At 54.2% G+C, this 69927-nt stretch overlaps 1 protein-coding gene across 2 annotated transcripts; it reads left to right on the forward strand.

The window, feature by feature from the left end:
• The first annotated feature begins 12372 nt into the window (after positions 1-12372).
• On the forward strand, positions 12373-32922 carry EPHB3 (EPH receptor B3). Of its 2 annotated transcripts, XM_034957842.3 has the most exons (16): positions 12374-12960; positions 21889-21953; positions 23075-23747; positions 26409-26564; positions 27373-27714; positions 27874-27998; positions 28190-28349; positions 28430-28538; positions 28946-28998; positions 30009-30131; positions 30219-30466; positions 30934-31149; positions 31261-31410; positions 31504-31697; positions 31785-31940; positions 32046-32922. In XM_034957842.3, the coding sequence occupies exons 1-16, from the start codon at positions 12846-12848 to the stop codon at positions 32152-32154; spliced, it is 2994 nt and encodes a 997-aa protein (XP_034813733.2). In that variant the 5' UTR covers positions 12374-12845; the 3' UTR covers positions 32155-32922. The 2 variants fall into 2 exon arrangements, with proteins under 2 accessions (XP_063459083.1, XP_034813733.2); XM_063603013.1 differs by having other exon boundaries at positions 12373-12960; positions 30934-31410.
• Positions 32923-69927: the final 37005 nt, after the last annotated feature.

Here is a 69927-nt window from a genome sequence, read left to right on the forward strand (position 1 = left end):
ACAATCTGCCTCAAGGCGTCATCCTTTTGTCTTGACCTTTTGTTTAAAGGACTAAGTAGGGAGCCCAAACTCCTAGATTTGCCCAAGGTGGTCCCAATTCAGGCCAGTTGTCCCAGTGTAATTATTAATAGCACCACCTTTGACTCTTCAAGGTGTTCAGGCTTGAAAGATAATTTATATGGCCACCTACTGTAGGAGGGTGGAAATTCACATCAATTTCTTATCCACAGATACTCTGCTGTGGCCAACGTGGAGAAGACTGAATGATGGAGAGCCTGTTATACAAACCACAGGGGAACACTTGCCATTGTTTCTGCTATTGTCCCACAATTGTTTAAGATGGAAGCAGGAGCCCCTGGAAGCTTTCAGAGAAGAAGCTAGCCAGAAACTCACAAGCCCTTTCCTTGAGAAGCTCTGGCCCCATCACTGCGGAGTGCCGGCCATGCTCCCTGGTCACTGCCCATGGGACGGCCAGCTCCCGGGGCAGGTGGTGCTAAGCAGGTTGGCGGGTGTTACCCCTCCCAGTCTCCTCAAGATTACAATCTGTTCCAGGCCACCAGACAGAGCTCCCTGCCAGCGCTCTCACTAGAACAGTTCCTGGATGTGCTTCGAGAGCTGTGGCCAAGCTCTTGTGACAACACCTCCTGGAATAACAAAGGGATCCTTTGTGGGCAATCGGCTCCAGCTAACAGCTTGCGGATGGCTGGACTCCCTCTGGCATTTTCTTTTCAAGACAGCCGCCCCCCCATTCCCATCCATTCAGCTCAAGACAATCTGGGATCGTACACAGATAATTGGGCCATTTGTTCAACCTGAAGAGGTAGGTCAGGTCGGCCTTCCAACATTGAAACTTCCGGAGGAAATGATGGGACACAATGGGAATCTGTGGGGGTGACAGCTCAGGGCATCCGCATTCGATGGTTCCCTTCCAGTATTGTGCCACCTCTGAGAGAAGGCCTTCAGCTCAGCGGTGTGCTCATGTGACAAGGGCTTATTCTTAGCAACAGGTCCACAAAGGATTTCCAACTAAGCAGCTTTGGAAACCTAGGCTCTTACTTGGAAGGGCAGGCCCATTGAGGATTGCTCTTGCCAATGGAGCTTCAAGACTCCTCTGGGGCCACCAACTCCATGAAGTCTTTGTGGAGCCACCGCCTCCCAGATGTTTGCCCAGATGAGAGTTGCACACTTTTGCTTTTGTGCCCCATGTGTTACCCCTGTGAGTGTGTGCATATGTGTATCTGCATCCATGCACATGTACATATGTCTGTCACAGCACAATCACTCCCCCAAGGACAGTGACACTACCTTACTCTTCTGCGTTCTCCTTCCTGCACTGGGAGCTCAGTAAAAGCTTGTGAAATGAAGAACGGAGTCAGTCTTTCACCTGGTGGTGGCTGGGCCCAGAAGCAGACTGGATGGAGGAATTCAGATGATATTGTCTCATCTCTTTTTGTCCCTGAATTCTTCTCTGTTTCTTTTCTTTTCTGTTACTGTAGATGAATGTTCTCCATGTTAGGGAAGATGGTCACCAGCAATCCAACTGGCAACATTGCAGCTCTGGAAACGAAGGCAGCTCCACGGTCTCTTCCCCCATCCCTTGATCACCCGTGTGGCCACAGGGTGGGGTACAGTGACTAGAGAGTCCACTAGAATGCCATGATTGGAGTGAGGGTACAGCAGTTCCCCAAAGTGGGGCAATTGAGGTGGCCCTGAAGAGAAAAAAACAACAGACATCCAGGAGAAAATCACCGGAGCTTGAGGGGCCTCTAGGAGGACACATTCTGACCTGGAGACCTGGAGGGCTCCCGTAAGAGGAACGACTGAAATCTCCAACAACCACAGGCTGAGGAGCTTGGGCTGGGCAGGTTTACACAGACCACTGCCTCAGAAAGGACCGCGAGCGGTTGATCTGCAGGCTCTGAGCATGAGGCGGCAGCAAATGGACCCTCACTGGGGGACACCCAGAGGCCAGGTCCCGTGCAGGACCAGGAGTCAGCAGCCAACCCCTGCTCATCTGCTGGGGGTCCGTGGTCCGCTAAGCGGCCCCACAGAGGCCCCCCTCCCATCAGGCTGGCTCCGGGATGACTGGGTGGTGGCCCTCACAGCAGTAGCTAACATTCTGGGAACCAGACTCCCTGGGCACTGCCCCATTGCCTCCTGCCAGCAGTGCTGTTATGTGGATTTTAGGCTTTAGAATCAGAAACAGGCCCTAAATTAAGCACAGAAAGAGAGAAAGGGTGGGAGGGAAAGAGAAGAGGAGAGACTGAGGAGATAAAGGGAGGCAGAGAGAGAAAGTGTTGGAAGGACACGGGGTAGTTGAAGGAAAAGACGAACAGCCGCTTTTGGGATAGACTGGGGCAGGACCAAAGCCTGCTGCTCTGCCGACCCAAGACCAACCCCCTTCAGTCCCTGTGACTGCCCCGGAAGTCCAGTTCCCAGGACTAACGCAGGCCGGTACCTGTCCCTGGGATCAGGGATGAGGTTCTGTGATTGACCACCCCACCATGCGGAGCTGAGGAGGGGCCACTAACTCAAAGGAAGGGTGAGAAGGAGGGAAGTATATTTTGGACAGACAAAACCAGCAGCTCTCAGGCACCACTAGCTCCATTTTCCAGGTGAGGAGACAGGCTTAGGGAGGGGGCAGGACTTGTCAACATCACAGTGACAGTGAGTGACAGGACTTCAGCCCAACTAGCTTGACTGCAGTACCGCATCTTAATCACTGTGTTTGCTCCCCACCCAATCACGATGGGTGCCTGGTGGGGACACCTCATTTGATCACAAATCATAATTTAACAAAATAACACAGTGGTTAAGAGTTTGGGGACCTGTTAGAAGGTCACTACAGTCAAACAGGCAAGAGAGGAAAGGACTAGCCTGTCCCAAGACAGTAGATACGATGACAGGAGGACATGAATCAGTAGATGCCAGAGAGTGTGAGAAGAAATCTGTCACGATTGAGAACTCATAGGACTGGGAAGGGAGGAAGGAGTGGGGTCTACATTGGCCTCAGGCTTCTGGTTTGGGCAGTGGGTGGATGGAACTGTCCTTCACTGAGGTGCAAAGCCCAGGAGGAGGAAGCGGTGGCAGTGGAGGTGGGAGAGAGAGGAGTTTCATTTTGGAAATGTTGGATTTGAGGTGCCTGCAGGACACCCAAGTGGAAACGCCCAGTGTTCAGTGGGTCCGTGGGGTGTGGAGCATGGGAAAGAGCCATAGGTGGAGCTGGTATTCCCCCAATGGCGAGGTATAGTATGAGGCTGGCAAAGGCCTGAGGACGGAGCCTGGGCATCATGGCATTTAGGGGCAGGGAAGCCTTCTCAAGTGAGAAAGCATCAGTAGCTCATTCTTTCCTTGCATGAGTCTGATTCTGTCTGCCTCTTCCTTCCCTGTCTACTCCCCCAACTTTGCCTTACCCAGGTAAGTCATTGTTTTTTTTTTTTTTAGATGAGTTTCACTACTGTCACTCAGGCTGGAGTACAATGGCTCAATCTCGGCTCACTGCAACCTTCGCCTGCCTAGTTCAAGCGATTCTTCTGCCTCAGCCTCCCAAGCATCTGGGATTACAGGTGCCCACCACCAAGCCCAGCTAATTTTTTATTTTTAGTAGAGACGGGGTTTCACCATATTGGCCAGGCTGGTCTCGACCTCAGGTGATCCGTCCGCCTCAGCCTCCCAAAGTGCTGGGATTACAGGCATGAGCCACCACGCCCGGCCAGGGTAAGTCATTCTTAACATTTTAGCATCCACAGCCGTTCCTCGGCACAGCCTTGCCTGGCCTCCCAAGAATGCTTTCATAGGCTCCCACACTTTTCCAGGACAGGGCTTCTTACCTTGCAATAACAAAATCATGTCCATGACGATCGCCCCTGCTGGACTGTAAGCTCCCTGAAAACAGGGACCATGCCCACCATGCTCACTGTTGTATCCCTGTAGGAGGTGGAGAAACTCCCCCTCTCACTCTCTTCCTGTGCCCCACCTTTTCCAGGGATGTGGATTGACTGTGAGTTTCCAAGGCGTAGACAGGGACAGAATCACAATCAGTGTATGAAACTGACCCACATTTCTGTGGTCCTTCTTCAGCTTCCTTCATCAGGCCCACTGGGTTAGGAAGACAGACTGGGCTCTCTTGCAAGCTGGCATCTTCTCTCTCTTGTCTTCCCACAGAGTGCCTGGGCACTTGGCAGGGATCCTCATTTGGGCTGCAGTCCTTGGTAAGACCCAATCTGGGCTGTGAGGCTGAAGCACATGGCCCACCCTGTGCCAAAAGCAGCCTGCCTTGGGGAATCACGCAGTCACTCAAACTTGTAACAAAGGGGCGCTTTGGTTTCTCGTTTATTTTTACCCTCACAGCCTTGGGAAGTTTACGGAAAGAGGGATCACTGGAGGCCAAGATTTGGCCATTCCCAGGTCCTCTGGTGAAATCCCACTGAATAGACCCTTTCCCTTGTTTAACCCCTGCTCAGTGAATGAAGGAAAGGAGGAAAGAGATGCACAGAGCAGAGCTTCGACTCTAGAGTCATGATCACTTATGAGCGTCTGTCCCTGGGGAGATCTAGTCCTAGACCATTCAGACACTATATGGATCTAGGGCTTTGCTCCTATGGCGCCGCATGGCAGATGATGGGGCCTGTTACAGCAGTTCCCAGGCTTCACCCTCATGCATTTAGAAGACTTCTTTGTCAATCTGCCAGTCAGGCAGTGGTGTAAACCTCTGCAACCAAAGCACAGGTTGGGCTGGGTCAGCAGCTCAGACCTGTAATCACAGCACTTTGAGGCGGAGGATCACTTGAGGTCAGGAATTGGAGACCAGCCTGGCCAACATGGTGAAACCCCCTCTCTACTGAAAATACAAAAATGATCTGGGCCTGGTGCCGGGTGCCTGTAATCCCAGCTACCTGGGAGGCTGAGGCACAAGAATCACTTGAAACTGAGGTTGCAGTGATCTGAGATCACACCACTGCACTCCAGCCTGGGTGACAGAGCAAGACTCAGTCTCAAAAAATAAAAATAAAAACTAAGCACAGGTCGGAACGGCTGCCGGGTCTGTTGGATATTCAGCATTTTCTTAGCCCATAAGTAGCCTCCAGATCTAATAAAATGTCTTTAAAATCTCTGAAACTGCCTACGTGCTGGAATTCACATCAGCCCTACGAGCTGGGTGGCCCATCTTATTTTACAAAAGGGAACATAAGCTCAAAGAAATCCTATCATTGGCAAAGCACCCAGCATGAGTAACAATAATTAACAGTAATGAATGATAGTAAATGGTGCTACCATTGCCTGAAGACCTACTATGTGCTAGGTACTCCATTCAGGCTTCTACATGTTTCTCTCACTCATTCTTCGCAGTTGTCCAATGAGGTTGGTGCCATTATTTTACAAATGAGGAAACTGAGAATGAGAGAGATAGGTGACTTGCTGGAGTTCACAAAGCTAATGGGAAATGGGGTCAAGGACTCGAACCCAAGTCCCTCTCTAAGGCCTTCTTCCTTTCACTGTGCTGTTCTCCTTCCAGCTGGTGGCAGGAGGTGCAGCGAAGATTCTGTGTGTAGCAGGAGGGACCCAGACAAGCCCGACAAAAGGCATTCTGAAGGAAGAGGCTGTTAGGCCTGGCCCAGGAGGGGCAGCTTCAGAAACCAGGGTAAAGGAATTGCCTCATTTGTACTGTGCACTGGGCCAGGTCATGTGCCAGCCACTTCTGGCTGTTCTGGGAAAGAAACCCAGGGGGCGGCCAGGTTCAAGCCTGTAATCCCAGCACTTTGCGGGGCCGAGGCGGGGGGATCACTTGAGGTCAGGAGTTTGAGACCAGCCTGGCCAACATAGTGAAGACCCATCTCTACTAAAAATACAAAAATTAGCCAGGCGTGGTGGTGTGTGCCCCTATAGTCTCAGCTACTCGGGAGGCAGAAGCAGGAGAATCGCTTGAATCCGGGAGGCAGAGGTTGCAGTGAGCCAAGATTGTGCCACTGCACTCCAGCCTGGGCAACAAGAGCAAAACTCCATCTCAAAAAAGAAAAAAAAAAGAAACCCAGGGGGAACCTGGCCAGACCTAGGACCTGGGCAGAGGGGGGACAAAAGGGGAGAAGGGGCCCAACATTCAGATGGCCATTCCCCACTGGAAGCAGGTGCAAAGGACCCGTGCTGCCCAGAGACACAGGGCAGGGCCTGGCAAAGGCCTTAGCTCTGCAGAGGAAAGGAGAAGCCCCGAGGAGGCCTCCTTTGGGAAGGAGATGAACCAGGAGACCTTGAAGGTCCAGTTGGCCCTGGTGGCCCCGAGTGAACCTCTCTCCAGGGATCTTCTGCATCAGTAGTGGGAGAGGGAGGGAGAAGAAAGAGGTAACCGAGATTTTCCTAAAAGGTTTTGTTTTATAAAGCATTGTGACTGACTGAGGCCTCTGCTTGAAATCTTAAAACCCATCGAGGAGTTCGTGTCTCTCTTGGGCTGAACTGGAAACTCCTAACACAGCTAATAAAGCCCTGTGCGCTGTGGCCGCTGCTAACCCCACCTGACTGTCCCTGTCTCCAACACGTACCTCATGATGCAGTGGTTCTCGAGACTTCCCTTCCCCTTCCCCCCAGAGTCAGAACCACCTTGGGGGCTTTGGAAACGCACCCGTGCCCAGGGCCTACTGCAGACCAGTATCTCCGCGGGTGGCGTCCTTCTTCCTAAAAACCTCCCCAGGTGATTCCGTGCGTGTTTAGGGCTGAGACCCCTGCCGCTCGGCCTTCTCCGTCATCCTCTCCTGCCCAAGTCCTCCTATTCTCCAGGCCTCAGCCAGGTCTCTGTGCGGGGTCTATTCCAGAGGAAACCCTCCCTGACCCCTCTCCCAGAGTTGTATTTGGCATAATGGGTTGGGTAGCCCATCTGTGCCTGTGTTCCCATGGCACCCTGTGATTGTCCGGAAATGCCTGACACTCACCTTTCTCCCTGTGACTGTGATCTCCCTGAGGACAGGGGCCTTATCTAGCGGTTCACAGTTGCATTCCTGCACCTGACATATGATGACCGTTCAATAAATGGGCTGAAATATTAAGTATCAAGTTAAAATCTGTCTTCCTAAAAATTTCCCTTAGTTCCCGATGTTCCCACCCTCCTAATTAAACATGAAAGCCCACGTCTTTTCCATTTTTAAACTTTCCCCAAATGTCCATGGATATTGGCCCTTAATTAGCGCTTTTTGAATCCCTCTGGATCCTCCCTGTCCTCCTGAGCAGGGAGCTGGCTTTCTGTTCCTGCAGACATTAGTGTTTCCCCAAATAGCTCCTAGAAAAGGAAGCACGGCTTCTCCACAAGAAAAGACAGTTTGCAAACAAGGGCTCTGCGCAGGCAGGCTCAAAGGCAACTGAAGCGGTTCCCTCTCTGGGAGATGTTTAAAGCACCTTCATTTAAGATCACAGAGAAGTTTAGTCAATACTCACCCATTTCCTCCTCCACCCTTCCTTAAGGGAAGCCAGAACTGAGCTCTTGTCAGAGAGGGTACCGGCCGCAGAACAGCTTCAATAGAGTAGAGGGGATGATACATACTGGAGCGGAAGAAGATGAAGGTGAGAAGCTGCCAACAGGGCATTAATTGGCTTTGGAACAGCTAAGAGCCTCACCCTGGCCCAAAAACCCTGAGGCAATTTCCGAAAGCAACGGTGGAGGAAGAGGCCTGCCCCTTTTCTCACCTCCTTTGAATGGGCAGCTCGGAAGTGGGAAAGAGGGCCAGGAATCCATAGGGCATCATTCTCCCGCCAGCTGCCTGGGGCCTGGAGGGGGGCCAGGCGGCTCACCTCCTGGGGTTTGGGAATGTGCCCGGGTGTAAGGAGCTGCAGCCCCCATCTCCCCATTACTGAGAGGAGGTGTTGAGAGGTGCCCCGGCAGAGCTGGGGGACAGGGATGGCTGCTGCTAAAGTGTTGGGTGTGGACAAGTGGTCTTTGCTGAGTTTCTGGCTCCATTGACGTTTCTTCTTAGCTCAGTTTCCTTATCTGAAAATGAGAGTTTTTTTGGACCACATATCAAAGGTCTCTTCAGCATTGCCTTCTGGGGCTGGTGAGAAAACAGGGAAGCAGGAGAGGAAAGCCCAGGAGTGGTTGTAACTCAAAGATGGGCACTGAGCCCCTGTCTGGGGGATAGGGCATGTCCGCACAGTGGTATCCAGGCTCTAGACTGGGGGCCCAGATATAAAAGGGGTGGCAGGTCTACCCCTACATCTTGTATGATTCATCACATGAGGGAATCGAGGCCCAACAAGTTTTAAAAGACTCACACAAGGTCACACAGGTAGTGAGCATGGAAGCTTTCTCTACTACAGCGATGGCAGGTAGATTTAACTTCATGCCCAACTCTGATAGATTGGCAAGGGCTGTCGGGAGCATCATGTGGAGGGAAGAGTCTTTGATCTATTAGCAATGTCTGCCACACACTTGGGAAGAGGAAATGGCAGCAAGACCACCACATATTTACTGTAATTACTAATTATTTACTAAACTGATATTGAGAGGCTCCTTCATGTAGGGCACTGGTCCTTATACTGGAGATTCAGTGATAAACAAGAGCAGCTCCTGCCCCCAGGAAGTTTCCATTCTAGAAGGAGAGACAAACAATATATATGTGAACAAATGACTAAATAATATAATCCCAGCTAGTCCTAAGAAGTATGAGGAAAATAAAATAGTGCAGTGGGATAGGCAGTGATGGTGTGGGAGAGGAGGGAGGAGATCAAGGCAGCCAGCAGGCAACATTTAGGCTGAGACCTAGATACTGAGAAGGAGGCCTCCTTGTGAGGATGGAGGAAGAGCGTCCCAGCAGAGGGAACAGCCAATGCAAAGACTCTCCAAGAGACAGAGAGACCAGAGTTGAGGCTGTTTAGAGGGCAAGCAAGGGGGCCAGTGGAGAGGGTGGGAGCAGCAAGAAAGCCAGCTGCCTGCTCAGTGTGAGCATTTGGATGTCTGACAGGCCTCCCCAACTTAGCCAGTCCAGCACGACACTCTCAGTCCCCCTCCCAATCACCCCTGCTTCACGCACAACAAAACCTGCTCCTCCCCAAGTCTTTCCCTTCCCTTCCCAGCAAATGACATCTTTGCCCACCCTATTGCTTGGTCCACTGTGCTACAACCCTGGCCACGTCACCATCAACTCTCTCCTGCAGCCTCCCCCTAATCCTCTACAGAAACCTCCAAAGCACTCATCAAACCAATCCCCTCATTGCTTACTGCCCAAGGCTCTCTTCCTCCCAGTTTTGTCTTTTTTGCAGCTATCCCTAACCCATGAACCCACGAACCCAGGGATAGATACTTTATCGTCTTTTTAAAAAGAGAATCTGAAGTTGGTTATAGCCATGAGAGCACTAAGCATCAATTCAATCCACACACATTCCTCTAGTTGCCCCCAAACAGACAGTGTTTCCAGAGTGGATATGAGGACTGGGTATTAATGATCACAGGACTATTTATCAGGCCCCTGCAGTGCTCCTGGCTCCCTGGCCAGAGCATCACAATAGCCCTGCAGGGACGGCGTGATTACCATCCCACTTTCATTCATGCGGAGATTTAGACTCAGAAAGGTTCAGCTTCTTATCAGAAGTACCAGAGCTGGTAAATGGCTGAGCCAGGATTTGGACTTAGGTCTCTCTGACGCCAAAGCCCAAGCTCTTACTTCTGCATCAAGTTTCCTCCTAGACTCAGATGGGCAAAGAATGATGGGCTCAGAAAAAGACACGTCAACCTCGGTCCGGGTGTTCCCCTTTTATGCCAAAATCAAAGGTCAGAGCCTCCTCCCTGGGTTCCTTGGGACCTCAGCCTCAGCCTGGAAACAGGAAGGGTAGGACCTTCTGCCCACCTATCCCCAAAGAAATGAGGCATCCCAGCTCTCCTTATCTTGCCTAGCTTTCAGTCTTCATCCTTCCTTCTGCCCCCTCCCAAGTCTTTCTTTTGCCAGGTGGTCACCTTCTTGCCCTGGGCTGTTATAGCCAGTACCCCAGTCTTCTCCAGGAAGCATTCCCGTGGGAACCACAGTGCCAACATCCGGTGAGGACAGGCCCTCCGTTACCTGCTGGCCCTGCTGCCTCTGCTATCAGACCCAAGAACAAAGGAGCTTGGTGCCTGCCGCCTGGCTGGCTGTGTTTGTCCAGGGTGAGGCCTCGCCTGGCACAGATGCTGAGCAAATAGAAGTGCGGCTTCACAGATCCGCCTTACAACGAGCGGGGCTTTAGGGGATGTGTTGCTGCCAGGCCACCTGCTGAAATATCTCTGTGTCCAACCCCAGCCAGCACTCCGGGGCATGGGGGACTGCAGGGCAAGGGGACACATCTCTGAGCCTTAGGCTTTTCGGCTCTACAATGGGAGAGTTGTATAAGATGATCTCCAAGAGCCCTTCTGTGGTCTGGAGCCCTGAGTGATGTTTCTGAAAGCCCCTAGGGCTTGAGAACAGATCTTGGTGGCAGAAATGCTGAGGGTGGTGTGGGGTTGGAAGCCAGGCCTCTAACTCATGGTAGTCCTGGACCCCAGCCCCATGTACCCACACATGCCTGTCTCTGACCAGCAGGACTGACCTCTTTCAGAGAAATGTCCTTGACCACTGGATTTCTGACCTCATTCACTTTCTTGGAACTTCCAGGACTAGAGCTAGGGCACTTCATGGTGAGAGGACTAAGTGTGCCTGTCTTGCTTCTGAGGTCATTCAGAATCTAACTTCTCACTCTCTGCCTGCAGAAATCAAGATAGCTGGGGAAGGCTCTGAGGGACCATGGAGGGAGGTTTCTCCAGTTAGGACGGGAGAACTGCACGATGATGGTGATTCTCAGAATGTAGGTGCATCAGAACGACCGGCTTGTTAAAAATGCAGAACCCTGGGCCCCAACCCCCAGAGATTCTGAGTTCCAAGATTTGAGGTAGGAAAGGGTGGCTTAGAATTCTGAGTTTTAAACAAGTACCTAGGTCCTCTGTAGGTTTCTGATGAAATGTATTTAAAAGCTATGAAGTCCTGGGTTCAAATCCCATCTCTGCCACTTTTTAGCTATGTGACTTGAGAAAGTCACTAAGCCTTTCTGGATGTCAGTTTTGTCTGTAAAATGAGGCTGTATAAAATAACTTTCAATAAGTTCAAGTTACTGTTTCAGAGTGTTGATTGCACTTTGTAAATGTTTGTGGAATAAATGGGGCAGAAGTCCATTTGCCCAAACCAGAAACCTACTGTTCTCCTTGACGTCCTCACCTACCACATCTCTCCACCAACCCATCACAAATTCCTGTGAACTCTACCTCCTACATACACTTCACACCTGCCAGCTTCTCTCCCTCCTCAGGGCCACCACGCTAGCCCAAGCCACCATCTTCCCTTGCCTGCGCACTGCACAGCACCCTCACTGGTCTCCCTGCTGCCACCATGGCCTCTGCCCATGCATGCTCCCCAGAGCAGCCATGATCATCCAAGGTCATGCCTCTGCTTCAAACCCTAGCTCTCAGGAAGGCCTTATCATGAGTCCAAAAAAAATTCCTTCTTCCCCCAACACCTACTTCTAAGAACTCCTTTCAGTCCCTCTTACACTCAAGCTATTCTGAACTTCTTTCGGATTCCTCCAGTGAATCACAGTTTCTCTTGCCCCTAGGTCTTCACACAAAGAGTATTTGCTCCCCTCCTCACTCCCCCGGAACACACAATCCGTCACTCACTACTCATCCTTCCTATTTCAGCTTGAATGCCAGTTCTTCAGGGCCGGACACTGGCCGTCGCCCTCACGTACGCTCGAGGAACTCTTCCTCCTCTGCAATAAAGCTCCTTACACTCTACAGCGATGACTTAATCCCACGTCCTCCACTGCTAAGCTAGTAACACAAGCCTCTGTCTTGTCCATTGCGGTAGCACCCGCAGGTACTAGAGTCTGACACATTGTGGGCGCTCACAAAGATGTGCTGAATGAATGACTAAATACGCAGCCCAGTGAAAGAATGAAGAAACGATGACGTCCCTTGTCACAGGATACATCGCGGTGGGGGTCCCCCCCAGGCAGCGCTAAGCTACAGCCACATGAGGGCGTCGCAGGGCAGGCGCGGGCCACATGGGGGCGCCCCCGGTCCGTCTTAGATGGTTGGCACCTCCTCGGACTCAGTTTAGGTTACTAATCGCCAATGGGCGCCAGGGGGCGGGGTTCTCCCTCTGATGGACGGCATCGCTCCGCCCAATCTAATTCATCTTTTCCTTAGCCCCGCCCACTCCGGGCCCCTGAGACCCCGAGGGTGGGCCTGGCGGAGACACCGCCAACTGAACTCCAGCTGAGTGCTCTCGAGGCCGAACCAGCGGGCCTGGAGGTCTGTGAGTGGGTGGCCAGCCGCTAGGGGCGGGGCCTCAGCGTTGACGGGCAGGCAGGCCGTCCCGCCCCTCCCGCCCAGAGCGGCCGCGCCAGCGCTGGGGACAGCAGAAGTGAGTACGTGAGCGGCGCAGCAAGATCCCAGCTCGGACCCCGGACGGCGCGCGCCCCCGAAGCCCCGGATCCCAGTCGGGCCCGCAGCTGACCGCCAGATTACTGTGCATCCCGAATCACGACCACCTGCACCCTCCTGCCCCAGCCCGCCCCCCAAGTCCTCAGGCACCCAGCTCCCCGGCGCCCCGGATCCTCCTGGACCGGTCCGTCCAGATTCCCCCGAGACCGACCTGTCCGCATCCTCAGGACCGCCGGGCTCGGTGCACCGCCTCGGTCCCGGAGCCGCCCGCCTGGATTGCATTCCCTTCTCGCCTGGATCTCCTGGGACCGGACGCGAGCCTGCCCCGGAGCCCGCCGAGCGCACCCTCTCTCGGGTGCCTGCAGCCCCGCCGGCGCGGCCCGGCCCGGCGCGGCCCGGCTCGGCTCCTAGAGCTGCCCCGGCCATGGCCAGAGCCCGCCCGCCGCCGCCGCCGTCGCCGCCGCCGGGGCTCCTGCCGCTGCTCCCTCCGCTGCTGCTGCTGCCGCTGCTGCTGCCCGCCGGCTGCCGGGCGCTGGAAGGTGAGCGGCGTCGGGGGGCGCGCCCGGGAACAAGGTGCCTGGGGTCGCGGGGCTGCAGGCTAGCAGCGTGGGTCCGACCCGGATTGAGCGCACGTCGGAGGAGGCCCCGCCACCGGCGCCCGCTCCGGGGCCCAGGGATGGGGTGGGGAGGCCGCCCCTGGAGCCGCCTCGGAGGCTGGAGCTGGCTCGGAGGCAGGCAGCCCGCGGGTTGGGGGATCGCGGGGAGCAAGACTCGGGACGAGCGTCCCTGAAAGTCCTGGCCCTGCTGTGAGCTTTCGCGGGAGTCCCCCACACTCACGGCAGAGAAGTGGGGCTCCCGGCACCCCCCGAAGTCGAGGACGTGTGGGCGATCCCCCAGGCAAGGCGAGGGCCGCGGGGCTGTGGCGGGTGGGGGCGAAGCGGGACTCCCCGGGTTGGGGGGCGCTAATGAGGAGCCCGTTGGAGTTAACTGTGAGAGTGTGAGTGCGAGCACCCCGCTTTGTCAGGGGACCGCTGCGGGGGCGGACAGGCGGGGGCCTGTTATTGTTTATGGTTTACCGGGCGCCAATTACACCCGAGGTGCTGTATGCGCGGGCCCCCGCACCCTTTGTGGAGGCTCCCTCTCCGCCTTCTAGCAGGGCTTGGGTCTCCATTTGAACCCCTGAAGTTGCGGGATTTGCCCCAGGTAGCAGCAGAGCCCGGCGCCTTCCTCAGTAGCTGGTGGGAAAAGGCCCGGCTTCTCAATAGGTTCTGTGAAACCTGCCAAGACTGCTGTGGGGGGCAGCTCCAACTTCCAAATGATTGTACTTGGATGAACAGCCCGGCGTTGTTGGCGCTGGCAGGAGAGCTCACACGCATGCCACTTGACACAAGCTTGCCGCGGACAGAGGCCCCAACACCAGCCGCAAACAATAGGGAGGCCCACACACACTCACGCCCCGTTTCCAAGAATTTCGGAGCCATTAAATGAGAGGGGGTCAGAACCTTCCCTAAAGTGGAGGGAGGGACGCCACAGAAATTCGAGGGCAATTGGAATAAAGGCAGTACTTATTTGGGGTATCTTTAACAGATCTAGTTACTTTCTTAGTTTAGGAACGAAAACACGAATTCTGTGGAACTTGGCTTGTTCTTATGTTCACAGTCGGTAAACTTAAAGGTTGGAAGGAAAAAAGAACACAGTTCGGAGAGAAAGGCATCCTCTGGTGCGTTCTAATGTTCTCCAGAGGAAAGACCTCCTATGATCCCCCACCCTCCTCATCTCTGAGCCTGCTGTGCTGACAGATCGAGTCCCACGGGTGGACACATGCAAATTCAGACTGACACACCGAGGTCTCGCCCACACTCGCACACACTCACCCACATGTGTGTGATAGGATCACAGGCGTGAGAACCCAGTGTGGGGCTTTGTTGTTGATTGCCTTGAGGGTGTGAGCCAGGGAACCTGTTCTAGTTGCCAGATCTGTGTCTGGGTCTCTGTGTCGTAGTCCAGGAGAGGCGACATTGGTACACACACACTCATACACTTATGGGGCTGTGTGTCACCTGTGTGTGTCGGGTCACAAGGCACTTGTTGTGGGTGTGGTGGGTGCTGAGTGTGGAGTGGGAGTGTGGTTTGGGTCAGGTGCACAGGGGCTACCTGAGGAGGCTCACTTCTCCCTCCCGCCTTCCCTTCCTTTCTGTCTTTCAACCCTCATCACCTACTGGACCCTCAGGAGTCCAGGCCCTAGCAGGAGCCCAAGCTTCCAAGCCTCCAGGCCAAGCAGCTGGGGGGCTGTCCAGAAGGCCGAGTCCTGATGTGCTGGGGCAGCCCGGGAAGAGGGGGCAGCAGGACCTCTCGTTCCCCATTCCCGGCCTGCCCACCTCCCCTCCACTGTGAAGTGGGAGCTAGGGCTACTCCCTAGCTGTGAGGCCAGGCCAGCATGGGATGCCTCTGGGAAGCAGCGGTGCCTACAAGGGTGGTTTCACCAATTCCTTCACTTTTGCAATACCTCAGACCCTCTGGTCTCCAGTTCGTGCGTGGGAGAATGTGAGGGAACAAATGCAAGGTGCTGACCCCAGCGCAGACATTGCACCTACCCACCCTCTGGCTCTCCCTCACTGGGAGACAGGATAGGAACCGCACCGACCTCACAGAGTTCTTCTGAGTACTGAATTCTTAATGTGTGCAAAGTGCTTAGCGCATAGGCATTGTTATTCAAGGATTAGCTGTTATTATTATTGTTACCCTAGGGTCTGCTCCTTGGGGAGCTTCAGGAGTGAAACGAGTGTGTGCCCTTATCCTGCTGGAGGGAGGTTAGAGGGAGGAAAGATGAAAGGGAAGGTTGGTGCAGGGGGCTGGGGGTGGGGCTGTCTGCCCCACATCTCCCTGCAGCTCCAGAGAGGGAAGGAATGGGGAGAGAGCTGGCCCAGTGGGCAGCTGTTTTCTGCCTGTCCTCCCTCCTGTATTCTGGAGCTTGGCATGTGGATGGGTGGACTTCGAGGTCCTGGGCTGTGACCAGGATATGTGGGTTCCATAGCACTGAAGATCTCTTCAGCCCCTCCAGCTTGACAGGTGGGGGGTCTAGCTTTCTCCATCCAACCTACCATTTGGTTTCGTCAGGATTTGGTCTGCCCTTGGCCTTGTGGCTCTTTGTGTCTGGGGCATGACATTTATTTTGGCCCAGTGTCCCTGAGCCCTGGCTGCTACCTCTCATGTACCCCCTAGTTAGATGCTGTCTAGCACCTGGTTCCTCTTCCCTTCCTGCACACTTGGGGGTCACCAAGACTCTGCATCCAAGGCTGTCATCAGTTTTCCATGTGGATGGAGCCTGGGTCCTTGCTTGTCCTTGTGGTTGAAAACATGCCCTCCCCTTGCCCTCTGATTGTCCCCTTCCCCCGTGCAAATTGCCCTGGGCTTTACCCACAGCCACAGGGAAACAGGGCCACCTTGTCACCCACTGGTCTTTTGAGTAATGTTCCCCAGTTCCCCAAAGCCAAGATTATTCTCCCCTCAGGGCCATCAACGGGTCAGGGGGTGGGGTCCAATGGGGAACAGACTAGGAATGGGGCCTGAGATGAGGAATGGTGTCTGAACCCCAGCACCCCTATACTTGGGATAGGATGGAGAGATCCCCGCTGGGAAGATATCCTTTTGAGAAAAGAGAAACAGTTACCAGATCGCAGGAGGTGGGGCCAGCACGTCCCCCTCCAGCCAAGCCTTGGTAGCTGAGTTGTCACTGCAGTGGAACCTGTCTCTGAGGGAACAAGACAGCATAGAGCCCACCTCCTTCACAGGGGCAGCAGGAGCGACCCCTGAGAACATGGGAACTGAGAGGGGACAGCGGGCCGGGATTTGGAGGGCTTGCTCACTTGTTTGAGTTGCCTCTGGCACCCCCAAACCCCATCCCTGTCTGTCAGGAGCTGGCCTTCTGAGCCGCTGCTGGGGGCCGGCAGGTATTTGGAAGAACCAGTTTGCTCAGCACTGCCCTGTCTTTAGCCACAGCTGCTGCTGCTGCCACTGCAGCCTCAGCGGCTGCTGCGAGCTGAAGCCGAAGCTGCCGAAGCTGCCGTGGGCAAGGCCTCTGCCGCACGGCCTTCCACTAATTAAACAGCATGAAGAGGCTGAATCACCAGGCCTGCATAGTTTGAAAATTGTAGCCCTGCCTGTTGTGCTGAGTCAAACTGGTTTGTCGGGATTGGGCAGCTGGGGGGGGGGGGTGAGGGGTGGAGGGAGACTGGATACAGCTGGGCACCTGATGGGGTGGGAGAGGCCCCCTGCCCAAGGGCTAGCCCTGGTGCCAGGTCTCCTATTCCCTTCTGCCCCCAGCCTCCTGGCCAGACCCAGTGTGGCCAGCATCACAAGGAAGGGCTGAAGGGCTCAGGTTAAGGGCTAGCTGTCCACCCGTCCTTCTAGCTGCTGGCAGGGCCACAGTGGGGTGGGGGCATGGATGAGCGCCGAGGCGTTTGGGCTCCCCGCCCTGGGCTTCTTTCCCCTTCTTCTCCCTCTCAGGTTTATTTAATTATAAACCCCCATGATCTGAGGGGAAGAATGAAAAACAAAATGTGTTCTCTGTTCTGAGATGTTCCCCCCACCCCATCCCAGACATGGGGGCCAAGGGGCTGTGGCAGGAAAGGAGGAGATGGCCCTGGGTGACTTAGGCTCCCCACAACATGTATCTTCTCCAGTCCCATGGCAGGTTCCCCCCAAGATGCTTTGATCCTCACGCTGACCTCCCTGTGTGTACAGGCTGGCACAGGCTGGCACACGTGTGTACACATCCTGACCCATGGGAGGGGAGCCAGCTTGGTGGCTGAGGAAGGGACTCCATGAAGAGGAGGAGGGTGTCCAACTCGGGTGGCACAGCACTGCTCCAGGGTGCTCCTCCTTGCGCAGACCCTGGCCCCCTGCCCTCCTGCCCCGCTGCACACTCTGCGGGCCCAGCCCTGGTGCTGACCTTTCCTTCCACCTCTAAGTCCCTAGTCTGGAATTTGGGCTGAAGGCTTGCTGCTTCTGTCTTTAGTTGTTTTGTGTTTCTGTTTTTTGTTTTGGCTTGTTTTTTTCTGTTGTTTGTTTGTTTTCTGGGTCTCAATGACACTTTTGCTCCCAGGGTGCTATGGGGCCTGGCCCTCCACCAGGGCAGGTGGTAGGCCCTCAGCTGGTGCCCCTCCCACAGGCCAGGGTGCCCATGATGTCCTCTTCATGCCCTGCTCAAGGTCCTCGACCTGCAAGCGGAAGAGCCTTGCCCAGAGCTTCTGAAGCCACATCTCTTCAGGGTGCTACCCTCTACCAAGGGCTCAGGGGCCCTGGAGATGGTGCCATTGTGCTGGCAGGGAAGTGGCTTGTTACTTGGGCAGGGGCTATACCTGGGGAGGCCGCACCCAGCCACACCCAGAATCATCTTCATGCCCCTGCCCCACCCCAGCCTCGTGACCTGACTGACAGCTCCTGCCCAAGCCAGGACAACAGGAAGCAGGGCTGGGGCTGTTTCCCTACACCTCTGGCTAAGGCTGCCCCAGCACCTCTGCTTCCCTTGCAAGAGTGGCCCATGTGGCTGCCCTGCCTGAGCGAGAGGCACCAGAGTGTTGGGGGCAGGATGAGGGGTACTGCCCTCTCCCAGTAACTCTTCCTCTACCCCACTGGAAGACATCCCATAAACAGAACCATGCTTGCAGGGTGTGTGTGTGTGTGTGTGTTGCGGGTACATGGAGGATGCACCTCTGAGGCTTTACACAAATCTAGGTATTGATACTTACACCATGTCAGGGTGCTCCTTTGCAGGGGCTGTGGCATGTTTCAGTGTCATTGGACATCTGTGACTTTGCAGCTGATTGTAGTTTGTGTGACTAAGAGCATGTCGCCAAGTCTATACAGGGAAACTGGTGTTTGTGTTTGCACTTTACACCGAAGACTGTGTGACTTGCAGCTGGTGATAGCATGTGCAATTGGGTGTGTAAGGAGAACATACTGCAGGGTTGGGGGTGCGTGCCCTCTGTGTGCGCATATGTTTCAGGAAATCTGCACATAGGTAGGCTGGAAGCGTGGGTCCGCCTAAGGCAAGCCAGATCTCTGTGTAGGAAAGATTCACTGTATATGAATGTCTAAGGAAGACTAATCTGTTTGTACCATATGCATCCGTGTGTCTGAGAAAGACAGACCATGGCTCTGTGTGAAGCTGGGTATGTGTTTGTGGGCGGCTGTGGCTTTGTGTGTTTTTGTCCACCATATGTGTTGACTTGTCACTCTTTAGCCCCAGTGGCGGGGAGTGAGCCCAGCCCCCAGGACTGGATGTTGCGCGTGCATCTGTGTGTTTGTGCATGGGCGAGGGCCACACAGCTGCTGCCACGTGGCTGCTCTCCATGGCCCTGTGGAAACCTGAAAGAGGTATTGCTTAGCTCCTGAGCATCAAAGCTCCAGTCCCCGAAAGACCCCAGGCCTGGTGCCTACCTCCCTGGTGACTTTGCTGGGCAGTTGTGGTTTCCTGCCTGACACAGCCCAGTGTCTAGGGTGGCCAGCCTCTTCTCCTCTCTGCCTCCTGCAGATACATGGCAGGACGGCGAGGGATGGGGTGCAGCAGGCAGCTGGGGGAGTTGAGAACTTGCTCACTCACTCCTCTTTTGTCTTTACCCGCTGCCCCTCATACCCCCCGTCCCAACGTGTGTATGTACAACACACGTACACACACGTGCACACACATGCACACGCCGCACACACAGCACAGAAAAGGTGGGCTGGGTCTCTTTCTCCCAATACCACGGACAGATGGGTTCTATGACCCCCCCCCCCCACATCCCCTCACCTCCTGCCGAAGGCTGGGACCAGGCACCCCAGGGCTGAGGAGGGCCTAGCCCCGTCCTCTGTGCCTGGGCAGGCTGAAGGGAGCAGGCTCCTCCTCTCCCCCTGAGAAACGGGGAAACCGAGAGCACGCGGCCCCCTCCCCACCGGAGTGACCGAGCCCTTCCTCAGGCACACATGACTCGAAACCCAAGTCCTCTCTTCATTAATGGGAAAAATGTGGCGAGATTGAGCGATGGCCAAGGCTGAGCGATGGCCAAGGGCCGATCCCCTCCCTCCCTCTCTCGCTCCCCAGAAATTAAACAGAAATGAAGAGCCTCCCTGCCTCCCTCGCTCCCTCCCTCCCTCCTTCCCGCCGCCGCCTCTCCGCCGTCCCCTCCCTCCGCTCCCTCCTCCCGGAGCCAGCGCAGGGCTTGTTTTAAACTGTGGAGGAATCTGGCTGGAGGGGGAGGGGGCTGAATATTTGGGTTTAAACAGTTCCAGATGGGTTTGGCACAGGCTGAGCAGAAGGAAGTGAGGGAGAGGGAGGAGGGAGGCGGCGCGAGGGAGCGGCTGGAGCCCCGGCCTGCTCCGGCGGGCGGACCGGCGGGAGGACTGGCTGCGGGGGCAGGGCGCGCTTGCTCTGCCGGCTCCCGGGACTGACACTCGCGCTGCCGGCTGGGGACGAGGCCGCCTGGCAACCTCCCTCTGTCCCTGTCTCCTCGGGCCTCCGCGTCTCTCGGTCTCCCTGTCTTTGTAGTCAGCCGCCGGCCATCCCGGCTGTCTGATCCCCGCCAGGCGGCTCCGCACATCCCTCCGGCTCCGTGCCCGCCAGCTCCAGTCGCTGCCCCGCCCGCCTCCCTCCCCGCCTGTCTCTGGGCCCCGGCTTCTGAGCATCTCGGCTTCCCTCGAGTACCCCCCCCGGCCGAATGTCTGTGTCTGTCTGTCTGTCTGCCAGAGGCCAGGATCGCTCCCCTTACAGCCGGGCCCTCAGGGGACCAGGGGCTGCGGCAGCGGGAGGAGCCTCCCTCCCTGCAGTGAATGGCTGCTGCCTGCGGCCCCTTTGCCTGACATGGGGGCGGGGCTGGGGTCACAGCTGCCTTGTCCACCCACGGGGTCCTCCGCCGTCCTCGGCTCAGACCCAGCCTCCGGGAAACCACTGAAGGCTGCAAGTCTGTGGCCGCGGGGTTTGGGTTTTTCCCCACTTGGGCACCCAGAGGGGATGATGTAGAGGCCTCCAGAGGTCCTGGGGCAACCCTGCCCCATTCCAGCTTCAGAGCTGGCTGCACTGTCTTCCAGGCCACGGGAAAGGAGTTGGCACCTCTTTCCTTCCTTTCCTGACCCAGGTCTAATCTGGGGGTCACACTGTCTTTCAGAGAGTAGGGACATCCAGCCAGAGCGCAGAACCAGGTTCCTAAGGGAGCAGGTGTATGTCAGAAACATTAACGGGCCCCTCCTATGACCAAACAAGGTGAAACAGACAAGAAACCAGCTCAGAACACAGGCCGGGTACTGTGACAAAGCCCCTGGCCCTAGATGCACAAAGGAGGGCATCTTACCCTGACTTGGAGGTTCACGGAAGGCTTCCTGGAGGAGGCAACAGCTCTGTTGGGACTTAAATGATAGGCAGTTTTCTAGGCTTTCTTTCATCCCTCCTTTACAGAGGGGCATATTGCAGTCAGAGTGCAAGGGATTAATTATAGAGTCAGATACACCTGAACCTGATCCACCCTTGTCCCCTCACCCCGAGTCCTAGCAACTTTACCTTAGGCAGTGTATTTTCTTTGTCTGGGCATCAGCGTTCTCTTCTGTAAAAGGGATACACCAACAGTACCTTCGTCCAAGGATTGCAGGAAGAATTGAACTAAGAGCTGGTTTGGGGCTTTGGTGGTCCCCTCTCCACCCTCAAAGCGCATCCCTGCCCCATCACCTGTAGGTGCTGCGTGGGAGCTGGCTCTGGCCTGTCACTGCCCTCCCCTTCCCCTGGGCCTTGTGTGGGGCTGGGCCTTTGTGCTGGGAACGGAGTCAGGGGAGGCCAGGGCCAGGGTCTGAAGCACACAGCCCTTTGTTCCAGGATAAAGGCCCTGCCGGCCCCTTTGTGTGGAGATTAGCAGAGCCTGTAGGTATGTGGACCAGCCTCTGCTCCCGCCTCATTAACCCAGGCCTGGGGTCAGGGCACCCACCCCTAGCCTGCCCGACCTGACATCTTTGGGGCTGTGACATCTCTGGGGATGGCCGCAGGGTCTCCTGTAGGCTAGGGAAACTGGGGGCTTTCAGGACTTGTGGAAAGTGGAGCCTGGGGGGAATCCTTTCCTGAGCCATCTCTTCTTTCTTTCTTTCTTTTTTTTTTTTTTAGACAGAGTTTCTCTCTCTGTTGCCCAGGGTGGAGTGCAGTAGTGCAATCTCGGCTCACTGCAACCTCCGTCTCCCAGGTTCAAACGATTCTCCTGCCTCAGCCTCCCGAGTAGCTGGGATTACAGGCGTGCGCCACCAGCCTGGCTAATTTTGTATTTTTAGTAGAGATGGGGTTTCAACATGTTGGTCAGACTGGTCTCAAACTCCTGACCTCAAGTGATCCACCTGCCTCAGACTCCCAAAGTGCTGGGATTACAGGTGTGAGCCACTTCGCTCATCTGTGATCTCTTCTGTCTCCTCAACCTGAGATTAGTCCCTGACCTTTTTCTCCGTTGTTCCTCCAGAGACCCTCATGGACACAAAATGGGTGACATCTGAGTTGGCGTGGACATCTCATCCAGAAAGTGGGGTGAGACTTTCCCATCATTCTCCTGAGTGTTGTTTGCCATTAGGCCTCCCCCCACTTCCAGCCTCCGTGCCCCCTCATCTCACCAGGGCCTGGAGGAGGGCTGCCTCTGCCCTCTGCCTGTCACCCTCACTTCCTGTGCCATCCCCATCATCCTCACTTGTGACCCTCTGAAGCACCTCATGGTCCTTCTCTGTGGGCATTTCTATCTCTCACCCCTCTGCCTGCCTGTGCCCCCCAGCTCCCACTCCCTCTCCCTCTCTTCCTAACAGCCCTCTGCATGTCCATCCCCACCATCTCCCTCCTCCCTGGGTCCCTGGAGAAAACACTGGCTTGGAAACCTTAGTTCCAGATCTTTAACTTGCTGTGTGACCTTGGGCAAGGCCGTTTACCCCTCTGGGTGGCCACTTCTTGACTGTTAAATTCCCGCAGTCCGGACCTCTCTCAAATATTCTAATTAATCTCCCTAGATGGCCTTCATGGCTGCTCTAAGCCCTAGAACCCTGGAGTACCATGGCACTACAGGCCCTGCAGTCACCAGGCCTGACTGTGTGACCTTGGGCAAAACTCCCTTCTGCGAGCCTTGGCTTCCTCATCTCTAAACGTCGGGACAACAGATGCAGCTCCTCATGGAGCTGTTGTGAAGATTGAATGCGATGTTGATAGTGACAGCCAGTAGCCCGGAAGTGCTTGCACTGCTACAAGCCCATTACATTTATTAGCCTGATTTAATTCCTCACAGCCTCGTTTAGTTCCAAGCAGCCCCATTTTACAGATGACAAAACTGAGGTGTAAAGACAACAAATATAGCTGATGTTCCTGCAGTACTTACCAAGTTCCTAGTCCTGTCCTAAATGCTTTATTCAGTTAAAGTCATTATTCCTTACACATCTTTATTATCCCCATGTTACAGATGGGGAAACTGAGGCACATAGAGGTTAAGTGACTTACCCATAATCACACAGCAGGCAGAGAGCTGGAATTTGAGCCCATATAGCCTGTATGCTCAGCCACTGCACACCATAGAAGCATCCCTGTGAAGTAAATAGAGCAGATCTGGGCACGAGGGAAGCACTTGGCAAATGCAGGCATTCACTCTGTCTTTTTCATTGGTCCATGCACAGTGGGAAGAGGTGAGTGGCTACGATGAGGCCATGAATCCCATCCGCACATACCAGGTGTGTAATGTGCGCGAGTCAAGCCAGAACAACTGGCTTCGCACGGGGTTCATCTGGCGGCGGGATGTGCAGCGGGTCTACGTGGAGCTCAAGTTCACTGTGCGTGACTGCAACAGCATCCCCAACATCCCCGGCTCCTGCAAGGAGACCTTCAACCTCTTCTACTATGAGGCTGACAGCGACGTGGCCTCAGCCTCCTCCCCCTTCTGGATGGAGAACCCCTACGTGAAAGTGGACACCATTGCACCCGATGAGAGCTTCTCGCGGCTGGATGCCGGCCGTGTCAACACCAAGGTGCGCAGCTTTGGGCCACTTTCCAAGGCTGGCTTCTACCTGGCCTTCCAGGACCAGGGCGCCTGCATGTCGCTCATCTCCGTGCGTGCCTTCTACAAGAAGTGTGCATCCACCACCGCAGGCTTCGCACTCTTCCCCGAGACCCTCACTGGGGCGGAGCCCACCTCGCTGGTCATTGCTCCTGGCACCTGCATCCCTAACGCCGTGGAGGTGTCGGTGCCACTCAAGCTCTACTGCAACGGCGATGGGGAGTGGATGGTGCCTGTGGGTGCCTGCACCTGTGCCACCGGCCATGAGCCAGCTGCCAAGGAGTCCCAGTGCCGCCGTGAGTGGGGACTGTCCTGGGGAAAGGGTTGTCGGGAGGGCCTGGGCCACAGCTACCTACCGCCCCGCCCCCCGCCCCTGCTTGCTATCTGACTAGGAGTTCTGGGAGCAGGTCCACAGTGGAGGCAGGAGAGGGAAGAGTGGGGATCAGATGCAGAGAATGTTGTGTAAGGAGGGAGAAGAGAGAGAAAATGAGGAGAGACACAAGGATAGTAAGAGAAAAAATGAAATTAAAGAGAGAGGAAGAGAAGCATGCAGAATCCTTGGCAAGCAGGCACCTGGAGAACGCAGTCAGAAGCTGAGGAGGCTGGCAGAGATGCTCGCTTTGTCCCGGCCTGAGTGTATGCTTCACCCTGAAAGTGGTAGGTTGGCCCCAGGGCCGAGGGCACGGGGGCTGTGGGTACCTTGTGCATGGCTTTTTTTCCTGGGCTCTCCTCTGCCCCTTGGGAGGCAGTATATAAATGGCACAGTGGTTAGGGGCCCAGTCCCTGAAGTTGAGTCCTGACTCTGTCACTTACCACTTACGTGACCTTGGGCAAGTTACTTTTTTTTTTTTTTTTTTTTTTTGAGATGGAGTTTCACAGTTGTTGCCTAGGCTGGAGTGCAATGGCGCGATCTTGGCTTGCTGCAACCTCCACCTCCCAGGTTCAAGCAATTCTCCTGCCTCAGCCTCCTGAGTAGTTGGGATTACAGGCATGTGCCACCACACCCAGCTGATTTTGTATTTTTAGTAGACCGGGTTTCACCATGTTGGTCAGGCTGGTCTCGAACTCCTGACCTCAAGTGATCCACCCGCCTCGGCCTCCCAAAGCGTTGAGATTACAGGCGTAAGCCACCACTCCTGGCCCTGGGCAAGTTACTTAACTGTTTGAACCTTGGTTTCCTTATGTGCAAGATGAGGAAAATAATAGAGGTTCCTTCATAGGGCTGTAGCGAGACTTCTTATGTGAGCAATGCTTTGCCCGTAGAACAGTGTCTGGCACATGGGAGCACAGCCACCAGCTAAGTGTTGGCCATGAGTCTCCAGAGCCCTGGGATCCACGAGAGCTGGGCTGTTCTGCCCTTATTGTATACATGAGGAGTTCAGGAAGCCTGCCTCCGATGGCTTGCCAAGACTTATGTACTAGGCTTCGGAGTTATCAAAATTGTCCACCTAGGGGGTCTCTCACTGAGCCTCACCAGTCCTTGTGAGGTAGATTCCTGCCATCTCCCTATTTCGCCAATAAGGAAACTGAGTCTTGGAGAAGCTCTGTGCACAGGCCTTGTAGCTAGGGAATGTGGAAGCTGGCACGGAAGCCTCCTCCTGTGCTCTGCCATGCAGGATGGCATGCTGAGGGCCCTGTCTTTCGCTCCCTCTGCCCGATTCTCTTCCTTGGGGCTTGCAGCCTACAGCTCTGAGGGGTAGGTGATGACTCTTATGGCAGCCCTAGGCGTGAGAGGGGCTTGGCAGCATGAAGCTGGCTGCGAGGCCATGTTGTCATGGGAAGGTGAACAGTGCCTTTCCCGGGCCCTCTCCACTTCTTGATGGGAATCTGTCCTGAGATTTCCTCTTCCTAAGTGGAGAAAGGGGGTGGGGTGATGAGCCTGACAGCCTGAAGAGGGGCTAACACTCTGCAGGTCCCAGGCAGGAAATGCATGCTGGTTCCCATAGCAACCAGGCTGGCCTGGCCTCTGCCCCCTCCCCCACTGGCTCGAAAGAGCTAGGGTGGAATATCACCTTCGTGAGGGCAGATGAAACCCCAGAAAAGGGCAAGCCCTAGCGCTGGGCGTTCTCCCCTATGGGTGTCCCCCTCCACAGGCAGTCATATGGAGAGGCAGTGACCCACTTTAGTGTCTAGGAGGGTCTTGGTTTATGCCCATTATCCTAACACAGTTATTACTAGTGCCTCCTTTGACTTGCAAATGTTCCAGTGTGAAGAATACACGATAAGGCTACCATCAATCCACAGAGCCTGTGTCCAGGGGCCCAAGGGTAGATGGCAGGAGGGAAGACTGGGGAGAAGGGATGCTTAGGCCCTGGGCTTGCTCTGGGGTGAGTCCCCTTGTGGACACTTGAGGCCTCTGAACTCCAGGTGACCCCAGCCTTCCTGCCTGCTTTCTTTCTCTCCTCCTCTCACCCGTCCTCAGCCCCCATCCCTGCCCAAGGGCAGACAGGAGCTGCTGCCTGCGCCTGGTGGGTGGGGCGAGAGCTTCACTGTGAAGGTCCCGTCTCCTGGCTGTTCTAGGGTGTCCTTCAGGGTCCTCAGGAATGATTTTTCTGGAGCCTCGGGGAGAGGTGGGACATCTCCACAGTGGCGGGTGCTGCTAGCCCACCGGTGGTCTCTTCTTCACCCCACCTCTTCCTCTGTCTTTCTCTGTCTTCCCTGCCTCAACAAGCCCAGGCTGTCCAGGTGATGGGGCTGACGTCTCCATCCATGAGGCCCCGGGGTAGGGGTGAGGGGGGCAGGGGCGGGGAGGAATCTGCTGACGTGGGGTTTCCATGGGGCAATAGGGCCTTTTGTAGCTGCAGCTGGAGTTAGGCAATCCCAGCATTGCCCCCACAGTCTAGGAGGTGGAGGGGCCAGACCTAGGCTGGGGAGAAGCCAGGTTCTCATGGAGCTGCGGAGGTCTGGTGTCTGCAGGGAAGGGAGGTGAGCCCCATTCATCCTCTTCTCCCCCACAGCCTGTCCCCCTGGGAGCTACAAGGCGAAGCAGGGAGAGGGGCCCTGCCTCCCATGTCCCCCCAACAGCCGTACCACCTCCCCAGCCGCCAGCATCTGCACCTGCCACAATAACTTCTACCGTGCAGACTCGGACTCTGCGGACAGTGCCTGCACCAGTGAGTGAACGCGTGACCTCTCTTTCCCTCTGCAGGCCTTCCCTCTGGGGGGCCAGCCTGGGAAGCCTAAGCAGTCACTATGAATAGCCCCATTTTCCAGGGAAGGAGCTGAGGCTCAGGGACGTTAGATGTTGTGCTCAACATGGCACAACTGGGAGGTGACTGCCCCTGAGCCAGAATCCAGGTCAGCTGGCTCGTCCCTTCCACCAACACTTGCTAAGCACCTACCTGTTCCTAGCCATGCTTAGGAACTGGCTAGGAGCTTAGCAGTTGGCCTTCTAGTCCATTGCCCCTCCCTCTGTATAGAAGTGCCTCTCTCCAGCCCTACTCTAACCATGGAGGGGGCCTCACATCCTGAGGGTGGCCTGGTGCTCCACTTCCTCTCTGCCCTGGCCTTCGGTGTGCCGGGCATTGTGCTGGGTATCGAGGGTGAGGAGGTGAATAAGATACAGTCATTGTCCCAAAGGAGCTCACAACCTGGTGGGAGAAATAGGTGTAAGAACAGATAATGACCATAATGTACTAAGAGCTGGGCTAGAAGGCTGTCTAGGAATTGTTTTATGTACATGTAGAGTATAGGGCAAGGACAAATCAAGGAAGGCTTCCAAAAGGAAGTGATATCACAAGCTGGGTATTGAAGGATAAATAGGAGTCTGCCTGGTGAAGAAATGTAGGAACGTTATTCTGCTTATCAAAGCAGAGGCAAGGCAAGGAGGTAGAAAGCAGATTGGAGTGTGCTGGAACTCCAGGCAGAGGGATGGTCCTAGAGCCCCCAGCTCACTACCTTCTCCCTCCATATTCCTCACAGCCGTGCCATCTCCACCCCGAGGTGTGATCTCCAATGTGAATGAAACCTCACTGATCCTCGAGTGGAGTGAGCCCCGGGACCTGGGTGGCCGGGATGACCTCCTGTACAATGTCATCTGCAAGAAGTGCCATGGGGCTGGAGGGGCCTCAGCCTGCTCACGCTGTGATGACAACGTGGAGTTTGTGCCTCGGCAGCTGGGCCTGACGGAGCGCCGGGTCCACATCAGCCATCTGCTGGCCCACACGCGCTACACCTTTGAGGTGCAGGCGGTCAACGGTGTCTCGGGCAAGAGCCCTCTGCCACCTCGTTATGCGGCTGTGAATATCACCACAAACCAGGCCGGTGAGGAGGGGACACTGGAGGGTAGGGCCTGGGTCACTTTCTCCTGGATGAGGTGTCCCAGGGCCTGCTAAGGGACCACTGGGGGTCCCATGGGAAGTGGGTCTTTGGGAAGGATGCCAGGGTCCAGGGAGCCCCTGGTGAGCCCTCTGCTCTTCCCAGCCCCGTCTGAAGTGCCCACACTACGCCTGCACAGCAGCTCAGGCAGCAGCCTCACCCTATCCTGGGCACCCCCAGAGCGGCCCAACGGAGTCATCCTGGACTACGAGATGAAGTACTTTGAGAAGGTCAGAACCTCAAGGGGCAGGAGGAGGCCTTGGGCTGAGCTGGGCTGAGAAAATTACCCCCGGATCATGATGGGGCCCTTGGGAGCAAGGCCTTTGGGTATGGAGGGGGCATGTGGCAGGCCTGGGTGTGAATAGGGGCTGGTTGGCCTCAGGACCCACCTGAGGGTGCCCCCTCTCTCCTGGCATTGCAGAGTGAGGGCATCGCCTCCACAGTGACCAGCCAGATGAACTCCGTGCAGCTGGACGGGCTTCGGCCTGACGCCCGCTATGTGGTCCAGGTCCGTGCCCGCACAGTAGCTGGCTATGGGCAGTACAGCCGCCCTGCTGAGTTTGAGACCACAAGTGAGAGAGGTTAGTAGCCCCCTGCGCCTGTCCCCATCGCGGCCCTCACTCTCCGTCCCTCCACTCAGCAGCCCCTTCTCTATCTCCAGGCTCTGGGGCCCAGCAGCTCCAGGAGCAGCTTCCCCTCATCGTGGGCTCCGCTACAGCTGGGCTTGTCTTCGTGGTGGCTGTCGTGGTCATTGCTATCGTCTGCCTCAGGTACTCCCAGGCCCACTGTTGCTCCATGGGCCGACTCGAACTGCCCTTTAGCATCCTAGAGCCCTCATGCCACAGAGATGAGCCGCCACCACTTCCCTCAGACCCAGGGCCTTAGCCCTCCTGGGGCCAGCCGTTGCTGGAGAAGCCCTCTCCCATCCCTGCCTGTGTCTTCATCCTGCCCTTTCTCCATACCCCATTCCCTGAATCTCCGGGCAGGTTCCCTAGGGACTGAGTCCACTGAACCCCTTGCTCAGACACCCAGAGACTGCTGTGACCACCAATTGTGGGACTAGGCCCCAGGCCATCCCCTGTATCCTCTCCGCCCCTTCTGTGAGCCCAAGGGTGCCCTGAACAAAGGGAGGCAGATGACTTGTCTCAGGCCTGCCCTCCACCCTGCCACCCTACAGGAAGCAGCGACACGGCTCTGATTCGGAGTACACGGAGAAGCTGCAGCAGTACAGTGAGTTTGTCCCCGCCGCCCTCCCCAAGCTCTCCCAGCCCCCTGCAGGGCTCTCAGACACCCTTCTCCCTGCCTGGGACTTCATTCCTTAGAGATAAACCCTGAATGCCCCCTCCCACTTCCAGTCAAGTGGCATTTCCTGACCCCTATCTCACTCCGGGTACCCTGGGCCCCTACTCACTCCTGCTAGCCCCAGAAATGACTGAGACGTGACCTCTCCCCCTAAAGGCAGTTAGTCCTGTGGGAAAGACAAGATGCAAACACACAGGAAACAATTTGAGAACAATTAAGGGTTGAGCTGGGTGCTCCTGTTGTAAAGGGCACTAAGAGTTTGGAGAAGAGGAAGGCTTCCTTGGGGTGGTGGACTTGAGCTGAGCCAGGCGGGATGAGCAGGGTTTTGGGAGGTGAGGGAGAGCATTCCTGGCCAGAGGAGCCTCTGGAAGGTAGTGGGCGGGGTGGGGAAGGAGCCCAACTGTGGGGGCAGCGAGAAGACTGGTTTGACAGCTGCTGGGAAGCCAGGCTGGGTAGCTGTGGCCAGCCCTCGGAGGGTCCTGAAAGGCAGGCAGAGGAGTCTGGACTTGACTCCACCATAGGTAATTGGAAAGGCTCTCAAGCTGGGGAGTAATACAATGAAAGGATTGTTTTAGGAAGACAGCGGTATGCAGGATAGCTCGGTGGGAAAAGTCCAGAGGCAGAGAGCCCAGCTGGGAGGCTATTGGAATAGTGTGAGTGTTGAAGGCCTGGACAAGGTCGGGGCAGTGGGAACCAGGGGAGGGATGAATCTGAGAGAGGTCTGGATGTGATGAGAGATGAGAGAGAAAAACTAGGAGTAGAATCCTAGGTGTCTAGCCTTTATGGTCACCAGGAGTTCTCACGGGAGCTGGAGGATTAGGGCAGCAACACAGAGGAATATGGGGCTGGGCTCAGCAGGGAGCCTGCTGGAGCTGTGCCCATCACAGGGAGAGGCTGGCTTGACGTTACCCTCTCACGCCCACCTCTTCTCCCTCCAGTTGCTCCTGGAATGAAGGTTTATATTGACCCTTTTACCTACGAGGACCCTAATGAGGCTGTTCGGGAGTTTGCCAAGGAGATCGACGTGTCCTGCGTCAAGATCGAGGAGGTGATCGGAGCTGGTGAGTCTCCCGGGGCACAGTAGAGATGAGAAGCTGAGGCGGGCTGGGTACGGGGGTGAGTCATAGCTTGTGCCCTGTGCCCTGCAGGGGAATTTGGGGAAGTGTGCCGTGGTCGACTGAAACAGCCTGGCCGCCGAGAGGTGTTTGTGGCCATCAAGACGCTGAAGGTGGGCTACACCGAGAGGCAGCGGCGGGACTTCCTAAGCGAGGCCTCCATCATGGGTCAGTTTGATCACCCCAATATAATCCGGCTCGAGGGCGTGGTCACCAAAAGTCGGCCAGTTATGATCCTCACTGAGTTCATGGAAAACTGCGCCCTGGACTCCTTCCTCCGGGTAAGAGCCAGCCCCCAGGCCCTCTCCCTCCCCCAGAGAGTTGGATTGGGCTCACCATCCCCTCCCACAAGTCAGACAGCCCCTATTCAAGTCCATAAGCATTTACTGAGGTGGCTTGGTGCAGGGAAATGGCAGGGCCTTCATAGCCATAAGTATGGGAGTTCACATCTTGACTGTTCCTTACTGCCTGTGTGACCTCAGGCAAGTGACTTAACCTCTCTGAGTCTCAGCTGCCTGGTTGTAGAATGGGAGTGGTAAGAGCTAGTGGGTCCTCATGGGGATTAATTGGGATGTTGTCTACAAGATACTTGACACATAGTAGGGCAGCTCACTTACCCTCAGGGCACTCTGGACATGGTTGCAGGAGAGACGAGGTAGAGTCTGAGTACTCGGAGAGGGAAGGCAGGTGGGCAGGCCATGGGCTGATGGGAGCAATGGGCTCACCTGAGCCTGCTTGTTGCCTGCAGCTCAACGATGGGCAGTTCACGGTCATCCAGCTGGTGGGCATGTTGCGGGGCATTGCTGCTGGCATGAAGTACCTGTCTGAGATGAACTATGTGCACCGCGACCTGGCTGCTCGCAACATCCTTGTCAACAGCAACCTGGTCTGCAAAGTCTCAGACTTTGGCCTCTCCCGCTTCCTGGAGGATGACCCCTCCGATCCTACCTACACCAGTTCCCTGGTACAGGAAGCGGCAGAGAGGGAGACTGGGGGCGGGGCCTATCAGCCAGGGGCTCGGGCCTGGGGGGCAGCCCGGAGTCACAGGGTGAAGGGCCTGTGCCCCCCTCACCAGGGCGGGAAGATCCCCATCCGCTGGACTGCCCCAGAGGCCATAGCCTATCGGAAGTTCACTTCTGCTAGTGATGTCTGGAGCTACGGAATTGTCATGTGGGAGGTCATGAGCTATGGAGAGCGACCCTACTGGGACATGAGCAACCAGGATGTGAGTGAGGCTACGCCAGAGTGGTTGGGTAGGTGGGTGCTGGCTGGGGATCATGGCAGCGGCTCACTCAGGGTTTCCCTGCCTTCGGCCCAGGTCATCAATGCCGTGGAGCAGGATTACCGGCTGCCACCACCCATGGACTGTCCCACAGCACTGCACCAGCTCATGCTGGACTGCTGGGTGCGGGACCGGAACCTTAGGCCCAAATTCTCCCAGATTGTCAATACCCTGGACAAGCTCATCCGCAATGCTGCCAGCCTCAAGGTCATCGCCAGCGCTCAGTCTGGGTTAGTACCTCTGCCTCTGCTCCCACCAAGCCAGTAGCCCTATCTCCCGCCTTCAAGACTCCCCAGGTCCTTCTCTTCTTCCCACAGCATGTCACAGCCCCTCCTGGACCGCACGGTCCCAGATTACACAACCTTCACGACAGTTGGTGATTGGCTGGATGCCATCAAGATGGGGCGGTACAAGGAGAGCTTCATCAGTGCGGGGTTTGCATCCTTTGACCTGGTGGCCCAGATGACGGCAGAGTAAGTGTGCCTCAGATTTGGAGGAGCAGGGCAGGGGGCCCTAGGCTGGGCCCAGAGTTGAGGGCACGAGGAAAGGGACTGATCCTAATTTGGCTCCACCTGCAGAGACCTGCTCCGTATTGGGGTCACCCTGGCTGGCCACCAGAAGAAGATCCTGAGCAGTATCCAGGACATGCGGCTGCAGATGAACCAGACGCTGCCTGTGCAGGTCTGACACCGGCTCCCACGGGGACCCTGAGGACCGTGCAGGGATGCCAAGCAGCCGGCTGGACTTTCGGACTCTTGGACTTTTGGATGCCTGGCCTTAGGCTGTGGCCCAGAAGCTGGAAGTTTGGGAAAGGCCCAAGCTGGGACTTCTCCAGGCCTGTGTTCCCTCCCCAGGAAGTGCGCCCCAAACCTCTTCATATTGAAGATGGATTAGGAGAGGGGGTGATGACCCCTCCCCAAGCCCCTCAGGGCCCAGACCTTCCTGCTCTCCAGCAGGGGATCCCCACAACCTCACACTTGTCTGTTCTTCAGTGCTGGAGGTCCTGGCAGGGTCAGGCTGGGGTAAGCCGGGGTTCCACAGGGCCCAGCCCTGGCAGGGGTCTGGCCCCCCAGGTAGGCGGAGAGCAGTCCCTCCCTCAGGAACTGGAGGAGGGGACTCCAGGAATGGGGAAATGTGACACCACCATCCTGAAGCCAGCTTGCACCTCCAGTTTGCACAGGGATTTGTTCTGGGGGCTGAGGGCCCTGTCCCCACCCCCGCCCTTGGTGCTGTCATAAAAGGGCAGGCAGGGGCAGGCTGAGGAGTTGCCCTTTGCCCCCCAGAGACTGACTCTCAGAGCCAGAGATGGGATGTGTGAGTGTGTGTGTGTGCGCGTGCGTGTGTGTGTGCACGCACTGGCCTGCACAGAGAGCATGGGTGAGCGTGTAAAAGCTTGGCCCTGTGCCCTACAATGGGGCCAGCTGGGCCGACAGCAGAATAAAGGCAATAAGATGATTCTCTTGCCCCTTCTTATTCCTCCTCCCAAAGCAAGATTCCCTGATTCAGAGTTCACAGTCCCTGGCTGCCAACCCTTCACAACTCCCTGGAGGCATTGGGAAACCAGATCCGGGCCCATCCAGGCTCAGTTTTCCCTTTGTGCTTGGCCCTCACTGCTTTGAACACCTAACGCACTTCTTGGAAGTGGGTCAGTGGCAACGGAGAGCTAACTACCCCAGAGCTCCTTCCTTCTAAGGCAGAGACCTTCCTGGGGTGGGGGCAGGCTCTTGTGTCTGGATGGTGTTTTACTGAGTCGGTTCCCAGCCTTTGTCTTTAAGGGAGCTGAGGGTAGAGGGGGTTGATCAGTTCCCAGGGTCACATGACCAAGGACAAAGGGAAGGAGAGCCACTGGTGTTCAGAGGCTGAGGCCCGGAAGTTCGGCTGCTCCTCACTGAGGCTTCCTATGCCCAGGCGCTGGGCTAAATGCTCCATTTATACACGGATCTTATTTAATCTCACAACAACCCAGCCAGGCAAGGAAGTATTTTTAACTGCTTTTTACAGAAGAGGAAAAGGAGAGGTTAAGTAACTTGCCCAAAGTCGCTGAGCCAGTAAGTGAGGCCCGCGGCTGTGATTCCCACCCAGAGACTGTCTGCATACTTGAAAGGTTCAGAGGATAAATAACAAGAACCGGGGAGAGGGTTAGGAAAACAGCTTCTGGAAATGTCAAAGGAGAAAGCGTGGTGGGGGGCCCTCAGAGGCCCTTCGGACGCAGGAACAGGCGGGGGAGGGGGGAAGTGCAGTCATGTTCCCAGTATCGGGAGGCATCCTTGGGCAGCAAACCTTTGTGCTTTCCGAGAGACCTGCATACCCTGGGTAGGGTCCCTGGGTAGGCACAGAGGCATGGACAGACACCACGCCATGTAGATGAGAGGTTCACGTGTCGCGGCCCCACACCTCTCCCTGGACGCGTCCAGGCAGCGCAGAGCTTCCCAGGGGAAATCTAAGCGAGAGGCTGCACCTAGGGGTCTGCGGAGCCGCAGGCCTGGAAGCACGCGACCGTGATTTCAGGCTCTGGGGTGAAGGCCCAGGGAGGCCGCGCGGAGGAGGCCGCGGGCGAAGGTTGCAGGGTCTGCAGCGTGGCGCACTCCCGGCCGCGGAAGCCGACGGCGATCGGAGGAGCCTGGGAGCGGCCCTGGCAGTGGCCCTGGCACAGCTGGCGGCGGCGCGGGCTCCTCAGGCCGCCCCCGTCCTTCACCGCGCGCTCCCGCGCTGGGGCTGCTCGGCGGCGCCCGCTCCTTAGTATTCCCCCCACGGAGCCCAGCCGCGCCGCCGCAGCCGGCCCGGGGGAGGGGCGCCCCGCACGGCTAAGCTCTCTGCGTCCCCGGGGCGGACGCGGGGAGGGGAGGGGAAGGGACGCAGCCTCTCCGCCGAGGCCTCCTTCCTCCCCTAGTGGGGGGGAGGGACTGTGCGGGGGCAGGGGCGGGCGATGCGGGGGCCCAAGGTGGCCCTTGGACTAGGCGCCGGAGCTGTCAACGGGGCGAGGTGTGGCGGGCGGCCGGGGGAGGGGACGCGGTGCCGAGTGGCCTCCTGCACAGCCGCTCAGCATTCCCCGGCTGCAGGCGCAAATAAAGCGGAGGGGGCGCGCGGAGCTCCTGCTCAAGGGTCCACTTCCTACTCTCGAAGCTAGGGAATGGGGAGGGATCCGTGGCCCGGGAGTCCTGCGAAGCCTTCCTCGCCATCCTGTGCCATCGCCCTGACCTTTATAGCGGGAGTCTGGGTGGAGGGCGCGGAGATGCTGGGGTGGGGGCTCCACTCGCATAGGTGTGACATCGCCCTCTACTGGGTCCGCAGGGAGGGCAAGATCGTGGTCGTTTAGCGCCAAGGCGGGAGGGGCCCTGGAAACCACACGATCAGGGGAACTCTTGGACTGTGCGCCCCAGGTCGAGGATCTCGAGGGATGTCTTGAGCCCAGAGGTCCGGGGGAAGTAAGGTAGTCTGTCGGCTGTGCCTTGTGCAGCCACCACGCATACCTCGCTCCTCCTGTATCCAGGTATCCTCGCCTGCATGCGTGCCCTCTCCTGCCACTTGCCCACGGAAACAGCTGACAGGCACACTTCACTGACCCAAGCTACAGCACAGCACAGCCCTTACTCCCTCACTCACGGTCATTCGTCCTCAGTCACTTGACCCTCTAGGCCCCACCTTCCAAGCCCACACGCCCTAAGAGTCTCCCATGGCAGAACGGGTAGGGGAAGGGATGCAGAGAGGGAAGAAAAGCCATCCCCTTCCTGGAAGGCGCCTCCCGCCCCCAGCGCACTTCCTACCGGAACCGCTTCACCTAACTAACCTGTGTCTCACTGGAAAGGGCTGGGAGGAGTCCTCAGAACCCCCAGCAGGATTGCAAGGAGGGAGGGCTATGATTAAAGCAGAGGAAGAGACAGAAGAGAGAGGGCGCCTCAGGAGTTGTCTGGCTCTTCTGGGGACAGATAAGGAGTGAGAAGGAATGAGATTTTAGTAGGCCTAGTGTTGGTTACTTTCACACTTCCTGGGGGCAGAAGATTAGATCTCCCAAGTTAGGGCTAAAAGGAAGTCGGTGGGAGTGAGGGGTTGTTGAGGCTTAGGAAGGGGCTGCTCCCCCTTGATTCCCTCATTCCACTTGCCCCATGGGGGCAGTTATAGCCCCAAAGGAACCACTTCTTGCCCTCGCTATGCCTGAGCTCAGAGAGTAGGAACAGCTAGGGAGCAAAGATGCTTTAGTCTGTGCTCAGCCCCTGAGCACAGGGAGAGTTCCTCGGGCACCCTTTATGTTGCTACTTCCTCAGCCCTTTGTTCTACGTCTACTCTGCTGCAAGGCACATCTGTCCACAAGGGTTTCTGAATACGCGATGCACTCTGTGCCTCCAAGGAAAGGCTCAGAGAGGTTAAATGACTTGCCGAAGATCACAGAGCCAGTCCCTGACAGAGACAAAATCCAGATCCCATCTACCCTGTCCCCAGTTCTGTGTTCTTCCCCTATAACAGGATACCTAGGAAGGGGGTCCAGGGAAACCCAGAAGTGCTCCACTTGGATGACACACTCAGGCCCTTCCTGCCCACTTCGGAGTGACCCCTCCTGCCCCTTAGTTGCACATATTTTAAGGGCTGCCTCAGCTTTCATTTTTTCAGAGAGGGGAGGAGAGAGATTGGAGGGAAGCTGGGCACCCAGGCACTGAAGGCACTTGTCAGGAGCACAGCCCAGGTTCTAGCTTGGGGGTGGGGCAGACGGGCAAGGGGCTCTCTCCCTCCACCGTCTCTCCCTGCCCCTCTCTGTTTCTCATTCATTATTCCCATCTCATAAAGCGGGAATGAAAACAGACTCAGGATCTGGCTGGAGGCCTTCGGTGACATCAGTCCAGAGGTGGCTGCCCTGACCCTGACTACTGGGGGCTGAAGAGACCTCCTTCCCTACTTTGTCCTGGCTTGGCAGAGAGAAGGAGAAAGGCAAGAGTCAACTCTCCCTGAATCCCTCTCCCTTCTGGGGCACCGAACTTGGGACAGGTAAGAAAGGTGGCACTTGCCTGAAGGGACCAGAAAGGGTGTGTCTGCAGGAATGTGAGGGGTACTGGAGTTGGCTTTGGCCAGACACCACTGCCTCCCACACACCCTGCCACTCCTTCCCCACAGCCACCCCAGCACCACTCCCGGCCATTGTTCTCCAAATATCCCCTACACTTCCTTTCGAAGCCCCCTCTGTTACAGAGGTCTTCCTTTATACTCCCTGCTCCTGCCTTCTTCCCAGCCTCACCTCCCATGGCCTTTCCAAGCCCAGGTCAGCTCACACTCTGGCTTCTGAAACTTGGTATCTGGCTGACCAGATTCTTCTTGGCTCTGGCCTCTTGGCTCTCCTACCCAGATGCTGACCTCTCACCTGCCGTGACTTCCTCCATTCCTAGTTGGCCTCCTGACAGCACATTGGGCTACCCTTTGAGCCTGGTCATCATGTAGCCATCTCCTCCAAGATTGCAAGTCAGATATTGCAGGCTCTCATCCATTCTTCCTCTCTGCCTAGTTTCAAAATGTGGCCCCCAAACCCCTTCTTCTCCCCACCTGTGGACCTTCTGAGATGCTCTTCTCTCCCAGCCCAACCTGGCTTACTCCCACTCCCAAACATTCCCACCGCCATCTCTCTGAATAATCCTTTTCTTATTTTGCTAATTTCCAGGAACATTCCCCCACAACAGCTGGTACAGGCTTTTCTACACTACTCAAGGCCCCAGTTGTACCTTCTTCCATTCTCAGCAGAGTTTCTCACCTTCAAATGTACTAAAATAATGCAGCCTCTCAACAAACACTCACTGAGACTTCTTTGCCAGGCAATGGAGATAAGTGAGCCCCCTCAAGGAGTCCACAGGCCAGTGGAGAGAAGGAAATGCAACAGGGTGATATAGGAATATTCTTGGTGTCACTGATGGATTTTGAGGATAGTGCCATCATGAGGACAGTGTTTAGGGAAGAGGAGTGAGGCAGGTGTGGGAGGGACTGGAGGACGTAGAGATAGTGGCACGAAGGCAGAGAAAGATGCCACAGTCTAGGTGAAGGGTAAGAAGGTCCTGGTTGGAGATGGGGTGAGGAGGAGGTGCTGCCGAGGTGACGGGTGTGAATGATCTTGCAAAGGTAAGTAGCAACGTGCTTGGTGACTGATGGGATGTGGGAGGGGAGAGGTAATAGATGTCTGAGCGTGGGTGATTTTGGGGACTGGCAGTAGGGCATACTTTGGTACCACTTGTTGATCCAGAAAGTACAGGAGAAGGAATAGTACGTGTGAAGGAGAATAATGAGTTCAGTTTGAGGCTTGCCAGGAGAGATGCCCCATAAGCCATTGAATATCTGATCTGGAGCCACTAGGCACAGCATGGAAGCCCGGGATGAAGTACAGATAGTGGGCAGGATTGCCTGGGAGAGTTGTGGAGAGAAGAGTAGAAGCTGAGGTGGGTATGAGGGAATGCCTCCTGGCTGCTCATGCAGTCATTGTTCATGCCTCTCCAAGAGCTTTCACCACACCGCATTGTAAATGTTCCTGTTTGTCTACTCCCACACCATCAGCTTCTCAAATGAAATCTTAGAATAAGAACAACTACAATTACCATTACTGAATGCTTACTGTGTCAGGCACTGTGCTAAGAACCTTATTAGGTTATTCCATTTAACATAAATGAATTAATAGATGAATGAAATAATGGATGTGAGGATATAGTACCTGGATGGATGGATGAGTAAAATATGTATATGTTGATGTACATACGGACAAGTAGGTAAGTTGATGGGTGAATGAATGGGCAGATCAGAAGATGAATGGAAAGATGAATAGAGGAGTAGATAGACAAACTATGTATGAATGATGAAAATTTGGCTGAATGGATGATGGGTAGGTGAGTGGACAGAGAAATGGACATGTGAATGGATGGAGGGTTGAATGAATGGTAGGATGGATGAAAGAATAGACAGGCAGGTGTGTGGATGAGAGAATGCATGGATGAATGGGTGGATGGATGGATGGGTAGGTAGAAAAATACATGAATAGATAGAAGAATGGAAGAGTAGAAAGAATGATGAAAAAAGAAAGAAGAAATGAAAACTAAATCAATACACAAGCAGAAATGAGAAGATAGATAAGTAGAGGAATGGGTGAATGAATAGATGGGTAGATAAATAGATGGGTGGATGGAAAGATGAATGAATGGTAGGATGGATGAATGGATAGACAATGGGAATATGGATGAAAAGATGAATGAATGGATGGATAATTGAAGGACTAGATAGCAGGATTGCTAGATGAATGAATGGTTCGATCAATGAGTGGATGAGTAAATGGATGGATTAATGGATGTGTGGATGCCTTCTCCCTCTCTCCCCTGTTATAATCTCTTTAACAGTCCTAATCCAGAAACCCCAGGACCAAAGCAGATGCCAGGTTTGGAGGGTTGTGATTAGAGTGGGAAACTTATTGGCATCACAGAAAGTGTCAGGGGAAGGAGGAGTGTTTTGTGGGGCTGCCAGGACAGCCATATCTATTCCCGGCCAGGACAGCCATATCTATTCCCGGGTAAAAAAGTGGTTTTTAGGAAGTAGCATTCAGGCAGGCAGGAAGCAATGAGGACTTGCTGAGTTAAAAAATAGGACCTACCTCCAAAGGCATCTGGAGAAGTGGTGGCAATCCCCAGTTCATAGTCTGATAGGCCCAGTTGCAGGCCTTCAGTTCAGTTCTACTATCTAGGAGCTGTGTGACCTTGGACAAGATCACTTAACCTTTCTGACTTTCCTCATTTGTAAAATGAACCAGCAACATCTACCTCACATGGTCACTGGGAGAATAAAACAAGATGTTGCAAAGAAAGCACAAATGCCTTCAAGAAATAATAAAATACGTAGATTTCATTTTTGGTAGGGGAAGATAAACTAAGGAAGCTTCACTTTGTGTCTGTTTAGGAAGAAGTGTGAGTTTGGTGTGCGGGGATGATGGTATCATGTTCTAGGGTCCCCATGGCCTCTGGGCATTAGCACAGCCTCATAGGGTTCTCCTCGAGAAGCCCCCTCCTGCTTCCTGCTCCCACAGGCTCGGGTCCTTGGAGATTTCCCAAGGCCAGAGCTGGAGGAAGTAGCATCAGGGTGCGGGTGGGGGCAGGAGCTAGCCTTGGAGCCCCTCCCTCTAGCCCGACCCTCCCTCTCTGGGCCAGGTGCCAGCAGGCAGGGCACCCAGCTCTGTATGAAACAAAGAAGAGCTGCTTGTTGTGGAGGATGAGTCATGGAGACCCCAGAATGGCCCTGGGAGGAAGTGGGGAGAGGGCTCCTCCCCCAGCCCATCCCCAGGAACAGGACTTCTCCCACAGCTGGACCTCGCTGTGGAGCATGTGGATCAAAGGGAGCCAGGAACTGGGATTTGTACCTTTTTCCTCCCCACGACTTTCTTTTACCTCCCTTGTTTCATTTTCTCTCCATCACATTGACATGTTTTCAGATGGAAGAACAGAGGCTGGGAAGCTTGCCTTGGGTCTTGCAGGTATTGACAATATTCAACACCCGGACTTTTGGCTCTGCTGGAGGCATTTCCTCCTCCTAAACTGGCTTGTACTGACCTCGAACACAGGATAGGTGGAGAAAGACTGTGTCTTACACTAGACTTTTTATGTAATTTCATCTTCACAGCAATCCTGCAAGGATGACTTTATTACTCCATTTTACTTTTTTTTCTGTTTTTTTTTTTTTGTATTTTTAGTAGAGATGGGGTTTCACCATGTTGCCCAGGCTGGTCTCGAACTCCTGAGCTCAAGCGATCAACCTGCTTCGGCCTCCCAAAGTGCTGGGATTACAGGCGTGAACCACCGCGCCCGGCCACTCCGTTTTACAGACAAGAAAACTGAGGCTCAGGGAAGTAACTTACCCAAGGTCACATGTCTGGTAAGGGTTAAAGCCTGGATAGAACCCAGGGTGTCTGACTCTTGACTAGAGTGGTACCTTAGAGAGAGGGCCTTGAGAACAGGGACCCCCTGGGGTCTGAGAGAGGAGGTGAGAGGCTCTGGAGGCATGAGGACCCGGGTACTGTTCGGTTTGACTCAGCGGCAGGACTCCTGGCTCCGCATGCAGCTCTGCGCCAGGAGCCCCAGGTCTCTGTGTGCAAAATGAAGATGCTGAAGCAGTGCCAACAGGGCCATACCCAGCCCCAGCCCCCACCAGAGGGCTCAGGAAATGACACACCTGAATGTAGAACAGATTGTTGGACCCGTCTCCAGCATCACCTCCCAGGGGAAGGGTTTGCAGATGGTGGCTCAGCAGCCCCTAGCGGGGAGGAGGCCCAGGCCTCCTGGGTGGAGGAGTGCCCTCCACAGCCCAGACCCTGCCATGTAGTGTGGTGGGCACATGGGCCTGTGGGTCAGGTCCTGCTGTGTGACCTTAGACAATTTGCTAAATATCTCTGGGCCTCATACTCCTCTTTTGTAAACAAAAGGAGAAAATGTGTTCTGTCTACCTTCTGGGCAAAGGGCCTGGAGAAAGAGACCTCCTACCCCATGGGGATCTAACTGTGGATCACAACCCAGTCTCTGGAAAGACGTGGGGGAACGGGAGCTCTGCACGATCCTCCCATTGGTAAGGAGTGTTAGGCAGCACGAAACAGCACCCTGGGGGCTGCCTGGAATTTTTTTTCACAGCTCTGCCTGCGCATAAGGAGCTGCTTCCTCTTCGTACCCTTGCTATGGGATCTGAAACAGAGCCTTTTCTGCTCCTGCGGGAATAGAGGGTGTGTTAAGGGGCAGGCAGGGATGGCTCCTGGGATAGTGATCGGCTCTGCTGTGGCAGCTAAACTCTCCTATGGTCAAGGCCGGACACTGGGCTCAGCTCTAGATCATCTGCTCCTGGCACAGGCAGGGTGACTGAGGTACTCAAAGGGGCGGCCGGCAGAGCCTGAGCTCCCACGTTCTCAAGCCTGAGGCAGACAGCGCGAGTGGCCAGCCCGCAGGGGCCTCTCTTTGGGGGCTGTAAGTTGTGTAGAGGCTGAAGTGCCCAGGAAGGAGTGGTGGGGACAGTGGTGTCATTTCAAGTGTGTGTGTGGGTCATCCCTTCTCCTTCCACACCAGCCTTGGCTGAGGCGGCAGCTCAGGCAGAAGGGAGTCTGGGGGGAGGTGAGGGCAGAGCTTTGCAAAGGAGGAGGCAGGAATTCTGGTTGGAAATCATTCAAATGAGGCTATGAAACCAGAACCCTGTCTCAGAACAAATTGGCCAGATTTGGCCTGGGGCCGGGAGTACAGGGGGAGTGGAGGAGGTTGGGCCCTGGCTGAGCAGGGGAGGGGTTGGACAGGACTCTGATGTGTGGCCCCAAGAGGAGCCCAGCCTTGGGCTGTGATGGGAAAAAGGGGGCAGTCATCCCTGTTCCTCCTGCCACTCTGTGGTCTGCCTGCCATGACCCAGGAGGGAGCTGCCAGGCACCCCAGCCACCCTCTGGCCTGTCCTGGAGCGAAGGGATCCAGTCCGTTGCTGACACCTTCCAGGGCCACCCAGCTGTGACCCTGCCACAGTCCTGTCCCTGCCCTTTTATGGAGCAGAGGAGGCCCTGTGGCTCCCCAGCTCAGCAAGTATTCATTCTCACTTTTCTGTTTCCCTTCTAAGTCCCATGCCAACAGCTCCAGGGATGAACTGGGCTGGGGGCTAGGGAGGGAGGGGTGAATCTCTGAGGCTTTGGGGTATGCCTTAACAAATGGGTTCTCACTTCTTGTCCTAACTAGGGGGATGTCTGGGGGCCTCTCGCAGGGTTGCTAGGGGAATGCCTCTCCTCCCTAGTCAGAGCTGAGGCTAGGCCTGGGTCACACACTGGGGAGGGTGGACACTAGGGGTTCACTGCGGGGCCAGGCAAGAGCATGCATGGAGGAAAACGAGGCCTTCAGAGACCTATCAAAGGAGCTGCTGTGTGAGACAGGCAACCTTGGAGGGTTAGCCAGGTTCATGCCGCTGAGAGGGATGGAGGCCTGGGCTGATGGAGGAGTGGTGGAGGCAGCTGGGGATGGACTGACTAAGTGGGGAGTGGCCAGGCGCAGGACAGTAGGCTTCTCCTGTCCAGCTGGCAGGCTGCAGGCAGAGCCCCAGGGAGCGCTTTCTAGGGAGAAGCTCTGTCTGTCTGCCTATAGTGGTCTGAGTGTCTGGGCCCCTTCTCAGGGAGAAAAACAGGGTTCCTTAGCCACCCAGTCCCCACACCTCCTCTTCTAGACTGAAGGGCCAAAATCAAGCCTCAGAGCCAGACAGAAGCCGAACTCAGACACAAGCCGTGACCTCCCGCTTCCTGCCCGACCCTTCCCTCTTGCGACCCCAATCCTGGGGTCTGTCTGGCATCCCGTTCCTTAAACACTGCCCTCATCGTGCAGGCTTCTGCCCTTGTTTCCACGACAGGCGCTCCCACTTTCTGTCCCCATAGCCTTTCCTTTGACTCAAGTCTCGCCCCATGGAGAGGGAACCAGAGACTGGTTGGGACCCCCCTTCTTATTCTTCTCTGTGCCCACTAAGCATCCAGAGGGGACCTTACTTCCTACCCACCTCCAGTGTGGGGTCTCAGAGGCCTCTGACCTTCCCCCTCCCAGCCCCAGTGGAGGCTTCCAGAATCCTCTCTGCTCCCCACCACGTGGATTCCCAGGATCTCCTACCTGCCCCTCCGAGTGTGGGTCTGTCTCGTTCACTACTCTCAACACCCCCTATTCCACCCCAGCGAGCCCTCAGGATTCTCTCTGTTGTCTCCACACCCCAGCGTGGACTTCCAGGGGAGCCCTGGAAGAAAGGCGCTTCTCAGGCCATGGAGGGGGTGGCCAGCCCTGGCGCCTGCTGGGAGGGGACTCCCTTCTGGCCCTTCCTTAAGGATCAGGCTGGACCTGGACCTCCACTCTCAACCCCTCCTCTCAACGAAGGGGGGACCTGCTGTGGCGGGGGAGTGAGCTGGAGGGGGATGGGAGGGGCAGGAGAGGTGGGGGAACCGGTCTTCTGTTGTTCTTGGCTTGGAGCCCCCAGCCCCAGGGAAATCCTGACTCTGTGGAAAACTGAGCAGGCAGTCAGGCGGAGGAGGAGGAGTGGGAAGAGGAAGAGGAGGAGAAGGGGGAGGAGGACCAAGGGCTCAGGGTGAGTGGGGGTAGGGGCTCCTCTCATAAATCAATCCCACCAACGTCTCAGGCCTGACAAAAACCAGAGACCCAGGGTCCCTTGGGGGCCAATGTGGGGGTGGGGCGCAGACCATCAGATGGACTTTAGGAGAGGAAAGGCTGATTCGAGGGGCAGCATCCTGCCCAGAGGGTTCTGCCTCCAGCCCCCCAGAACAACAGGTGTGTGTGTGGTGGGGGAAGGGTCTGAGAATTAGGCCTCACAACTACGGGAGCCCAGCCCTCGTGGCTGTGACAGATCGCTGGGGAAGGGGGGGGCCCGCTTGTCTACAATTCAGAACACTTTTATTGCCATGGATTGAAGCCTGGTTCGACTCCTGGGGAACCCTGTGACTTCAGACAAGTTATTTCACCTCTCCAGGCCTTGGTCTCCGTCCCCCAGGGTGCAGGTTGCGGGGGCCGTGAGGTTGAAGTGGATGTTTACAGAGGTCCCACCTCACTTTGGCTTCCTCTGACACTACACCACAGCCCCTCTCAATGCTTGGCAGAGGAAAGAATATTGTTCTGGAGCTGGTAGGACAACAGTGAGAAGTCTAGGCTCCACCTTTTAGTAACTGTGGCCACGGGCAGATCATAGAACTTCTCGGATCCTCAGCTTCTGCATCTGTGAAATGGGCATAATATTGGCTCCCTGGCAGCGCTCCTATGCCAGTGAGTGAAATGCCAGTATGTAAAGTGCCTGGCCCCGCAGATTCTCAGTGGAAGGCCATTGTTTATTTTGTGTCTGCCTCTTGGGTGTTTGCAGCATCCAGAGATCCCCTCTTTCCTTTACTGATGCTAATTAAGTGGATGCAGCTCCCAAACTGGTGACATAGGAAACCCTTGCAAGCCACTCCCTCAGTATTTTCAAGAGTCTTGAGATGCCTGCTTCTCCTGCGCCCACTCATCCTTCCTGCCATGGCTGGTGTCTTCCTGCACCGAGTGTTGCCCCACTTGGCCAGTGCCCCAGGGGACACGTGAGGCCTAGGATGTGCTTTGGCTGGCCATCACCAAGGTCTGCGCCATGGAGGAAGGATGCAGCCAGCCCGGGGCCGCCAACAACGAGCACTTGAACATGAACTGCCACTGCTGTTCCAACCCCCAAGTCTCACCACCTGCTGTCCTTGCTCCCACAAAGGTCCATCACGGGTCGTTTCCTGTGCCCTCCCCCTCTAGTCTCCCCTTCCAATGTCTCATTCCTGCCCCCTCACTCCTTCCCCATCCAGGTTCCTGTGGCTGTTGACTGAGCACCCGGCACCCCTTTGTACTGCCCTCCTGTCCGTGCTTCAGCCCAGGCCTTACCTGGCTTCAGCCAGATCCCCATTCAGGTACACTGAGATATTTCAACCAGCAGAAGGGGCTGACACTTGTGTTATGTTCTGTTCCTCCGAGGGGAGGCTGAAGGGCAGCAGTGTGTTCATTTCCTGGGTAATAATGTTTTCTCACAACTAGATTTTATAACTTTGACCAACCCTTCCCCTGCCCTGACCTTCCCCCACTCTCCTGCCCCTCCCATCCCCGAAGGCTCACCTTCTTCTCCAGGCCTCAGGTTCTCTCTTCACAGAAATCCCTAGGTGGTGTGTGGTGAGGCATCGAGTCGGGCCACTCCAGGTCCCTACTCTTTTTTTTTTTTCCTTTTTTTGTGAGACAGAGTCTCGCTCTGTGGCCCAGGCTAGATGCAGTGGTGCAATCTTGGCCCACTGCAACCTCTGCCTCCCGGGTTCAAGCAATTTTCCTGCCTCAGCCTTCTGAGTAGCTGGGCACGTGCCACCGTGCCTGGCTAATTTTTGTATTTTCAGTAGAGACGTGGTTTCACCATGTTGGCCAGGCTATATTCCAACTCTTGACCCCAGGTGATCCGCCTGCCTCGGCCTCCTAAAGTGCTGGGATTACAGATGTGAGCCTCCGTACCCAGCCAGGTCCTTACTCTTGAGTTTGAACAAACCCACTGGGCTGGGCCAAACCTGGGGCACAGGCTGGGGATAATTTGGCTGGGCTGGTCTGATCCCGCTTGAAACCTCTAGCTGGGGTCTCCTTTCCCAGGAAGTCTTGTCTACCTCCAGGATTTCCATGCACTGATGCCGCCCCAGGGATCCATGCCCCAGGATGCAAGGGACAATGGAATCAGAGACCATGCCTGGCGGCTCTTGTGCTGACCAGAACTGCCATCGTTGGCAGGTGTGGGCTTTCAATGGTGAGAGGTGTGAGAAGCCCCTGGGGGAGAGTGGGCAGCGCACAGTTCCCCAAACAGAATCTTTCCAGATTTGTCTTGCCCACTGCATACCAGTCCCTCAAGGATGGAGTCCATACATTATGCGGGGGTGGCCCTTTGGGCCTCTGGGCCTCAAGCTTTCTAGGTCTCACCTGTTGCCCCAGGGCTCTGAGGAGCCCAGTCAGGCCAGCTGGAAAGGTCCAGAGAGACCATTTCTCTGACAGTGGCATCCCCACTCCTCTCCCAGGGGCAGAAAGCCCCTCTCCAACCCCCATGACAGATGGCACCCAGACTCTGCTTGGCCACTCCCGGGGATGGGTACTCATGACCTCCCAAGGCAGCCCCCTCTTGGTGGGGTAGCTGGGATGATTGAAGAGTTCAAAGTGGAGACTCCAACAAGCATTTATTGCTGGTCCCTCTGTGGGAGTGAAGAGGGGGTCAGGGAGCATAGCTGTGGATGTCTCCATGAGGGAGGGGGTGGGGCAGGGCTGCCTGTTTGGGGTGAGGCCCAGGATCCTGGGGAAAAGGCCCAGGCCTAGGAAGCCGGGGATGGGATTTGAGTCTCTGCTCTGCCATTAACTCATCGTGTGGCCTTGAGGGAGTCCCTCCTCTCCCTGGGCCTCAGTTTCCACAAGTGTAAACTTTGGGGGCTGGGCTTGGGGACTTCTAAGGGCCCTGCCCCTGGCAACGGATGCTCTTCCGTGAGTCTATGAATAGCTGGCGCAGAGGGATCAGGCCTTGGTCCACAGGGCTGGGCTGGCTTGAGAGTGCTCAGAGAATGAGCCCTGTGTGGGACAGGACAAGGTTCCCTTTCATTTCAAGAGGTCTTGGCAGCAGCCCAGGGCCCGCAGGCTCTCCCTCCTGCCAAGGTCAACCTGACCCTGACCTGGGGGGCACTACTGCCTGGGGCGGTTGGGGTCAGGCGCTGGCAACTTGGTTGAGAAGGAGCCCAGCACAGACGTTGACTCCCGTCCTCTGGGCTGGGGTCGGGGTCTGAGCAACGTCAGCTCTGTGTGCCTTGTGTTTCTGACAGTGACCCAGAGCTCTTTCCCCCACCCCACTTTGGTGGTCCCTTGGAAAGACCCCCACTGGCCTTGGCATCAGGCAGGTCTGGTATGGAATCCAGACCTGCCACTTACAGGCCAAATGACCTTGGGCAAGTCCTTGCCCCTCCTCATCTGGAAGTCAGTGACCGTAATTTCTACCTTGCATAGTTGCTGGGAAGATAAGGCCCACGAGCAAGCATCATGCGCGCAGCACACACTCCACGAAGAGTGGCTGCGATGATCATGACCAGACGCCCAGCTAAGCAGGGAAGGTGACAAGGAACTAGCCGGGACTCGGCTCTTCCTGCTGCCTCAGCCCTCTGTCTCTTGGTCTGTTTGTCCATCAGGGCATTGGGGGGTTCCAATTCTCAGGCTCTAAAATCTGCACAATTTAAAGTAGTCAAAACAAACTCCACTCACTCTATTTATGCTGAGAGGGAACAAGCTCCTGGCCGGGCCTAATGGGTTCCAGGTGTGCTCTGTGCCCTGCAGCGGCTGAACCGGCAGCAGTGGTGGTGGCTGTGACTGTGCCCGGCTGGCTGAGAAGACCCAGCTAGGCCAGTCCTCTCTAGCCCAGCCCTCCAGCCTATGAAAAGTGTAGAGCTGGAGCAGGCCCTACCCAGCATGGTGGGACAGATGTTAGCCTTGTGCTCAGAGGGCCTTGGGTTCAAAATCAGGAGGCGCTGTCCGCACGCCCAGCAGCACACACGGGGGGCTCCCAGACTCTCCTGCCTTTATCGCAACAGGTTCTGGGGCTGCCCAGACATTTTTCACAGATCTGTAAAACTCCCTTTCACAAGAGGTCGGCTGTGGAAGTGACCTCCCAGAGAGGCTCGGGAACCAGGTGGAAGCCCAGAGGGCATGAGTGAGGTTTCTTTTATTACCATTATATATTAATTATCCTGTTATATAATCAGAGTGACAGCTGTCATTTATTAATGGCCAGCCATGGGCCAGGTAGTGTATTTGGTGTTTCTATCCAGGATTCATCGAATGCTTACAGCCACACATGGAGATGACAGGCTAATGTCATCTCAAAGAACACAAAGGAACAGGAGGCTCAGGGATACCAGGAGCCTTGCCTGAGGTCACACGGTCAGGAACTGGCTGGAGTGGGACTTAGGCCCAAGGCTGTTTGATTCCCACGCTAAGGTCTGCTCACCATACTGGGCAGGCCTGTCTCAAGGGCCAGAGAGAGTGCATGTGTGTCAGTGTGAGGGTGGATGGGAGGATCTGGTTGGAAGCAGAGCAGGGAGTAATTTTTCCTTGAGGGACAATGCCAAATACCCATAAGGTGAAGGCACGACACCTTCCCCCATTCTAGCTGCACCCCTTCCCAGCACCCAGTCCTCCTAGTCCCAAGCCTGGGCCCTGTTCTGCTACCTGGGTGAACAACCTCTCCCTCAGCCTCCTTACCACCTCTGGACCAGGCCAGCCCAAACTCTGCCCCAGGAAATGGAGGGGACTGTTGGCGTTGAGGCCACCATCAGATCACCCCACTTTCGCCCATATCAGCTGGGCCCTCCAGGACAGACTGGGCAGTCCACCGTTGGGGGAAGGCTGAAGATCCACTGTGGAATCACAGATGGCGTGTGGGCACGATTGCAAGTGGGGTGCCTTGGCCCCATTCTTTGGGTAATTATTAGTAATAGTAATGTTTAGCCTCTGTAGTCTCAATAATCATCCCATACACACAGCGTCCTTACTGATGTAACTTCTCAAAGCACTGGGTACTTTCCTTCACACTGCTTACCAATTTGTTATTAGACACTTACACACATATTTTCTTGGTTAATTCTGCCCTCTCCCAGGGCTGCAAGCTCGAAAAGGACAGTTGGCTTTCAGCTGTATCCCAGTGCCTGGCACAGTGTTGACACATAGTACAGGTCCCTGATAAATTGTGTTGAATGCACTTATGGATAAATGAGTGTAATGGAGTCAGCAGGAAGCTAAGAAGAGGTAGACAGGACTACGGGGGAAGGCTGGGAAGCAGGAGGAGTATGAGGATGAAGCTTCAGGAGTCTGTGGATGGAGCCGGGCTGGGAGGGCATATCCAGTAGGGACAGGGAGGAGGGACACTGCACTCTTGGTGGCCCCTGGGAAGCCAGGTATGGTTCTGGCATGAAGGAGCTAAGCTGTAAGGCCTGGAGCTGAACCGTGGCCTCCTGCAGGTCAGGAATCAGAGGAAGCCTGTAGATGAAGCCCTCTCTTGTATCTCCAGACTTTTGCAACCCGGAAGAGCCACCACTTTCTCCCCTCCCACCAATACTCTCAAGAGGGGATTCTGGAAGGACCTCAGTATTTAGGCCATTTTAGCGAGGCCGTGGAGAAGGGACCTGATTACTCAGGTTGCAGAATGGGATGCTCGTCAGCCTGCATCCCCTTTCCCTCCTGTCTCTAGAGCTGTTCAGCGCATGACCCTCTCTCAACCAATCTCTACTCCTTAGCCCAGTGTTCTTGGGATGGTGGAAAGGGAAGGTGTTTTGGAGTCAGAAAGATCTGGGCTCAAAACCAGCTCTTCCACTTTCTACCTGAGAGACCCTGGGCACACTTAGCTTCTCCAAGCCTCAGTTTCCACATCTCTAGAATGGAGAAGATAGTGCCCACCTTGCAGTGTGGCAGCTATCCCAGTGCCCGGCACCACACAGACACTCACTGATCACCTGGCCTCTCATTCCTGCTCTCACCAACTGGCTGTGTGACTTTGGGCAGGACTCATTACCTCTCCCTGTCTCAGCTTCCTCATCTCAAAGACAGGGTTGGATCCCACAGTCTTGAAGGCCCCTTCTAGCTCTGACTTGCTCGGTTCTATTCTGAGCAGGGAGCCCCACCTCTGGGGAGGGGGAATACGAACATTCTTTCAGCACAGATTCAACCCAGGCACATGCTTGCCCAGCCCCATCCCTCACATTTAGCCTGTAGCTATTGCCACATGGGCCGCGCCCTTGGCACTGCCCTGCTCCCCCCACCCCCGCCTCACTCGCCAGGGCCACAGGTGGGTGGGTTGCTCTTGTGGAACTGAAGGAGCCTGAGACGACAGACGAAGACGGTGGGAGAGAAGAGGGAAGAGTGGAGGGGCTGCAGGGGTAGCCAGGTGGGAAGGGCAGGGCTTTGAGCCTGGTAGAATTCTAGCTCTGCCACTTTCTAGCGGGGTATGTCCTTGGGCAAGCGGCTTTAACCTCTTAGAAACCTGTTTCCTCGTTTATGAGCTAATAATAATAACAATTTTGTAAAAACCCATTAGATTGCAGTGAGGATTAAATGAAAGAATATCTGTCAAGTGCCTGGCACTGTAGCGTTCTGTTCTGGGGTGGGGGGAGGCAGGCACCTATACCCTTCCCTCGCCCCGGGTAGGGGTAAGTTCCACGAAGGCCCGTGGGGGCGCCTTGGCCGCCTTCCCGCAGGCGAACCCGAGCCAGAGAGGCCCACAGTCCTCGCCGCAGCCGGAGCCACCTCCCGAGGGCTGTCGGTCCGGGGTCCTTGGCCCGGGAGCCCCAGCCCGCAGAGCAAGGGGAAGGCTGCGGCCCGAGCCGGCCCCCGACCCACCCGCCCCGCCTCGGCGTCGTACAAGCACCTTTGATCTGCAACCTTCAGGGGGATTAAGAGCCTGAGAGCCCCCCTCCCCGGGGTACCCCGCTCCCCAACGCCCTCCCTCCGGGCTGACCTCCCAGTCTGCGGCCCGGGCCGGGGGCCGGCTCCGCCGCCGGTGGTCCCCGCCGCTCCTGGCGGCCGCACCTCCGGGCAGGCCACTTGGATTACAGGGGCAGCAGCCGCGGCTGGCGGCTTCGGGGAGCCCCGGGGCTGGGGCCCGCGGGCGGGGCGGGAGGGGAGGCTGGGGGCGGCGGGCCCCTCCTGGCCATTTTGGCCGGGGAATCTGTGTAAAGTGTTTAAAAAGAAAAACTCTCCGGAGGAGGACGTAACCTTTTCTTAACATCTGGGGCTCAATTAGCTAATGACAGCAAAGCCTTCTCCGGTGTCGCTGACCCCTGGGCGGCAGCCCAGCTCCCCCACCCCCGGTATTTATACAGCTGCGGCCCCTCGCTGGGACGGGGGGCAGGGGGCTTGACTGGGTTATCTCTGCGGAGATCCGCCGCCCACCCCAAAAAGGAGAAAGAAAAGGCTTAGCACACGGTCCCACCCACCGCCCCTCGATCCTCCTTGTTGCCCCTCGGTCCTCCTCGTCGCCCCTCACTCTTTCCCTCTCTCCAGCTCTTGGCGCTGCCTCTGCTTTCCTGCCCCTGGGCTTCTCTCCTCTCCCTCTCCCCCATTTTCTACTCTTCCTCCTTTCTCCTCCTCTCCACTTCTCTTTTTTACCTCTCCCTCTCCCCTTTCTCCCGTTTCTTCTTCATCTCTGTTTTGTCTCTTGTTCCTGCCCAGCTTTCTCACTCCTCCCTCTCTCTCCCCCTGCTCTCCTCCCCTTCTTGCCCACCACCCCCTTGCCTGCCTGTCTCTCTTTTCGCCCCTCTTTCTCTGTCTTTTCTCTCTCCCTAGCGGCCTCCCCTCTCTTTCTGACTCTCTGAATAGCTCCCTTGTTCCCTCTCTGTGTTCCTGTCTATCCCTCTCATTCTAGTGCTTCCTCCCCACCTTTGTCTCTCCCTGTCTCAACCTCTGAATGCCTGTCTGTCCTCCCAGAGGTGTGTCCTACCCTGGCTGCCAGGCAAATACCCCCAGGGGAGCAGACCTATTGCTGGGCCACCTCCGGACCAAGCATCCTTTCCCGCTGAGTTGGGCAGGCCTGTGGCTGGGCACTGCAGGGCTGACTCCGGATCCTGGGTGTGGGAGGTGTGGGAGAGCTGTGTTTAAGGCTCTCCATGGCTAGAGCCAGAGGAGATCCCCAGGGGCTTCCCTAGAACCCTCCACTCCAGCTGGTGGAACCTCGCCTTCCCTGGAGGCTCCTTCCCTGCCACTCCACCCATCCCCAACTCCCCCAACACCCCGTGCCTGGTATTTTGAAGCCCGGCACAAGTGCAGACACACTTTCCTCTTTATCCTCCCTGAGCGCAGTTGAAACAGGCTGGAGTCCCTTAAAAAAATTCACCAATATTAAGAAAAAAGTGATAAGCTCAGAAACTATAAATAGCACAAAATAGTCATGTCCAAGGGCAGCGCAGAGCAGCAAAGAGCACACAGTTTGGAATGAAAGGAGCTGGATTCAACTACTAACTCCATGGTTTAAACAGTTCTGCCATCTCCAGGGAGTCATTTGAGCCTCAGTTCCGTCATCTATAAAATGGGCATAATAATCGTTATTAAACAATATTGAAACATTGTGTTCTTTCATTAAGGCATTTACTTTTTGTTTTCCTGGGGAAAATCTTGGACTCTGATTTTTCCAGGATACAGCTGTGTTCCAAAATTCTACCTCCTTCTCCTCCAAATACACTTGAAGCTCTCGCACCATTGCTGACCCCTCTTATCTAAGGGTGAAGGCTTTTCGCAGAAAAACGCAAACATAGGCAACATTTGCAAACAATGGGTTGAGGGGGAAGGGGGTCCTAGAGCTCCTGAAACCTTTGGTTGATGCTGGGTCACTGCGGCGGGTGCTTTGTGAATCCTCACAACAACCAAACGAAAAGGGTCCTGACGTCTTGTTTTACACTTGGGGAAACGGGGAAGCAATTGTCCAAGGACCACAAAGCGGACTAGGAACCCAGGGTCTCGCCTCTAGAGCTTTGGGGAAGTGGGGGTTTCTCCCAGCGGGTAAGGGGTAGAAGCAAGGTAGGTGGCTTGGAAACGTTCAGTAGTCGGACCTGGGCCACGGAGGGCACAGCGGCCACTCTTTCTGAGAGGCAGAGGTCGGTGGGCTCCACCCTCCCACTCCGAGCCGGCCTGACCCTCGGTGCAGGCGGAAGGGGGGCCGCGGGGAGCGGAGGACGGTGCCGAGGCCTCGCTGCTGCTGCTGCGCCCCCGCCCCGCGTCGCCTCCCAGCCCTGGCTCCCAGTGCTCCGGGCTTGCTGACGGTACAGGGTGGACAGCCCCGAGACATTTTCATCAGATCTCGTCTCCCGCAGCCCAGCGCTGCTGCCGGGGGTCGGACAGGGCCGATCCCAGCACCCCTCCCCCGAGCCCTGGCTGGGCGAGAAACCGAGATGGTGGCTGCAGAAACCGGAGCCCCCGCGCCGGGGCGACCGCGAGGGGCCGAGGCCTTTGAGAGCGCTGCCGCCCCTTGCCAAGGTCAAGCAAACCCTCCCACGCTCCGGAGGCGCGCGCTGCGTGCTCCGGGCAGCGGGGATTGGGGCCGGAGGGGCGCGTCCCGGCGGGGCCGGGCGAGGGTGGGTGGGGGGTCTGGCCTGGGGGGCGCCTCCCGCCCCCTCTTGGGGAAGGTGCTCGGAGACTCCCGGGCCCTGGGCGGAGAGTGTGGGGAGGCTGGGCTAAAGGCAGAGACCCAGGCCGAGGGCTCTGACCCACCCAAGAGGAAATAGCTACTAATTAGGGACGGGACGTTTTTATGCTAATATGCACCTGGCTGGGCTTTTCTGGAGGCTGAGAAAGTATGGAGTGGAAGGGAAGAAGTTCCGGAGAGCGGGAAACTTCCGGAAGCACTTGATTCCTGGATAAAAGACAACTCTTGCTCTCCTGCTCACCCGCTGTGTGGCCTTGGGGAAGTTACTTAGGGACGTGTAGGAGCTTCAGTTTCCTCCTCTGAAAAAGAGAGAACACGGTCAAGTTTCTTCCCAAGCTCAGTCACTCTGTCAGCAAAAAGATGGAAAGCCAGCCCTCGGGTGGCTCTTGGAGGATGGAGAGGGGACAGAATTGCGGGAGGTGTGCGTCGCGGGACAGAGTCCTAGGAGAGCCGGGTGCACACTGTCAAGGGCCTGCGACTGTCTTCACTGTTGCCCAGAGGTGGAGAGTGGGCAGTAGAGGGAGGTCGAACAGAGGTGCTCCGATTGTTGGAGGGAGCGTCAGGAGGTGCTGCGCTGTAAAAGAAAATGGGAGGTGGATGGGGAGTGGTGTAGAGGGGTGGGTATTCTATGGTGGGACCGACTTGAGCTTAATCATAGAGTTGGGGTGGAGGGGAGGGATGGGTCGAAGATGCCAAGGAGAGAAAAGGGAGATGACTGATTGAGTCAAGTCCTGAAGAAGGCCTAGTGGGTGGGAGCCAGGCAGGGTGCAGGTTGGAAGAAGTAGAAGGAGACAGGTTGGAAGTGGGGAGGAGGAAGGGGAGAGGAGAAGTGGTGGAAGAGGAGACGAAGAAAGAAGGGTGAAATTCAGGGTATTTTGAAGGGAGGGAACACCCTCCATTGGCCTTACTCAACTCAGCTCAGTATTGGAGGAGGCCTCAGTGTTCTTCACAGACTAAAGAACCAAGAGCAGATTTGGGCTGGGCACAGTAGCTCATGCCTGTAATCCCAGCACTTTGGGAGGCCGAGGCGGGCAGATCACCCGAGGTCAGGAGTTAGAGACCAGCCTGGCCAACGTGGAGAAACCCCATTTCTATTAAAAATACAAAAATTAGCCAGGCATGGTGGCGCACACCTATAGTGCGAGCTACTTGGGAGGCTGAGGCAGGAGAATTGCTTGAACCCAGGAGGCGGAAGTTGCAGTGAGCCGAGATCATGCCACTGCACTCCAGCCTGGGCGACAGAGTGAGACTACAGCTCAAAAAAAAAAAAAAAAAAAAGAGTGCATCTGGAAGAATCCACCATGGAGACTCAAGCAGGAGTAGGGTAGGTTGGACAGAAAGGGCTGATGAGCAGGGCTGCCACTGAGGGTGGGTTACAGGAATTTGAAAGCAAAGTAATAGAAACCTTTGAGCTCATGGGAAAGGGAAGGCGCTTACTGAGATTGACTTGGGATTCATGGTCTCACTGAATTCTCACCACCCAGTGTGGTCTGTGTTATTTCCATTTTACAGACAGAGAAACTGAGGGTCGGAGCAGTAAAGAACCTTGCCCAAGATCATTCAGCTAGTGATAATGAGATGAAAGAATGGTTTGAACCCAGGTCTGTCTGCTCCCAAAATGAGGCTGCTTCCTGTGGGGTCCTCTGGGCAAGAGTCCTGACCCTGGGGCCTTGGCAGTCCTTCCCTCCCTGGGTGTGGCCATCGTGGGAGCACTGACCCGTTTGGCTGGAAGGAAGGGGCTGGGCATTCTCAACTGAGTACAGGCTGCCCTGAGCCAGCTTGAACTTAGCAGGAAGCCCCCAACCCAGCTGAGAGGAGAGGGGGAAATGGTAGGCTGTGCCACTGCCAAGCCAAATGAGGTCAAACCATATATTTTATTCTGCAACATGCTATTTTTCTCTTAATATTTCCATGCTTATATATATAGGCCTATTGTTTTTAAGTTGTGTACTACTCCTTTGCATAAACATTTCATGTCTTATTTATCTATTCCTCTACCACTGAACATTTGTGTTGTCTCCAGTCTTGGAATTACAGGTAATGCCCACTGAACATCCTTGTGAGAATATCTTTGTAATGACACAAGTGCTTCTACAGGATAGATTCTTAAAAACGACATCAATGGGTTAATGGTATGCTTGTTTTAAATTCATATAGATAGTACTAGACTTCTCTCCAAAGATGCTCTATCAGTTTCCACTGCCTCCATTAAACTATGAGTGTGCCCACCCACTGACACCCTTGCCACTGGGTATTCTCTCTGTCTCTTTCTCTCTCTCTCTCCATTTAGATAAGTTTGGGGTGGGGGGCAATCTACTGAATGAAAAATAGTTTTTCACTTTTGTTTTCATTTGTATTACCCTGAGTCTCTACAGCTCTGCCAAAGGTCCACTAGCTGAAGAAAGCATTGTGAAGAAGCGAAGAAGAGCCCAAGACAAGTAGCAGCGATTTAGGGCAGCTCTGAGGAGGAACTTACTCTGTAGATAACGGAGGCACCCGAATTCCTTTCTCGGTGCACATTCTTATGCTCCAAGGAGGATCGCATGACCCCAGTAGCTCGGGGTGACGGCTGGCTACCTAGAGTCTCATGGCAGTCAGCCAGACACTGAGTGATGCCCGCTCCCCATGGGCTGCAGGGACAAGCTAACAGGCTGCATGGGACAGAAGATGGCAGTTTTCAGGGAGGGCAGAGGAATGGGTTCAGCTTTCTGAAAGAATCAGGGAAGAAGAGGGTCACCATGGTGGGGCAGGCTGGCCCTGGGTACTAAATGAAAACAGGAAGGTCAGTAGTTTGAGGAGGTGGCAGATGGGAGGGAACGGGATGCCAAACTAAGCTTAGCAAAGGTGGGACTGGGCAGTGGTGGCCGCACTTCCCCCATCCCATAGGCATATCCACCCCAGCCTATTGATGGTAATAACATGACTGATATTTTTGAGCCTTTACTGTATTAGACTATTAGACACTGCTTTTTTTTGTTTTTTGTTTTTTGTTTTGTTTTGTTTTTTTCAGACAGAGTCTCGCTCTGTCACCCAGGCTGGAGTGCAGTGGCGCAATCTCCCCACACTGCAACCTCTGCCTCCTGGGTTCAAGCAGTTGTCTTGCCTCAGCCTCCTGAGTAGCTGGGACTACAGGCGCACGCCACCACCCCCAGCTAATTTTTTGTATTTTAGTAGAGACGGGGTTTCACCATGTTGCCCAGGCTGGTGGCAAACTCCTGAGCTCAGGCAATTTGCCTGCCTCGGCCTCCCAAAATGCTGGGATTGCAGGAGTGAGCCATTGCATCCGGCCTAGATACTGCTTTAAGTGTTTCAATATTTTGAGTGACTTTATCCTTTTAACAATTCTGTGAGATAACTGTAATTATTATCCTCATTTCATAGATGAGGACATGGAGGCATAGGCTTAAGTTGCTACCCAAGGTCACACAGCTAGAAAGTGGCCAAGCGGGGATTCAGACCCAGGCCAGGGTCTTGAGAATCCACACTTCTAACCACCTCACATGTGGCTTTTCACAGCCTTCCTTAGCCAGTAGAATTACCACTGCCATTAATTAAGAGTGGACCAAGAACATTTAATTCTTTGTTTCTAATGCTTACAAGGCTTGAAATAGAAGGTGCTACCCTAAATTTATAGGTGAGAAAAGTGAGGTTCAGACAGGCTGAGCACCTTGGCTAAGATCACCCACATAAAAAGAAGTTGAGCCAGACTTTGCACTCAGATCTCTATGAATCAAAAGCCCCTGCCCCTTGCATATCACTACAGGATCTTTTGCAACATGAGAAGGGAAATCACACAATCACAGAACAGTCATCCCCCCAAAAATACCTCTTTCCTGTAGAGATGAGTGTGTGTCAGTGCAGCCTGGAGGGAGCATCTGTGCACTGTGTGGTGGGGGAAAGGGGGGGCAAGGGGGAACAGTGGGCTGTATGCAGTGCTGTGGAGAGACCATCTCCCCTCTATCAGCAGGGCTGATTGGGAAGCAGAGTGGCAGTCTGGGGAAGCCATCCCTTTTGTTACTGGAACCTAGAACCTCTCTCCACCCTCATCCACTCCATATCCACCTCCAGCTTAAGAAAAGCATGAGTTGGTATCCTGGACAGAGCTGTTTTTGAAGACCCCCAAGTCACCCTACAGGCTGACCCAAGAAGGACTGCCATTTCACCTTATATGGGCTACCTGTTAAATTAAGCATTGTCTCTCTTTCTTTCCTTCTATCTCTTTCTTTCTTTCTTTCTTTTTCTTTCTTTCTTTTTCTTTCTTTCTTTCTTTTTCTCTCTCTCTCTTTTTTTTTTTTTTGAGATGGAGTCTCACTTTTTCACCCCGGCTGGAGTGCAGTGGCACAATCTCGGCTCATTGCAACCTCTGCCTCCCAGGTTCAAGCGATCCTCCTGCCTCAGCCTCCTGAGTAGCTGGGACTACAGGCACATGCCACCACGCCTGGCTAATTTTTTTGTATTTTTAGTAGAGATGGGGTTTCACTATGTTGGCCAGGATGATCTCAATCTCCTGCCCTCGTGATCCACCTGCCTCGGCCTCCCAAAGTGCTGGGATTACAGGTGTGAGCCACCGCACCTGGCTGTCTTTCTTTTTTTAATTTTTGAGACAGGGTCTCACTCTGTCACTGAGGGTGGAATGCAGTGGTGCTATCATAGCTCATTGTAGCCTTGAACTCCTGGGCTTAAGCAATCCTCCTACCTCAGCCTCTGGAGTAGCTGGGATTACAGGCATGCACTACCATACCTGGCTAATTTGTAAATTTTTTGTAGAAAGGTCTCGCCATGTTGCCCATACTGGAAGCATTGCTCTTTCTAAGGGTATATGTAAAAGTGCAAATTGCCCTTGGACCTAGCAACATGGTGAAAAGGATATATCAGTCATTCACACCTTCCTGTGAATTAGTTTCTCAGCCAGGACAGTGTTTCTCAAACTAGGGTATCTACTTTCAGAGTTCCTAAGTGCTCTGAAGAGTTTTAAATTTTGGATGTAAATTTCAATGATGTTAAAATATTTTAGCAGTTATAAAGACAGAACTCTTTGCAGTTAAACATTTTCATAGACTAGAACTTCAGTTCCTTACGTTGGCGTTGCTCCAGTATGGGTCTGTGAACTTCTGGGAATTCACAGATGGGATCTGTGAGAATTGCTTTTCCTTTCAAGAGGTTTGCTCATTACACGGGTTTGGGAGACACTACGCAAGAACTAGATGGGTGTGAGCCTTTTCAGCCCTAGTGCCGTGGTTGCCAAGGTGCTGGGGACCCAGAGATCTGGGTTCTAGCCTTGGTCACTTGACCACTGGTGCCTCAGTTTCTCCACGTGAAAATTCACTCACCCTTTTCCACTTTGCAGCATCCTCTCTGTCAGGCCTGTGCTGGCTGCTGCTAGGGGTAGGAGATGAACAAGGCCAAGCTGGTGAAGGTGCCAAACGTGGCACCCTTCTGTCTGACAATTCAAGGCAGAGGGGAGATAAAGGCTATGGGGGTCCAGCAGAGGAAGAGGTCACTTCTGCCTGCTGGGTGCAGTGGGGCTTTGCAGCAGAACTGGCTTTGAGCTAGGCCTTGAGCTGGGGCCACAGCAGGCAAGGAGTCCAGCCCTCCAGGCAGAGAGGGTGGGTGAAGCGGACCGGCTGCGACAGGCTTGTGGGGAGAGTCAGGGTGTGATGTACATTTAGGGAACTGGACCTGTAGCCAAAGGACCTGAGAGATCATCTCAGCCAACTCTTTAGGATTTAGGGGAATGTCAGGAGGCTGAATTGGCTCAAGGGCCTCCTCAAGATCACACAGCCAGCTGGGGGCCCTGCTGAGAACAAGGAGGTAGGCAAGACGTTTTTCCATCTGGAGCTGAGCTCCCAGCCTCAGGAATGTTTCGGGGGGTCCAGCCCATGTTGGCAACCCCCTCTTCCACCACCCACTCCATGAAGCCTAACACAGGCTCTGCAACCCACCGTCTCTCCTGCCCCCAAGGCTACTGAGGCCCACAGACCTAGGGGGCGTTTTCATCTGATTTTCACTCAAGGAAACAGCCACATCCTGACGGAAGCCAAGTTGGAGGGAGGTCTTTAGCTCACCTTTCCCAGCCCCCTAGTTCTTGGGGGTTGGGGCGGGGCTCTGATAGCCTTCAGTTAACAGGGTAGGAAGCTTCCAGGCTTAGGCAGACAGCCTGCCTCCACCAAGCCCCGGGAGCCTTCTCTTCTTGGCTGTGGGGGACTCTCAGGTTGGGCCCACCCCTTTGGGTCTAGAGAAAAGTCTCCCCTCACACAGGCCTCTCAGGGCCCATATCTAGTCATCCTGTGTGGGCAGAGAGGGGCTCACTGCCCCAGGACTAACTGGATAGTGACCACCAGAATGAGGCTGGGCCCAAAATCTTGTACCCGCTTCTCTCAGCTAAGACATGGAAAGAACAGGCTAGTGTGAGCGGCCATCACAGATGCCAGGCAGGAGGGCTGTGAAGCCCAGATTTACCATCGCTAGCCTGGGTTTGCTTGCTGCTGCCATGACCATCACCGACCACCACCATTGTCACATTTCCGTTTTTACCACCATCACTGTTTCCATCTCTACCATCGCTATCTTCATCTCAACCACCCTCTCCGTCTCCACTATTATCACCACCTCCACACCCACCACCATCAGCATCTCTATCACCATCATCTCCACCTCAACCATCACCTCCAGCTCCACCGTCATCACTATGCACCGCCCCTGCCGCCTCCACCATAACCACTGCTTCCATCTTTACTACCATCACCAACTACCCCCGCCAGTATCACTACCGGCATCTTCACCCAACAACTGCCCTCTCTGCCATCATCACCACCTCCACCAGTATCACTACCTTCATGACAATTATCACCACCATTTCTACCACCACTGCCCCTCTTACCTCCCCTGACACGTCTAACCACCGCCAGCACAGTACCCCACCCACCCCAACCTCTGTCCATTCGAATCCATCCACGCTACCTATAACATAAAGAACTGCCATTTGGGCTAACCCTTCAACCTCTTTTCATTTGCCCAACCCCAGAAAGGCCAACTATAGACCCCATTTCTCCAGTTTCTCTTTTGAGACTTCTCTTGGAAGATGAAATGAAATGCCTTGCTCTTGAAGTTGAGGAAGATTATGTGTCTCTTGCCGTTCTTGATTTACCAGGCCCATCATTCTGTCCTAGAAGGAAATTGGATTACTCTGACAGAATGTGTTCTTTGGAAAGCAGTGCTGGTTATTACCTAATTCCTTATGACCTAGTGTTTGCAGATTGATTTTTTGACGACGTGTCCCAGTAGTTTTCTATTATAGCAGTTTGGTGGATGGGCCCAGCACTTGCAGAGGCATCTGCTTTCCCCCAGGTTTGGAAAGAGGCAGGGACCGGCTGCCTGGGTCTCTTGTCTCCAGGCCCCTCACCAGTTCTCCATAAATCCCCTCAGAGTGAGAGCTAGTGATTGGATTCCAACGTGGGCCAATTTCTTAAGTACCTAAGCATGTAAGTCATCAGGGCCTGTGGATGGGAATACACAAGTTCTTTCCTTATCCCCTGGCTTCCTGCCTGCTCGTGATTCCACATGGTGCCTCTTTCAGTTTTCAGATCACAGCTGACCTTTTTAGGCTAAGAAAAAATTAAAAGGCTCTGCTTTTTCAGTGTCGTTGCTTATAGGCTTTCTCTCCCCAGCGAAAAACGTGCCAGCAATCCCCTTATCCCCTTTCTTTGGCCCATTATAGTTAGCAAATGTTTTTCTCATTCTTTTGCCGCCTCGTGCAAGTTATATCCCATTTCTTTTCTGAACAAGTTTTCTGATTTTATCTCCACAGCCTTTTTTTTTTTTTTTTTTGTATTTCTTTGTGTGTACCCCTCCTTCGGAACCTGGCCTAATTTCCACTTTCTTTGGCTTGTCCGTTATCATTTTAGTTCTCCGGGAAGCTTTCTGCATAACTAACATGGAATCGCTGGGTTCCTTTTAGCTGCTTTATGCATCGGGATAGTTTCATTCTCTTTTCCTAATTTTGTTGCCTTATGTGGAAATGTCCAGTTCTCCTTAGAGAGTGCCCATGGTTCTTAAACTTTGTCTTTGTGTTTTTCATCTTGAGTCTCAAAGCCTGGTGCAGAACGCTTTCAGGAAGGACCAATATCTGGATCTTGTTTGAGTTTCTGCTTTTCTTCCTTTCTCTCAGATGGTGCTAGCTTTTCTCAGTGCTCCCTTCCATTCCCCAGTCTTTTTTTTTGAGACAGAGTCTTGTTCTGTCACCCAGGCTGGAGTGCAGTGGCGCAATCTCGGCTCACTGCAAGCTCTGCCTCCCAGGTTCATGCCATTTTCCTACCTCAGCCTCCCAAGTAGCTGGGACTACAGGCGCCCGCCACCACACCCAGCTAATTTTTTTTTGTATTTTTAGTAGAGACAGGGTTTCACCATGTTAGCCAGGATGGTCTCGATCTCCTGACCTCGTGATCCACCCGCCTCGGCCTCCCAAAGTGCTGGGATTACAGGTGTGAGCCACTGTGCCCAGCTCCCCAATGTCTTTAGTTTGTGAGTAGCAAACCGAGTCAGGACCTGCTCCCCAAGGCCTCACAAACCGGGCAACCAGAATGGGGAGGGGACCAGCAGCTGCATTTGGCCTCTGATACCCAGAGTGTGGATGGGGTCACTTACCAGGAGTGTTTGGTTACCATAAGGGGCTCCTTCCATTCACAGACCCATTTGGTCGTTCTCAGACTCCCTCATTCCCTCATTCCCTCCAGAACCTCTGTGTTAGTCTGGGGTCCTGCCCGCTGTGGGCTCACGGGGCACATGAGCCTTCTTGAATATTAGGTCAATAATGGCCTGGTGCAGTGCACCAGCTAGTAATATACACAGAAATCAGGTTAATGACGTAGAAGGTGGTGAGTGCAAGGCATGTAGACAGTGGTGTGGGAGCGATGCGCTCTGCCAGTCTACTGCAGGAGGCTGCTCCACAAAAGCCATATTCCAGCTGGGTCTTTACATTTAGGAATGTGTTTGCCAGGAAGGGGGATGTAGAGGAGCATTCCAGGCAGAACAGGATGTGCAAATGCAGAGAGGGCCATCTGGGACTGGCCATGTCAGGCAAACGGAGTCTCCAAACCCCATGAAAGCCTGTTGTCTTTCCAACCCTCCACTGGTCTGGATGGATCATGTCAAGATGGCTCTGGGAAGGGCCCTTTCAGTGCCTCCCCAGGGGCACCCAGTGCTCCCAGAGCCACCTGCTGTCAGCTCCAAACTTGCCTGTTGAGTGAAGGCTTTCTCCATCCAGCCTGGCCAGTGCTGACTGGAGGCTCCAGACCTAGTCCCTTCCCTTCCCCCATGGCTACGACAATAGGGACGCTGTGAATCTTCCCTGGACTCCGCCCTGTTTTCTTCCCCCCGGCATCCAGCTAAGCATCCTCTACATTATAGATTCAATTTCTTATGTCTAGAAAAACTAGAAAATACAGAGTAGTAAAAATGTTAAAATAGCTTCAAAAAGCATGCATATGCCGGGCACAGTGGCTCATGCCTGTAATCCCAGCACTTTGGGAGGCCAAGGTGAGCAGATCACCTGAGGACGGGAGTTGGAGACCAGCCTGACCAACATGGAGAAACCCCGTCTCTACTAAAAGTACAAAATTAGCCAGGCATGGTGTCGCATGCCTGTAATCCCAGCTACTCGGGAGGCTAAGGCAGGAGAATCGCTTGAGCCCGGGAAGCGGAGGTTGCAGTGAGCTGAGATTGCGCCACTGCACTCCAGCCTGGGCAACAAGAGTGAAACTTCATCTCCAAAAAAAAAAAAAAAAAAAAAAAAAAAAAATGCATAATCCCATCATTCAGAGTTAACCTTGTCAACATTTCGATGTATATCCTCCCAGATGTATTATTTCCTTTTACAAAATAGGCAGCTGTCACAAGCATCTTTTAGAAGTATGTATATATCTAGCCCATGATTCCAAACAGCTTCGTAGTACTCCACTGTGCAGCTGAACCATCACTTATTTAAACCTGGAAGCTTGATGAAGGGCACCGACTGAATGAACAAAAATGAGGAAGGGCCTTTGTAGATTCCTCTTCTGCATCTTCCATGTTCCTTTGGAGCCAGTGTTTTGAATGTATAAAAAGTGCACTGGTGAAGACGTGAGTTTGAATGCAGGCTCTTTCGTCCATGTGTGCGGGTCTCAGACTATCCAAACATCTTGCTGAGCCCATCCTGTTTGGCATTTTTGCGCATTGAACACAACTGACCACTCCCCATTATTTACCTCCTTTCTTCCTTGGGCCTCAGACGATGTCCTCCAGCCCAGCACTTCTCCCATATTTCGCCTTTCCTTCTTAGCTTCTGGAACTGGAAACTTTTCTCCTGACCAGCACTCATGTCAGTACCCTCCAGGCCTCTGTTCCCGGCTTCCTCTCTGCTTCTTCCCACCTTGTCATATTCAGTTTGTTTCCTTTGGATGACCCATCTAGTTCCATAGATTTGAGGGCCAAACTCTCCCTGGCCCATCTCTCTTGAAATCTGCATCCACATAGTCAAGGGCCTAAAGAACATCTCCATCAGAAACTCAATGATGTGGCTGGGCACGGTGGCTCACGCCTGTAATCCCAGGAGGCAGGAGGATCACCTGAGGTCAGCAGTTCGAGACCAGCCTGGCCAACATGGTGAAACCCCATTTCTACTAAAAATACAAAAATTTGCTGAGCATGGTAGAGGACGCCTGTAATCCCAGCTACTCAGGAGGCTGAGGCAGGAGAATCGCTTGAACCCAGGAGGCAGAAGTTGCAGTAAGCCGAGATTGTACCACTGCACTCCAGCCTGGGTAACAGAGCAAGCCTCCATCTCGAAAAAACAAAAAGAAACTCAATGTTGCCACATCTGAGCTCACTTTTTCTTCCCCCAACCTACTTCCTCTTGGGGTCTCTGTCTCAGTGACTGCCTGTCACCTAAGCCAGCAGCCAGGAGCTGTCTTGAGTCTTCTTTTGCCCTCCCGCCCCTACCTCCATATCCAGCCCCTTGAGCAGCCTTATTCCTGATAGTACCAGCACCTTCCTCCAGCCCTGCCCTACTCTGCTCCAACATCTGCTATAGCCAGGCCATGGTGTCCTCCTTCTGGGTGACACCTGCAGCCTTCTCAATTGTTCCTCACCTTTAGATTCTCCTACCATCCATCTACCAGGATACCTTTTTAAAAATTGAGGCATTACTTGAATACAATAAGATGTGCATATTTTAAGTGTACAGTTTGATGATTTTTTGTTTTTTTTTTTTCAGATGGTGTCTCACTCTGTCGCCCAGGCTGGAGTGCAGTGGCACAATCTTAGATCACTGCAACTTCCCCATCCTGGGTTCAAGTGATTCTCCTGCCTCAGCCTCCTGAGTAGCTGGGATTGCAGACACCCGCCACCACCCCCAGCTAATTTTTGTATTTTTAGTAGAGACGGGGTTTCACCATGTTGGCCAGGCTGGTCTTGAACTCCTGACCTCAGGTGATCTGCCCTCCTCAGCCTCCCAAAGTGCTGGGATTACAGGCGTGAGCCACCGCGCTCAGCCTGATGAATTTTAATAAATATATTGCATCCGTTTAGCTACCACCCCAATAAAGATAGAGAAAATTTCCATTATCTCTGTGAATGTTCCTTAGAATCCTTTTCAATCAATCCCCTTTCCCATGGGCAATCTCTCTTCTGATCTCTTCCCTAGATTAGTTTTGCCTCTTCTATAGAAATTCTTACAAATGGAATCATATAGTTTGCATTGTTTTGGTCAGCAAAATGCTTTTGAGATTCCTTTACATTGTCATCACAATCACTTAAAAGTGAGTATTTATTTAAATTAGTCTCCTATTAAAACTTTTCATTGGCTCCCCGTTATCCAAATTCCAGGCCCCTGAATGATCTGGACTCATCTCACACACTGCCTACCCTTGAACTTTCACCTTTAGGAATACTGAACCATTTGTTCACCTGCACAAACGTAGCTTTTCATGGGTTGAGTCCTGCGGCTGGAATCCCTTAACTCCTACACAGTTTGCCTGGTGCACTCCTACTCATCCGGCAGCATTCCGCTCACATGTAGATTGTGTGAGGCTTTCTCTGACCTGTTCCCACCCCCAGGACAAAGAGTCTGTCAGCTGCACTATAATGGACTGTGTCCACTATTCTCGACACCCGGAACCCCTGCCCTGCATCAACTGAATGGATTCCTTTCTCGGTGTGACTGCTGTGTCTTGCATGTCATTTATCATTGTGCCCACTGCACTGTATGTGTTTATGGACTTGTGTAACCCCTTAGCTATGCTCACTTAGCTATGCTCAGAGGGATAGAAAGATTCATTTTGTTTCCAGAAATTCTTCCCGTGGAAGACAGTCATGCTGCCTACCCAAGAGCCTACCCAAGAAGTACTCCACTGTGCAACTGAACCATCAGTCTTGTGCAACAAGAAGCAAGACAGGCGGGGCATGGTGGCTCACACGTGTAATCCCAGTACTTTGGGAGTCTGAGGTGGGTGGATCACCTGAGGTCAGGAGTTCGAGACCACCCTGGCCAACATGGCAAAACCCCATCTCCTCTACTAAAAATACAAAAATTAGCTGGGCATGCTGGCAGGCTCCTGTAATCCCAGCTACTCAGGAGGCTGAGGCAGGAGAATCTTTTGAACCTGGGAGGCAGAGGTTGCAGTGAGCTGAGATCACGCCATTGCACTCCAGCCTGGGCAACAGAGCGAGACTCTGCCTGAAAAAAAGAAAGAAGAAGAAGGAGAAGGAGGAGGAGAAGGAGAAGGAGAGGAAGAGGAAGAGGAAGAAGAAGAAGAAGAAGAGGAAGAAGAGGAAGAAGGAAAAGGAGAAGCAGCAGCAGCAGCAGCAAGACAGTCTTGCTGCCTACCCAAGAAGACTGCTGGATCTTCTTGCTCTCTGAAGCAGAGAAATCAGCAGTCTTCTTTGCTAACAGACCCTGATCTTGTTCAGGCAACCATGTGCCTAGAGATAGCTTTGCCAGTGATCAGTTGAGGAGTGGTATAATTCCGGCCAAGGAGATGTTAAGAGGACATCTTCTGGGAAAGCTTTTTCTTCCTGAAAAAAAGAAACCAGAAGCAAATGCTCCATTTTATGCCTTCCTCTTTCCTCTTATTTGGGACACTATTGTGTGACGGTATGATATTTGGAGTTGTAGCAGCCACCTGGTGACCATGAGGCAGAGACAAAGAAGAGTGCAGAAACATTGATCCCGAACCCTGGCATCAGTGAGGGTCTAAACACCCCTCCTTCCAACTTCCCATTATGTGAGGTAATTAAATGACTTTACTGCTTGAGACACAATTAGTTGGATTTTCTGACATTTGCAGCTGAAGGACTCTTAATTGATATATTTTGTGAGTAAACTTTTTATTTTGGGATAATTGTAGAAACTGTAAATCTTCATGAGATTATAAAGCACTTGATGTCCAGATGATGGTGCAGACCCATCTGGAGCTGTCCTCTAGAGTGGCCGTAGCATGTCCACTTAGAGTGTGCCTCAGGGAGCTTCTGCCTTCTCTCCTTGTTCCTCAGTCTTCGGACCTCTCAACCCTCCCTTAGGAAAAAGAAAAGGGCTTCCTCCTCTGGGCCTCTGAGTCAGGCTGTCAATCAGTCCATTCCATCCAGCTTTACCCCACTGGAGTAGGGGGAGAAGGCTTCAGGTCCCAGATTATCTTCTTAACAACCCATGAAAAAGGCATTGTTGCTCCATTTTGTAGAAAAACTTAGTCATGTTAGTAAGAAACCTGATCAAGATCGCACAGTCAGTAACAGAGGAGCCCCACAACCTGGTCTTCCCAAACTCACCATCTTTATACCTCAAAACGTGACCTCCCTTGGGCTTAAATCATGTCAGTATCAAGCAGGTGGTGTGCACGTTGCTTTGGATGGCAGCCATGAAAATGCCCCATCAGATCTCCTACTGCTGGGAGTGTCATCGACCAGGGCCACGGCTCCTAAGGCCATGCTTCCTATGGGCTTCCTGCCACCCAAGGCTGAGCACAGCAGGGGCGCTAAGATGGGACCAATCTTGGGAGATGCAGGGCTGCCCTGAGGACATCGTTAGCTCAAGGACTCCCAGTTGGTTTGACCGGAACGTTCCTAGAGCTGTGCTGAGTCTGAGACTTTGCTCATCCGACCCTCCTTCCTTCTCCCTCTTCCTGGCAAGGGTCAGACCCACAGCCTGGTCTGACAGTTCCCGCCTCTGCTGGCTCACTTCCCTTTTCCCCTCGCAGATATTTTCCCCAGTAAATCTCTTGCATATCTAATCTTGTCTTGGGATCTGGCTTCTTACAGGACCTGAACTAATGTGCTTTGATTTTTAACCCTCCAAATTCAACCTGGCAACCTGTCTGTAAAGCACCTGGCACATACTAGGTTCTCTTCTCTTTTCCTCTCAGAGTGTGGGTGTTAACAGTGGCCACGCTGTGAGGCTGTTTCTGTCTCCAGTGGGAGCGAGGCGGACTGCCCTGTGACCAGGAGAATATGCACATACCAGGAAACCTATGCCTCCTGAGGTTCAGAGAGGCTGAGGGACTCACCCAAGGCCACACAGCTCATGCCTGAGTGCCCACACAGATACACACACATGCATGGGATGGGGAGACAAAGTTAGGGTGGAGAGACAGGGTCAGGATGTAGTGTGGGGCAGACAAAGGGCACGAGGAAAGCAGCCCCTTCCTGCCCCTCCCTGCTGACTTCCCAGGCTGGTCTGTATGTTTTGGTGTCATGGTAACTGGCTGTGGGGGCTGTACGTGGAAAGTGAAGCTTAACCTTAAGACACTGTGGGGAGCTAAATGAGCCTAAAAGATATCAGGTCCATGATTTTCCAGCCTCACAGCCTTGCTCCAGCCTGGAGATACTGCCAGCCCAGGCCAGCCCTCGGTCATCAGGAAATGCCTTTCTCTACTTACTCTTACTGCCTATCCTGCCCATTGGGCTCACCTGCAATCATTATACTAACTCTGACTCTGGAATCCTCTCTTCTCTTCTTGTTTGTCTAAATCCTCTCTCTCTGTCAGGGCCGAGTTCCAGTCCCACATTCTCTGGAAGCCTTCCCCAGTTTCCCTAGCCATGTAGCTCTTTTCTTCCTCTGATCGCAGCTAGCAATCCCTGCACTATCTGGAGCACTCACGTTATGGCATTTCAACTTTGTCTCCACGCAATTCAACAAGCTCCTCATATGGGCTGGACATCCTGCTGAGTGCTGTATGTTCCTGTGGGTATCTTGGGGGCTAAATCTACTCTAGGCTTGTTAGACTTCAGACAGGGAGCAGCTGACCATCTAGCACTTATGGACCATTTATGACAAGGAGAGGCTCCCATCAGCTCCTAAACTAGGCAAGACAGAGGGTGCAGGTGGCAACTTGTTAGAGCCTTGGACTCGGAGTCCAGACAGGCCACTGTCTGAGTCTTGTTTTTCTAAGCTATAAAATGAGGATGACAGTACCTACCTCACAGACTTGTTCTGAGGACAAATGATATGATGAGATAATATATGTAGAGTAGCAAACACAGTAATTGATGTGCTAGTTGTTTGCTTTTTCCATGCCAGTGGCCCCTGCCTCCACCCCATAGCCCCTGAGTCTACCTAAATACAAACACTGTGTTCCCTTTGGGGCTGTTCAAAGAACTCCCTGTCTTGGATTGTAGAATTAAATAGGAAGAGGCTTGCCCTCTAGAAGCTCACCATCGGGTGCTTCTCACGCTTGCTCTCACTGAATCCTCCGCCAACTCTGGGACAGGAAATAGTATTCCTGTGTCATAGATGACTGAGCCGGGGCTCAGGGAGGTTGAGTCAGACTCAGGCCTGAGACAGATGATAAGCCCTAAGCAAACAGGCAGCCATTGGGTGAGAACACTTTATACTGTGCAGGTGTCAGCTCTGTCCAAATAATTCTTTAAATTCAAAAAGTAATGCCAGGCAAAATCACAACAGGGTTTTTGGGGCAGGGCGGGGGAGAGATTTAACAAGCCCATTCTAAAACGAATCTGGAAGAGTAACTGTGTTACAATAAACAAAAAATATTTGAAAAAGAAGTACAATGAGGGGAGACTTCCCCTATCAGATATCAAAACACTACCAAGCTGTACTCTTTAAAATCATGTGCTGGCCTGAGACAAGACAGATGGATCAATGTCACTGAACAGAGAGCTGAAAAAGGGGTTCTGCATTAAGAGGAATTCAGTGTGTAATAAGGTAGCATTTAAAAGCAGCAGAACAAACTTTCAGTTATAAGATGAATAAATTATGGGGATCTAATGTATAGCATGGTGACTATAGTTAATTATACTGTATGGTATACTAGAAATTTGCTAGGAAAATCGGTTTTTCTTTTGTTTTTTATTTTTTATTTTTTGAGATGGAGTTTTTCTCTGTCAGCCAGGCTTGAGTGCGGTGGTGCGATCTTGGCTCACTGTGGCCTCTGCCTTCCGAGTTCAAGCGAGTCTTCTGCCTTAGCCTCCTGAGTAGCTGGGACTATAGGTGCGTGCCACCATGCTTGGCTAATTTTTGTATTTTTAGTTGAGATGGGGTTTCACCATGTTGGCCAGGCTGGTCTCGAACTCCTGACCTCACGTGATCCGCCCGCCTCAGCCTCCCAAAGTTCTAGGATTACAGGCGTGAGCCACCGTGCCTGGCCCAGAAAATAGATCTTAAGTGTTTTCACCACACACACACACACACACACAAAGGTAACTACGTGATGAACGTGTTAATCAGCTTGATTGTGGTAATCATTTCACAATGTAATGTATATCAAATAATCACGTTGTAGGCCTTGA

Source organism: Pan paniscus, chromosome 2 (assembly GCF_029289425.2).
Source record: "Pan paniscus chromosome 2, NHGRI_mPanPan1-v2.0_pri, whole genome shotgun sequence".
NCBI lineage: Eukaryota > Metazoa > Chordata > Mammalia > Primates > Hominidae > Pan > Pan paniscus.

What these genes read in the sequence shown, in the direction of transcription:
- EPHB3 (XM_063603013.1), top strand. Translation starts at nt 12,846, where the DNA reads ATGGCCAGAGCCCGCCCGCCGCCGCCGCCGTCGCCGCCGCCGGGGCTC. An exon ending in CGGCTGCCGGGCGCTGGAAG is followed by an intron (nt 12,961 to 21,888) that starts GTGAGCGGCGTC and finishes TTGTTCCTCCAG; the next exon opens with AGACCCTCATGGACACAAAA. An exon ending in TGCGGACAGTGCCTGCACCA is followed by an intron (nt 26,565 to 27,372) that starts GTGAGTGAACGC and finishes TATTCCTCACAG; the next exon opens with CCGTGCCATCTCCACCCCGA.